The 72089-nt window shown below is 37.7% G+C and overlaps 3 protein-coding genes and 1 non-coding gene across 6 annotated transcripts; all 4 read left to right on the forward strand.

The window, feature by feature from the left end:
• Positions 1 to 14486: 14486 nt before the first annotated feature.
• LOC104213194 (uncharacterized) lies at positions 14487 to 21193 on the forward strand. 3 transcript variants are annotated; one of them, XM_009762640.2, is made up of 9 exons: positions 14487 to 14600; positions 15576 to 17184; positions 17387 to 17613; positions 17697 to 18029; positions 18756 to 19002; positions 19446 to 19574; positions 19645 to 19860; positions 20303 to 20426; positions 20696 to 21193. In XM_009762640.2, exons 2-9 carry the CDS (start codon positions 15637 to 15639, stop codon positions 20932 to 20934), a joined length of 3063 nt encoding a protein of 1020 aa, XP_009760942.1. In that variant the 5' UTR covers positions 14487 to 14600; positions 15576 to 15636; the 3' UTR covers positions 20935 to 21193. The 3 variants fall into 3 exon arrangements, with proteins under 3 accessions (XP_009760942.1, XP_009760941.1, XP_070030401.1); XM_009762639.2 differs by having other exon boundaries at positions 14491 to 14600; positions 15533 to 17184; XM_070174300.1 differs by having other exon boundaries at positions 14518 to 14600; positions 15614 to 17184.
• A 467-nt stretch (positions 21194 to 21660) lies between these two features.
• LOC138869799 (U1 spliceosomal RNA) lies at positions 21661 to 21821 on the forward strand. Its single transcript, XR_011400052.1, has one exon. It is a non-coding gene; the product is annotated as a U1 spliceosomal RNA (small nuclear RNA).
• A 14941-nt stretch (positions 21822 to 36762) lies between these two features.
• On the forward strand, positions 36763 to 37897 carry LOC104214528 (zinc finger protein ZAT11-like). The gene has a single exon (XM_009764216.2). It carries the CDS (start codon positions 36874 to 36876, stop codon positions 37378 to 37380), a length of 507 nt encoding a protein of 168 aa, XP_009762518.1. The 5' UTR covers positions 36763 to 36873; the 3' UTR covers positions 37381 to 37897.
• Positions 37898 to 40839: 2942 nt separating this feature from the next.
• On the forward strand, positions 40840 to 41628 carry LOC104214529 (uncharacterized). Its single transcript, XM_009764217.2, has one exon. The coding sequence runs from the start codon at positions 40840 to 40842 to the stop codon at positions 41626 to 41628; it is 789 nt and encodes a 262-aa protein (XP_009762519.2).
• Positions 41629 to 72089: the final 30461 nt, after the last annotated feature.

Below are 72089 nucleotides of genomic sequence, written 5' to 3' on the forward strand. Positions count from 1 at the left end.
ATCGGTCAACATGCAGGTTCCCAACAAATATATGTACAGAGCAAGTAGGATGCATCAGGATGGTCTTTTCATTTTAAGGTTGCTAGTCCTAGACGGACCCAACTCCTGTGTTGAGTCCCCTACGTCAAATGCAACGTGATGCAAATAAGCGTTCCTACTAGGGATCCGGCATGAAGTCATGTTATTCCATGTTCAAAACCTGGGTCAGTATTCTAGACTGTGTACCCGAGCGGACAACTCGAGTCGAGGAGGGGGCAACTTACCGGGAACCAAAAGGCCATCCGGCTTCGTAACTTGTCCGGCCTCTTTCTTATTTCAAGGTATGACACTAACAGAATAGGGAGTCTCAACCAGTAAGCACATCCCGGAGGTGAAGAGAGAAGGGTGTCGGCACAGTTTATATACAGTTCAGATAATATCAAAGCGGTAACATTTAGCACACTCAACAAAACATGTAAGAAAATTAGATATAATTAAATACAAAAATTTTCTAAGCTCGAATTCTGAACCCTGAACCAGAGATTCTGGGTTCGATCCCCAGCAGAGTCGCCAGAGCTGTCACACCTCCTTTTTCACTACCTACACCCCGCAAAAGGGCGTAAAGGAGTTTTTCCAATTAAAGGACAATCGGAACGGGATTTAATTATTAATTATTCAGAGTCGCCACTTGAGAGATTAATGGTGTCCCAAGTCACAGATTGAATCCCGAACCGAGGAAATTTATGACTCCGTTAACAGTCCGCGAACCAGAAATCCGAGTAAGGAATTCTATTAACCCGAGAGAAGGTGTTAGGCATTCCCGGGTTCCGTGGTTCTAGCACGGTCGCTTAACTGTTGTATTTGATTTTATCTGATTTTAATACATGCTAGATTATGTGCCTTTTATTAATTTTATACCGCTTTTATTATAGTTATTTTTAAGAATTGCGATGTCATGAAAACGCGTTTCGAACCACGTCGCAATCAATGCACCCGTAGTTATCAACACATTTCGACTTCGTCGAGATTTGGATTTGAGTCGCATCAATGCGCACCCAATATTTAAGAAGGTTATTTAATTAAATCGTGCCTAAAGATACTAACGTAGTGTTACTTTGGGGAAAAGCCATGAAGTTCGCTAAACGGACATCCCAAATTCTAATTATCTCGATAATTATTTACTAAGGGGCTCACATTTATTTATTTTTGTGCGGTGAGGCCCGTCTTAATTTGTGAACCTCTTTTCTATCGTTATTTATTTTATAAGAATTACGATGTCGCGAAAACGCGTTTCGAACCCCGTTGCAATCAATGCGCCCATGATTATCAACACATTTCGACTTCATCGAGATTTGTATTTGGGTCACATAAATGCACACCCGAAAATTTCTTATCCACCAGATTCTGTCACTTAATTCAACAAAGCATCCACCCTTCAATTTTCGTAATTGATCATCATATGTACACAACGAGTTAATTTATCAACAAGAAATAAAAACATTGATTTATCGTCATACATAGAAATGATAACGATTGCTCACCAACTTAGTTAACATGAAACTCCAATTGTTCATTTTTGTTGGTATTGAAAAAAAAAACTCCTCAAAAGTCTTAATCAAATGCAATTCGGATACACTTTTCCTTGTTTCTTCCAACAACCTTTTCCTCCTCCTCTTAATAGTTCCGTCACCCATTTCAACTGAACACACACATTCATCTGCCCTTTCCGCCATTTCATCAATCACACAGCGATTACCCACTTCAACGGTCTCAATGTTTTTAAACCAAAACAATTTGTAAAGCGAGTAGTAATACATAAATTCTCAGTTTCTAATTTTCAAACTAACTGAGCTTCCAAATAAAGATGAAGCTTATGAAACAAAAAGGCAAACAAACTGGGAGAAACGTTTCGTGGTTTTTCTGAAAATCTAACGATGCAGTGCTTTTAAACAAGGACAAATCAATATACCATACATATAGTAATCAAAACTCACATTTAATTCGGACGCAGTCATGATCTAGTGCAAACCAGATATAAAATAAAGATCTAAAGCTCAAGAGAAAGGGAAATGGACCTTTAAATAGATAACACTGACTGTTTCAAAATTCACGATGCATGGGTCGGAACCTTGACCGCAAACCTCAACTCGAACAATGACCTTAACGGAACCTCAAAACGATACCGAGAAACTCGGCACTCAAGCTCGGAGCTAACGTTCACTCTATTTTTGGACTGAAACTCGCTGCCTCCCTCCTGCTCTCGTTCTCTCCGTTTCTCGTTTCTGTATGTGTGTATGGTTATGTGCGTCGACGGGGGGAGGGGCTGCTATGGTCGTGGTTTCAGTTCGTTTTCCGGCGAGCTGAGGGAGGAGGGGTTCAAAGAAGAAGACATGAGAGGGGTTGCATGAAGAAGACGACGTTTGGGGGGTGGGGTCGTTCCTTGCGCAGCTTCGCTGCTTTCCCCCAGCTCCTTCTTCTTTTTTTTAGCTCCAATGGAGAAGATAAACTCGTGGGGAAGGGGAGGTCTGTTATTTCGTTCGACGACGAGCCATGGATGGCTGCTTCAAGCCAACGATGAACGAAAGGGTATGGTGTGGTTTTGCACTGCTACAGCACTGTAGAACGCTGGTTTTTACTGAGGAAGAAAGGCACCACAGTGGGGGGAGTCCGGGAAGACGACGATCAGGGGGGTGGTAGGGTGCGAAGAAGATGATCCGGGTGGGGTTGTTCTTTAGAGGTAAGGTCGTTTTTCGCGCAGCTTTGCTGCTTTCAGCTTCCTCCCCCTTCCGTTTTTCTTATTCTTTTCTTCTTTTTTTATAGTGTAAAGTTTAGGGTTTTTTGGGTAGGGTTTTTAGGTTAAGGGGTATGGGCCTAGAAATTATGGGCTTGACAATTGTGGGCTAGGTCCAAAATTAGGCCTAAAGATGGGTTGCTCGAGCCCCAACTCTATTCTTTTGCCGCGAATGAGATTAAAAATACGCGCCCATTTATTAGTTAGTCCTACTATTAAAATAGTTTATTAAACTAACTAACCATTAAAACAAATCTATTTTTTTGTATTTTCAAACATTATATTAAAAATAAGAAATACGATACTATTTTTATATTTTTCTTTTGGATTAAAAATGACTACAAATATTAATGAACTTATTATTATATTATTATATATTTTTTTGTTGTAATTTTGTTTTCTTGTACTAAAATAAAGTGAAAGAGTCAAAATTACTTAAAATATCTATATTATGCCTAAATTAAATATTTTATTCTAATATATGAAAGATCTTGGGGAGGGTCAAAAATCACAAGTCTACATTCACTAATAAACATTCTATTACAAACCAGACACTTTTTGGAAAGGAAAATAACATACTCGAAACTAAACCAAGTACGAACTCAATAACTACTGACATACTCTGATGCGAGATAAAGACAGACTCTAACAGACAACACACTCTAACAAAAAGAAAAATACAGACTCAAACTATGAATGTTTCAGAGTTTTTGAATTTTGGCGCTCGCGGGGCGTCGTTCGGCCTCGCCACGGGCTTTGGTGCAAGGCCCCTTTGCAGATCCTTCAAATCTTTCATGATGTGGTGGACATAAATCTTTATTGAAAAAAAAGGTTCCTTTTGCATTGTGCTCATCCTGCACATTTATTAAGGTGATTAAGCAAAAATAAAATTTATTCGACTCAACCAATTGGCTATTTTTTTTTTAATTTTTCACTGATTAAAAGAAAGATCCGGTTCCGAAAACGGCCTTTCAGCACTTCGGAAATGAAGATTTTAAGGCTGTGAGGGTCAACCGATCAAAACTCTAAATGATGATCAAAAGTGGCCGTTTATGCAAAGTCAGCCTTCCGGCGTCCCTTTCGGAACATTCGGCTATTCTTGCAAAAAATGGCATCACCCGACTTATTTATGTTGACAATTAAAAATGACATTTTTTTTGGCTATGTTTGCAAAAGGGGAGGTTGGACCCGATGAGGGTTGCCTACGTATCTCACATCCTGTGAGAATCAAACCGGTGTAGTTCGGGCAACGAAAATAAACTAATTCTGAAAACAAGACTTGTTTACTAAAAACACTTTTTTTTTCATTTTCTCAAAATTTTGGCAGAGTTTGCTATTTGGAAACTGTTTTTTTTTTTTAAAAAAAAAAGGTAATTATCTCTCTACACTGCTATTTTTTTTTCTTTTTTTTTCAATATTCCAGTATTTTCAGAAGCCGGTCAGCATGCAAGTCTGCAGCAAATAAATGCGTAAAACAAATAGGATGCAGCAGGATGGTCTTTTCATTTCAGGTTGTTTGTCCTAGACGGACCCAACCCCTGTGTTGAGTCTCCTAAGTCAAGTGCACATGATGCAAATAAGCGTTCTTACTAGGGATTCAGCATGAGGTTTTGTTATACTAGGTTTACCAGGGTGTTCGTTCTAGACCTGGCTTACCCGAGCGGACAACTCGAGCCGAGGATAAGAGCTGCGTACCGGTAACCAAAAGATCATCCGGTTTTGCAACTCCTCCGAATCCTCGTTCTATTTTGGGATATGACACTAACAGAAAGAAGTCACGACCAGCGTGCACTCCTCAAGAGAGAGAAGAGAGGGATTTTGTAGCAGTTTATATATACAGTCAGATAATATCAAAGCGGTAAAAAGCAACATTTTAGCACATTACGACAAAACATGAAATAAAATCAGATGATAAATAAAGCCAAATATAACAATTCATCTAAGCTCAAATTCTAAACTCTGAACCAGAGATTCTGGGTTCGCTCCCCAGCAGAGTCGCCAGAGCTGTCACACCTCCTTTTTCACCTACACCCCGGAAAAGAAAGGGATGTAAAGGGAGTTTTTCCAATTAAAGGACAATCGAAACGGGGTTTTATTTAAAGATTCAGAGTCGCCACTTGGGAGATTTGTGGTGTCCCAAGTCACCAGTTGAATCCCAAATCGAGGAAAAGAATGACTCTGTTTAACAGTCTGCGCACCAGAAATCCGGATAAGGAATTCTGTTAACCGGGGAGAAGGTGTTAGGCATTCCCGAGTTCCGTGGTTCTAGCACGGTCGCTCAACTGTCATATTCGGCTTATTTATCTTATTTTTAATACATGTTGAATCTATGTGCAAATTTTAACTGTGTACCGCTTTTATTATTATTATTTTTACCGAGAATTGCAACATCGTGAAAATACATCTCGAACCACGTTACATCAATGCACCCGTGGTTATTGACACATTTCAACTCTGTTGAAATTTGAATTTGGGTCATATAAATGTGCACCCGAGTTTAAGAAGATAACATTATTAAATACGCGCCTAAAGCGACTAGCGTATCATTATTTTGGGTAGGGCCGTGAAATTTTGCTAAACGGTCCATCCCGAAGTCTAAGTAATTTTACCAACACGTATAGAGGGCCCCACAGCTTGTGTATTTTTGTTTGTCGAGGCTCGTCTCATTCATTATTTTTTAAAAGGAATTTGCAACGTCGTGGAAATGCATCTTGAACCACGTCACAATCAATGTACCCGTGATTAGCGACACATTTCGACTTCGTTGAGATTTGGATTTGGGTCACATAAATGTGCACCCGATTTTAAGAGAGTAAATTATTTAAAGCGCGCCGGAAGTGATTTGCGCGTTGTTATCTTTTGGGGAAGGCCGTGAAATTGGCTAAACGGCCCGTCCCTAAGTCTAAGTATTTTAAAAAAAATATTTATTGAGGGCCCCGCAATTTTGTATTTTTTATTCGGCGAGACTCATCTCATTTTTTATTCAAGGATATCCTAAAGCGGCTATGATTTCCTATTTATTGGTATCTAAGAATAAAGAAAAATCCGAATCAATTAGCATTAATAGTTCGGGCTTCAAATTCAAATCCGGGTCCAAACAAAAAGGAAACACCTTCTAGTTTGAACCCGTTACCTAACTTAAGATCTGCCGCCTGTCATTGTAAATATTAACAAACTAGCTACCATTTCGATCTAGTTCAACTTTTGGTTTATTATATGAATTGGATTATTGGAGTTAATCTATGTGGAATACAAAGCCATTTTTTTCTTTTACGGTTTTGTTGAAAAATGCATCAATGCTTAAAACTGACATCAAGCTAACATTAATCGCTAACATTCGAGAACTAACATTAGTTACTAACATTATTTACATTGCTATTTAAAATGATGTTATTTACTCAAGTGAACTCGTGATTTCAGAATTAGACCTATTTAACCAACATGCTGATTTCCATAAACAATTGAACCTGTTTTGTGATATAAACTTTTTGAAACTGTTTTACGACTACTGAACAAAAGAACTAAATACAGTATATTTCATAACTAGTAATCACCAACTAAGATTAATTACAATTGATGTTCCATGTTTGTAGAAATAGATTCAATCAGTCCAGTTTATGCATTTCAAAATCATTCCAATACATACTATGAAATATCAAGTGAACTACTGCTTATACATCAAATTAAACACAAAGAAATAGTTATTTTCAGAAATTCATTCCAACAACTCTTTACTTCCCTTCCTTTAAATTTGAGAGCTGTAGAACATGTACCTGAATAATGAAAATACAAGAAGATGAAGGAGCAGTCAGCAACAGTAGTAACACAGCAAAATACAGCAGCAGAAAGCCCAACACAGTAGCTTCAACACCTCAATCCAGAAATCCCAGCAACACGGAGAAAACTAGTAAAAATGGAGAAGAAAAATAGTCCGAAAATCTCTCTTTGTTTTTTCTTTCTAGCTTTGAACTCTCTCTGGTGTTCTTCCGCTCTCAATATTTTAGAAAATTTGGTTCTATCTTTTTTACTCTCTCCAAAATGAATTCTGTCCATGTATATCCAGTATATCCAGTGTATCCAGAGGGTATATCGAATGTATACCGCTCTCTACGCCCCCTCTTGTTTTCTTCTCTCTATCTATTTTTTCCTCTTTTTTGAACCCCCTTCTTCTTAAATTTTCTCTTATATTTATAGCAAAATTTTCGAAATTTTCAGATTTTTTTTAATTAAAAGAAATCTCACTTATAAATTGATTTTATTTTTTTAGAAAAATAAATCCCACATTTATTTACTTTTATTTTTAAAATTCCAACTTTAATTACTTTTATCTTATTTATAATCCCACTTTTTATTTTTTTAAAAGAGAATCTCACTTTATTTAACTTTTCTTTAAAAAAACAAACCACTTTCTTTTTCTTTTTCTTTTAAAAATGCTACTTTCAATTACTTTAAATTTTTTAAATTTTCAGATACCTTTATATTTATTTTTTAATTCCAACCTTCTTTTACTTTTTAATTTTTTAAAATTTCCACAAAACTTTTTATTTTTTTTAATTTTCTACATTCTTTTACTTTTTTTTAAAAGAGAATTTCACCTATTTTTACTTTTATATTTTTTTTATTCAATACTTCCCTTTTTCTTATTTTTTAAATCATTCCCGAAATTATTTTATTTTATTTTTTAAAAAAAATAAATATTTTCGGATTTTTTATTATATAAAATTTTAAAAAATAAAAAAATATATTAATAGTGATAATTCACCTTTTTTTTGGTATTTTTATCCTATAATAAAAAGTGTAATAAAGCTAAAATAATAGTAGGTTAAAACCCCCTAAAATATTTACATAAAAAAAGTGATAAAAAATTAAATGTTGTCAAAAATTAGGTGTTCACAGCGATACCTGATCGTAGGTACTTTCTTAGAAATAATATCTCTTTAGGTGGACATCATTCCAATGTGAGGGTAGAACCTTGCCATCCATTGTCTCCAACTCGTATGCTCCTTTTCCCGCAATGTCACGAACTCTGTAGGGTCCTTCCCATGTTGGACTTAGCTTTCCTGAATTAGCAGCTTTTGTAAATTGGAACACCTTTTTAAGCACGAAGTCCCCAATTTTAAAGAATATGAGGCGTGCTTTCCTGTTATAATACCGTTCAATTACTTGCTTTTGTGCTGCCATCCTTATTAATGCAGCTTCTCTTCTTCCTTCGAGCAAATCAAGGTTCACCCGTATCTCTTCATCATTTGATTCCTCCGTTGCTTGAACGTACCGTGTGCTCGGTTCTCCTATTTCAACTGGAATTAAGGTCTCTGCACCATAAACCATTGAAAATGGTGTTTCTCCCGTGCTTGTTTTGTAGTTGTACGATAAGCCCATAATACTCCAGGTAATACCTCAGGCCAATTACCTTTTGAATCCTGTAACCTTTTCTTCAAGTTGTTAATAATGACCTTGTTTGTGGATTCCGCTTGTCCATTACCCAATGGATGGTATGGTATAGATGTTATCCTTTTAATTTGCCAACTTTGAAAAAATTCTGTGATTTGAGCTCCTATGAATTGCGAACCATTATCACACACGATTTCCTTTGGTATTCCAAAGCGACATATTATATTCCTCCAAATAAAGTTTTTAACTTCTTTCTCTCGTACCTGTTTAAATGCTCCTGCTTCTACCCATTTAGTGAAATAATCAGTAAGTACAAGTAGAAACTTCACCTGACCTTTTGCTTGTGGTAATGGACCTACGATATCCATTCCCCATTTCATGAAGAGCCACGGAGCTATGACAGGATGTAGTAGCTCAGCTGGTCTATGCATATTATTGCCGTATATTTGACATTTATCACACTTGGACACGAAACCGTTTGCTTCTTTTTCCATTTTAGGCCAATAATACCCTGCTCGAATCAGCGTTTTTACCAGCGACCTTCCTCCTGCGTGATTTCCACAATGTCCTTCATGTACTTCCCTTATTACATATTCTGTTTGGGAAGGTCCGAGACACCTTGCTAATGGTCCACCGAACATCTTTCGATAAAAATTTCCTTGATGTAAACAATAACGAGCAGTTTTTTTGCGAAGTGCATAAGCTTTTCTTTTGTCATCAGGCACGGTTTCGCGCTATAAAAAAGCAATAATTTCGTTTCTCCAATCCCATGTTAAATGATTAAAATTTACCTCGTTCTTATCATGTTCGAGAACGGAATGAAATAAATGTACGACTGAAGCATTTGCGTCGTTTGCTACGTTTGCTGCAGATGCGAGATTAGCTAAAGCATCTGCCTCCACATTCTCATCTCTTGGGATGTGCATTACCTTCCAAGTTTGGAATTGCTTTATTAGTTCCCGTACCTTTTCGAGATATTCTTGCATTCGTGTCTCCCTGGCTGTATAAGTCCCCAACTTGATCACGAGTTGAGAATCACTCTTGATTATAATCTGTGTTATGCCGAGTTCTCGTGCCAATTCTAGACCTGCAATTACAGCCTCATACTCTGCTTCATTGTTAGTTATAGAATGACATTTTATAGCCTATCTAATAGTCTCACCCGTAGATGGTATGAGAACTATCCCTAGGCCTGTTCCTTTTACATTAGACGAACCATCAGTGAATAAAATCCAAGTCCCCGGGTTTGCACCATTAAAAACTTGTAATTCTTTTTCTGCTTCTAAATGCATCCCCTGGCTAAAATCAGCTACGAAATCGGCTAATACTTGAGATTTTATAGCAGTCCTAGGTTGATAAATGATTTCGTATTCACTTAATTCTATAGACCATTTTGCTAACCTACCTGACAATTCATATTTATGCAAAATGTTTCGTAATGGAAAAGCAGTAACTACAACAATGGGATGACATTGAAAATAAGGTTTTAATTTTCTAGATGCCATGATCAAAGCTAATGCTAATTTTTCTAGTTGTAGATATCGTGTTTCAGCATCTAGTAAAGACTTGCTTACATAATAGATAGGAGATTGTTTACCTTGGTCCTCACGGACTAAGACAACACTTACCGCAACTTTTGACACGGCCAAATAGATGAGTAGCGGTAAGTGTTGTCTTAGTCCGTGAGGACCAAGGTAAACAATCTCCTATCTATTATGTAAGCAAGTCTTTACTAGATGCTGAAACACGATATCTACAACTAGAAAAATTAGCATTAGCTAACGGTAAGACAACACTTACCGCAACTTTTGACACGGCCAAATAGATGAGTAGCTTTTCTCCTTCCTTTGGTTTTGCCAATAGTGGTGGATTTGACAAATAAACTTTTAAATTTCTAAGGGCTTGTTGGCAATCTTCGTTCCATTCAAAATGATCTTACTTTTTGAGTGCGGAGAAAAATTTAAAACATTTTTCTGAAGATTTGGGAATAAATCTCCCCAAGGCTGCAATTCTTCCCGTTAGCCTTTGGACGTCTTTTTTACTCGTAAGGATATCATGGATCTCCTCTATTGCTTTGATCTGAGAAGGATTTACCTCAATACCACGGTTAGAAACGAGAAAACCCAAAAATTTGCCTGAGGCAACCCCAAATGCATATTTTTCTGGATTAAGTTTCATATTAAATTTTTGTAAAGTTTCAAATGTAACAAATAAATGAGAAATATGATCATGAGAATGCTAGGTTTTGACGAGCATATCGTCTATATATACCTCCATGGTTTTTCCTAAATGTTCTTGGAACATTTTGGTGACCAACCTTTGATAGGTTGCTCCAGCATTTTTGAGACCAAAGGGCATTACTTTATAACAGTAAGTCCCCCTGTCTGTGATGAAAGAAGTTTTTTCTTCATCATTGGGGTCCATTTTAATTTGGTTGTACCCCGAATATGCATCTAAAAAACTCAAAAGTTCATGTCCTGCAGTTGCATCAATTAACTGATCTATATGCGGTAAAGGGAAAGAATCTTTTGGGCAGGCTTTGTTAAGATCTGTATAATCCACGCAAACCCGCCACTTACCGTTTTTCTTAGGTACAACAACTATGTTTGCCAACCAATTAGGATACTTTACCTCGCGGATTGACCCAATTTTCAATAGCTTTTGGACCTCATCTTGAATCACCTGATTTTTGAAAGCTCCTTGCTTTCTTTTCTTTTGCTTTACTGGTGTGAATGATGGGTCTTCATTTAGTTTGTGAGTCATCACATCCGGTGGTAACCCTGTCATATCAGCATGGGACCAAGTAAAACAGTCCACGTTAGCTTTTAAAAATTCAATCAACATACCTCGCATGTCTAAGCTTAAATTGGCTCCAACATAAACCTTCCGTTCAGGCCATTGCTCAAATAATATCACAGCCTCGAGCTCTTCGATTGTTGTTTTTATATTTTCATTCTCTTCAGGTTCTTGAATTGTATCAGGTCTCGAGTCTAAATCTGTTTTTTCTTGTTCAGTTGAGGTTTGATCCTTGATACCTTCAACTGTTTCCTGTAATTGCTATTTTTCTTTATTTACGGTGCTCGTATCTGTTACATCGTTGATACTCCCGGCTGTCTGCTGATCCCCACGAATTTGGCAGATTCCCCACGGTGATGGGAATTTAATAAATTGATGTAGAGTTGATGGGACAACATCCATAACATGGATCCAAGGTCTCCCCATGATCATATTGTAAGCCATTTCCATATCTACTACCTGAAATTTAGTTTCTTTAACAACACCCGCAACAAAAGTTGTTATAATTACCTCTCCTTTTGTTACCACACTTGAATTGTCGAACCCGGACAATGTATGCGCCTTAGGTATCATTTTGTCTTCAGCTTGCATTTCACGTAATACCCTTAATAGTATAATATTTACGGAACTTCCTGGATCAATCAAAACTCGTTTTACATTAGTATCATGTACAAGTAAAGATATTACCAGTGCGTCGTTATGTGGGGTCATTACTCCTTCGGTATCTGCATCATCGAAAGAAATACTTTCATTTTCTAAAACCTGCCGTACCTGTTTCCCGTGTGTTATCTTTACTTTATAAACCTTGTTGGAAGTCGTATATGTTACACCGTGAATATCTTCTCCCCCACTTATAACATTCATGGATCTCTTGGGTGAAGGGTGCTTTGGTGGCTCTTGCCTATTTTTCATATAGGCTTGCTTACCTTTCTCACTAAATAACTCAGTGAGATACCCTTGTTTCAATAGATGATCCACTTCACTTTGTAAGAATCTACATTCTGAAGTTTTATGCCCGTGATCATTGTGGAATTCGCACCAATGGTCTGGATTGCGTCTATGTGGATTTGACCGCATCTCTTTTGGTCATCGTACCTTATCTCCCATGCTCCTCAAAACAGCTACGAGCTCGGAGGCAATGACATTAAAGTTATATCCACCGAACCTTGCCTTTAAACTTCTGTCATCATCTCGTGACTCTTGTCTGTTTCGGTCATTTCTAAACCTTGATGAAGAACCAGATTCCATGTTCCTCGATTTTTGATCATATCGTTGACTATCCTGCTTTGACAGTGAGTCTTTCCCTGCAGGTCCCATATATGGATCGTACCTGTTTTTACCTGATCTTTTTCCGGTTTCTGATCTCCTGGAATTGCTCCTTTCTTCATGATGAAACTGAGGTACGGTATCCTCCTCAATTCGCAACTTCGTACTATACCTGTTATAAACGTCATTCCACGTAGTTGCAGGGAACTCTCGAAGGCTTTCTTTAAGTTTTCTCGTGGCTTCTAAACTTTTGTCATTTAAGTTGCTTGCAAAAACTATTGCATCCCAGTTATCAGGTACACGAGGTAAAGTCATCCTCTCACGTTGCAATCTATCAACAAAATCTCTAAGCAACTCTGAGTCCCTCTATTTAATTTTGAAAATGTCTTCCATTCTTTTTTCAACCTTTTGAGCTCCCGAGTGTACTTTAATGAAAGAATCTGCAAGCTCAGCAAAAGAGTTTATAGAATTTTCAGGTAAAAGAGAATACCAGGTTAATGCACCCTTGGTGAGTGTTTCTCCAAATTTCTTGACCAACACTAATTCAATTTCTTGCTTGGTCAAGTCGTTGCCTTTTACACCTGTAGTAAATGCAGTTACGTGATCACGTGGGTCTGTTGTGCCATCATATTTCGAGATGTCAGGCATTTTGAACTTTTTAGAGATTGAAAGGGGGGCAACACTTGGTTTCCAAGGTTGTTGTGAGTATTTATCCACATCCACTCCTTTGATTACAAGGGGAACTCCAGGGATTTGCTCGATGCGCTCATTCTGTTCCTTAAGTTGTTTCTGCAAAGTTAGTACTAAATTTTGCAAATGAGAATTATTTGAATTACCTGGTTCTCCTTCCTGTGAATCACTGTAGGTTGCTCCATTACCCGAATTAATCAGCCCAGAACGGGGATTTTACAACGTGTTGTCATTTGGTGTTGACAGTGCAGCAGGTAATCGACGGATTAGAGCTTCTAAAGCTTTGTCAACCCGTGCGTCAATTATTTTCTGTAAAACCTCATCTCTTCCATCAACATGCTTAGATTGATCATTAAGAGTGCCCTCACGAGATCCACGTGGAGAACCTTGAGGGGAAAGATCATCACGTTGATCTCCATCCACTTGATGTGCTTGATTTTCATGAATGTTTTCGTTGTTGTTTGACATGATGATAACAACAGGTAGGATGTAACGTAAAAAGAATAGATTATCAGCTTCCCGGTAACGGAACCAATTTGTTTAACCAAAAATCTGAGTCTTTGGTCAAAGCTAGAAATAAAAAGAAATTCGGGTTACTGATAATCTGGAGACAAAAATAATAGAAGACTTCTGAGAATAATAAAGTAATAAGTAGTTTTGTATTTCAGTGTAATCTCAATAATATTTCATGTCCCCACAGATGTTGAGTCCTTCTCCTTTTATAGTTGATTCTAGGAGAAAGTGTAATGCCTTTGTCTTAATAAGACAATTATGAGCAATAAATGACATTAGAAGAAACGTTACACAATCATTTCTATTTAATTCAAATTCTCTAACGTATTTGATATTTAATGCTGTATTTAGACTCTTTTACGTCATCAGATTCGTATCTTCAACTTCTTCCGATCTTCGGTCTCTAAATGACTCGAATAGGTACGAGACTCGTGCCATTTTGAGTAAAGGTCCACACCTATGTTTCTTTTTTCTCCCCATATCTGTTGTCGCCCGTGCCTCTTGACTATTTATTGCGTTTTGACCTTTTGACCAGTCCACGTGTCATGACACGTCATCTTCAATATTCAGACTCATTTTTTTCCCAATACAATACTCACGGGCGAAGCCACCTTTTGCTGAGGGTGATCAATTGACCACGCTTCGTCAAAATATTATTAAAAATTATACTATGTATATAAGTAAAATATTATATTTTAGATATATATAATATATATTTAACCCCTTGGTCAAGATTTTTTTTATTTCTTTCAAGTGTTAACATACTTGGAGAATTTTATGGCGTCGCCCCTGGATAAACTTAATCAGAAGTATCTGTTCAAGTATTTGCATTAAACTCTTTATTCGAATAAGAAATTTTTTGGCATGAATTTAAATTAGTCACACCAAAACGGATTGTAACTCAAAGCAGACATTGTTTGAAAACCAAAAACAAATAAAAAAATAAAAAAAGAAGTAGAAAAAGTAAAGCTAAGTATTCCTAGTCCTACAGTGGCGGCAGTGGAAATGCATTTTTCAGCTTAACACGCGTTTATAGCAGCAGCCGCTTGAACGTTGAATCGTCCCTTTTCTCTTCAAAAAATCCATCATTCTCAGCTATTGCCTATTGGCCATGTCGCTCTAGGGCTTGCAACCCTAACCTTCTTCCTCTACTTCTCTCTCCTCGCAATTTTAGGTATCAGCTCACTCTTATCCCATTCAATTTTCACTATTACATACAGATCTGTTTTTTTTCTTTCTGTGTATAATATCCCGATGTATTTACAATTCCCCTTAGTTCAGTTCAGTATAAATTTGGTGTTCTATTTATAACACTGTGTTACACCGCCTATGTGAACTTGACACCTGATAGTTTAGCATTATTGCGTAGTTGATTCATTTATAATATGAGGTTTTAAATTTTGTATTAACGAAGCTGCTCGTCGAACATTTCTGCTTTTTTTTCCCCGGGACATATTTTGGTTCATTTAGGAGATAATAGGTTATAATTTTAGATTTAGCAGCTGTTTAAATTGTTGTTTCAGGGAAAATGAACTGATAAATATTTACCTCTTAAGAATTCGAACTCTGCTATAGACAAAAGGTTGGTAAAAAAGCGGCAAAGTGTAGAGAGGCGGGCCTATTATCCACTGAGTTTGAATCGTGCGCCATTGGTCCTCGGCAATTTCTCGATTATAAAAAAAAAAGAATCACCACTTAGGGCTTTGGTTTCTTCAATAAATACACTTCGGAGTCTATTCAAAGTTCTACTTATTGATTCTTAATGTTGATTGATTGAAAGTTCTATAATTGAAAATGTTGGTTGATGGCACTTTGTTTGCTGTTTGGCTCAGATTACTCATTCTAGTATTTTTTGATGGGTGGGCCCAATATCTACCGAGTTTGAACTGTATGCCACTAGTCCTGGGTGATTTCTCAGTTATTTAAAAAACAAAAACGATAAAATTTACCTTTTAGGGGGGTTTGGTTTCTTCCATAAATACACTGCACAGCTGATTTGACTATTGATTGATTGAAAGTTCTATAATCAAAAGATGTTGATTGACTTTTTTTTTGGCTGTTTGGCTCAAATTACTCATTCTAGTATTTTCTCTATTGTTCATCTAGGTTGTTATCGATGTATAATGATTGTTGTTAAGGTTTGAATTAGGTCGAGGAATTATTAAAACTTTCCAAGAGTTCATTTAGATTTCAGAACTTAAGTTGCAGTAATGGCGTGGTTTAGAGCTGGTTCTAGTGTGGCAAGGCTTGCCATTAGAAGGGCTCTGTCGCAGGGTGGTTCTTACGTCCCAAGAACTCGCGTTCTTCCATCACAAGGTCGGTGTTTTCACACCACAGTTGCCAGGCCGAAGGCACAAGCTGCTCCTGTCCCTAGACCAGTACCACTCTCTAAGTTGACTGACAGTTTCTTAGATGGAACGAGCAGCGTCTACCTTGAGGAGCTTCAGCGAGCCTGGGAGCAAGACCCAAATAGTGTTGACGAGTCATGGGATAACTTCTTTAGGAATTTTGTTGGACAAGCTGCCACGTCGCCTGGGATTTCAGGTCAGACGATCCAAGAGAGTATGCGTCTTCTGTTGCTCGTGAGAGCTTATCAGGTCAATGGCCACATGAAAGCTAAACTGGATCCATTAGGTTTGGAAGAGAGGGAAATTCCTGATGATTTGGATCCAGCATTATATGGGTTCACTGAAGCTGATCTTGATAGAGAATTCTTCCTTGGTGTTTGGAGGATGTCTGGATTCTTGTCTGAGAATCGTCCCGTGCAAACTTTGAGGGCAATATTAACACGGCTTGAGCAGGCTTATTGTGGAAGCATTGGTTACGAGTACATGCATATTTCTGATCGTGATAAATGTAATTGGTTGAGGGAACGGATTGAAACCCCAACATCTATGGAGTACAATCGTGAGCGGCGTGAAGTTATTCTTGACCGGCTGATGTGGAGTACACAGTTTGAGAACTTCTTGGCCACAAAGTGGATGGCAGCGAAGAGATTTGGGCTTGAAGGTTGTGAGACCTTGATTCCTGGCATGAAGGAGATGTTTGACAGGGCAGCAGATCTTGGAGTTGAGAGCATAGTTATTGGGATGCCACATAGAGGAAGATTAAATGTTTTAGGTAATGTTGTTCGAAAGCCACTAAAGCAGATTTTCAGTGAGTTTAGCGGCGGCACAAAACCTGGGGATGAAGCTGGTTATGTGGGAACTGGTGATGTTAAGTATCACCTGGGAACTTCTTATGATCGGCCTACTAGGGGTGGGAAGAGAATTCATCTATCTTTGGTTGCAAATCCAAGCCACTTGGAAGCTGTGGATCCGGTTGTTATTGGAAAAACTAGAGCAAAGCAATATTACAGTAATGACGTGGATAGAACAAAGAACATGGGTATTTTACTCCATGGTGATGGTAGTTTTGCAGGACAAGGTGTTGTCTATGAGACACTGCATCTGAGTGCTCTTCCAAATTACTCGACTGGTGGGACCATTCACATTGTGGTAAATAATCAAGTGGCGTTCACTACTGATCCAAGGGCTGGAAGATCATCTCAGTACTGTACTGACGTCGCAAAGGCTTTGAATGCTCCAATTTTCCATGTCAATGGTGATGATGTTGAGGCGGTTGCTCATGTGTGTGAACTTGCTGCAGAATGGCGCCAGAAATTCCACTCAGATGTTGTGGTTGATATTGTCTGTTATCGTCGTTTTGGACACAATGAAATTGATGAACCGTCCTTCACCCAGCCTAAGATGTATAAGGTTAGTTTCACTGAATTTTTTTGTGCTTTATACATAACTACTGTTGAATTTAGATTTGGGGCGCAATTCACTCTGTTTACCTTCCTACTGTGAATTGTGACCAACTATGAAAGAATCCATTTAGCTTCTGCTTGAAGCAATGGATCTTCTTATATTCTGTATGACAACACTGATATCTTTATCATTTTATGTCTTGCAATAGATCATCAGAAATCATCCTTCATCATTGGAGATCTATCAGAACAAACTCCTAAAATCCGGCCAGGTGACAAAAGATGATGTGGAAAAGATACATAACAAGATTAATAGAATCCTTAATGAAGAGTTCGTTGCTAGTAAAGATTATGTCCCTCAAAAAAGAGATTGGCTTTCTGCCTTTTGGGCTGGGTTTAAGTCTCCTTCACAGCTTTCACGTGTTCGAAACACTGGGTATGCTTTTAGTGGTCATTTAACTTCAAATGATTTATTTCTAAGCTTGAATCATGAGACTCAAAATATGTGCCATTCTGCAGTGTCAAACCCGAGATCTTGAAGAATGTTGGGAAAGCAATCACAACGCTGCCAGATGATTTTAAGCCTCACAGGGCAGTGAAAAGGATTTTTGATGATCGCCGAAAAATGATTGAGACAGGGGAGGGTGTTGACTGGGCAGTTGGAGAAGCACTTGCTTTTGCAACATTGCTTGTGGAAGGTAATCATGTTAGGTTGAGTGGTCAGGATGTTGAGAGAGGAACTTTCAGTCACAGACATTCTGTTCTTCATGATCAGGAGACAGGGGCACAGTACTGTCCTCTTGATCATGTTATGATGAACCAAAATGAAGAGATGTTCACCGTGAGCAACAGGTATGTTCTTATAACTGTTTTTTTTCCTAACCCAGTTTATGAGGTTGCATTCTTGAGGTATTTTATCTTTAGTATGCCAGTTTTCGCTGGATATTTTTTTTCTCTCTATTTGTTAGGATATTGAATTTCCATTTGATCTCTGCTGAATGATGCTAGTCGTCAGTGGGCAGATTCCCTCAGTCATGTAAATATACTTCTGACTGCGTATCAGAATATGCCTAACTTGATCCTCGATTTTGTCAGGGAAAGCTCTTCTGTCTAAGAACTAGATCAACTTACTGAAAAGTTCACATTTGATATCCAGCTCACTTTAGGAGCAAACATTTATGTGTGTGTGTGAGTGGGTGAAGCTTTCTTCTGCTGTAAAGTATGTCCTGTTTGTATGCATGTATGTTTCGTCCTGATCTAGTCATTCGTGTTTGTATTTCGTCCCTTCTCAAGTCTTGGTTTCTGTTATGAGAAGCTTTCTTCTGCTGTGAAGTATGCCTTGTTCCCTCTCTGAGGAACCAGGAAGTTGATACTCTGGGAGAATTATTATGTTTATGGAGTGGCAAGCTTTTGTTATTTTTTCATGAATATGATTAGTCCCAAACTTCCAGTCCATCTGTAGAGTAACTTGTGGTTGTGGATTATTTGTTTATCGAATGTGGTTATTTATCAACAGTATCTAATATACGATCCTTAAGATCAATATATAACTCTGTATTCACTCTTATTTCTATGCAGCTCCCTCTCTGAGTTTGGTGTTCTGGGATTTGAATTGGGTTATTCAATGGAAAACCCAAATTCATTGGTACTTTGGGAAGCTCAATTTGGTGATTTCGCCAATGGAGCTCAAGTAATATTTGACCAGTTTGTGAGCAGTGGAGAGGCGAAGTGGTTGCGCCAGTCTGGGTTGGTTGTGCTTCTGCCACATGGTTATGATGGCCAGGGCCCTGAGCATTCAAGTGGACGTTTGGAACGTTTCCTCCAGGTGCGTAGCTATTTTTCACACTAATAGAAGCTGCGTTTCTGATATTTAGGAAGTTTCTCTTTCCATTTTGGCTAAGGAGCATTTACCAATTCATGAAATATGAATATGATGTGACATGGTTGAAAGAAAAGAAAAGATACAAGAGGTTGGAACCATGTGATTCCATGCACAGGATTGTGCCTAGAAGTGTGCTAGGTTTATATAGAATATAAGGTCCAGCTTATGTACTACAGCGAAGTGAACGATTTGTTTGTAAAAGACTTATCTAATGGTGATGTTTTGGGTTCGTCTTTTATGTTTCTTCACTTTTTTCCCCAATAAATGGGTGATGATTATCACTAGATCTGGGAGGCATTATGAAAGTTGTGTTCCTTTGATTGCTTCAACAAAGTATGATTACCTTTGTTTTTTGGTCAACTTAATGAGATGATTTTCCATGGCAGATGAGTGATGACAACCCATTTGTTATCCCAGAGATGGAACCTACACTACGAAAGCAGATTCAGGAATGTAATTGGCAGGTGGTCAATGTAACAACTCCTGCAAATTATTTCCATGTTTTGCGGCGTCAAGTAAGTGCCACTCTTGAGCTCATTAAAGTTTTGTGCGCCTTTTGTTTTCTCATGTGTAGTTCCTCCTCAGATTCACAGAGATTTCCGGAAGCCTCTCATTGTGATGGCCCCAAAGAACTTGCTTCGTCACAAAGACTGCAAGTCAAATCTATCTGAGTTCGACGATGTTCAAGGCCACCCAGGTTTCGACAAACAAGGTACCAGGTTTAAGCGCCTGATAAAAGATCAGAATGACCACTCAGATCTTGAAGAGGGTATCAGACGGCTGGTCCTTTGCTCAGGAAAGGTGTGTAACATACTTCTTTCATTTGATCTGATTCCATTTTTATCTATTATGTTCTTCCTAAGTTTGTGCCATGCAATTTTAAACACATTACTGATGAAGGATTAGTTAAAAGCACCTTTTTCCTCTCTCACTATGCAGATATAAACATCTTTAGATGGCAAGTAAGCACATTAGGCCAACAAACACAATATATTCAAAAACATGATAAAAACCAAATAAGTGTCAATGTATCAAAGGTCGAATTCTGGTTATCCCTAGCGGAGTTGGCAAAGTTGTCGCACCCCTTTTTCATCCCCAACCCCGTTACAAAGGTTAAGTTAAAAGAGTTTTTCCAATTAAAGCGACGTTTTGAATGGGGATCATTTTATTTATTTTGGATTACACTGTTCTTTTCTCCCCACAAGTTTGTAGAGCTAAATTATTTTTTCATGCCTCTTCGCAGATCTATTATGAGCTTGATGAGGAAAGAAAGAAAGCCAATGGGAAAGATGTTGCTATCTGTCGGGTGGAACAGCTTTGTCCTTTCCCATATGACCTTATCCAGCGTGAATTGAAGCGATATCCAAGTATGGCCTCTGAAATATTTGGGCTACCTCTTGCTCATGAAATTAAATGAAAATCTATTTGTGTATGTTTATCCAGAAATTGCATTTTCATATCTTAGATGAAAGCACACAGCATGCCAAACCAGCATCCCTGAAAATGACTGCATGCATACCTCTGTGCCAGGATTTCCAATGGAGAAAGACAATGTCATTGGTCCTTCTGTTAGAGTTAGTAATGCATTGGCACTAAAATCTGGTGATAACTAATTCAAACTTTTTCATATTTTCAGATGCAGAGATAGTTTGGTGCCAAGAAGAGCCAATGAACATGGGTGCATTCCATTACATTGCACCACGCCTTTGTACTGCCATGAAATCACGAGGCAGAGGTAACATGGATGACATCAAGTATGTCGGTCGCGCTCCATCTGCTGCCACAGCCACTGGGTTCTACCAAGTTCATGTGAAGGAGCAGTCTGAGCTTGTGCAGAAAGCCTTGCAACGTGATCCGGTTAACTATCCGTTCTGAAACTGAAGCATTCACGTATCCATAGCACTAGCCTCCAAAAACTGATGCGACAGTAGAATGTTTACTTTTCTCTGTGCCTGTTATAGTACAGTGGGAGTTTCAGTTGTTTGGAAATAAGGCCGTTTTGTTTGTGCTCCTTTTAAAGTTGGTTAAACAATTTTACTAATGCTTTCAAATGTATACGTTTTCAGTTGATAACAATTTTGATCAGTAAGACAACTCGCTCACGGCTCTATCCTAGTTCTTTCTTCCCTTTGAAGGTTCTTGATCTCGTCTCCTTTTTCCCTTCAGACAAACGGCTCTGGTTTGTGTGTGCGTGTGTTTTTTTATTCGGCTCTCTTTGCAATATCCACTAAATAAAGAGAAAAAGCCAAAACTAAACAAAGTTGGTGGGTGGATCGAGGGGGTTGTACATAAGAATCATGTTTCATATGAAATGATTCGTATATTCACAGTATAAAGGGGTAAAAACCAAAAAGAAAAGAGATGGTGGTAGATAGATTTGGAAGGGGGGGGGGGTTCATAAGAATGTATCCCATATCCAATATCCAATAACAATAAAGGAACAAAAGAGGGTGGAACGCAAAAAGAAAAAGAATTGTGTTTAGCAGAGAAACATACCTTAAAAAGAAAATGTTTAGTGGCGAAAGGTTCCCACATCGGCTGAGACAGAAGAAAGCAAGGAGCTGGAGTACTATAAAGACATGAGAGGGAACAACATCAAACATACTTACCTGGACGGGGTCAATGGGCGATCAAGAAGGCCCATGGCCTAGGTTGGTGACCTTCATTGCACTTTGGAGGGGTGCCCACCTAAGGTCGGCCTAAGTGGCCGAGCCTACGTCATAATTTGTGACAGTGGGGGCCTGCGTTCGCGCGGCCCCTACCCAAATCTTAGTACTAAAGCTTTTGTTCTCTGGGCCTGAGAAGTTACTCTTGTATGGTCGGGCCAATAAAGTCTCCGCAAAATGGAGGAAGGATCTATTTACAGTCTGGGCCGACTTAATTTTGAACATTTCCTTATTAGTCCAGTATGAGTTAACAGGAATTCAAACCAATCAAATAACTTATGCAGAAAAAAGAAAATAATACAAATAATAAGCAAAATAATACCCACTCGGTTCGCTTCAATGAAGTTAAAAGTGGACATTGGTTATACTACGCTGCATTTATAGGAGATCTGTTTTCTCTATTCGTGACACATTCAGATACTTCATCGAGCATAAGCAAAACTCTTGAAATTATTATGATGTATAAACAACTTTTGATAATTAACTACTAAGTGATAGAGAAGAAACATGGCATCCCCTTCTTTGGATGGAGAGGTTGGCTTTATAGGGATTTCAAATTACAAGCCCAAATCTCTTCTCGCCTATTGTGCCCAAATGCCAAATAACGCTAGTGCTTCTCTTTTTGGCCAATGGTTAAACATGACAGTGTAAAAATTTCACGGTATCCTATTCGTCTCCCTCATTTAATATATACTTATTTTTAAATTTTTTTTTAATTTGTACGCACTTTTTAAACAATTTCAGTCTCCTTTCTCCCCGCCCTTCTCCAATACTCTACACCATTATAGAAAACCAGCTTTGCCATGAGAAACAAAGGCTTCTCCAATACTCGCACCATTATAGAAAAAATAAACAATGATGTCTCAGCACTTGTAAGGTCCAAAATTGGTGTTATTGACACCAAATTCAGCGTTCATTGTAATGTTGAATGAAGAGTTTTTTGCATTTTTAGACAACACTATCATTATGTACAATGAAGAGGAGAGTGATTGCAATTTGAAACAGAATAGAGAGTGCAACAAAAATTAAGAATTTCTTGTATGGAGTTGGCTGATTCTTCAGCTTGCTTTGCATGTCCGTTAATCTGAAGTTGATGTTCCCTCTTCTACTTCCATTTATATAAGTTGAAGTTTTTACAAATGAACTAAATAATTTCAGCATTTTCTGTTGAAGTTTTTGAAAAAGCTTATCCAGGACAAAAATTTCAGCATATTTAGTGCTGTAGTTTTTACAAATGACCTAAATAACTTCAGCATCACAACACTCAGCTACTAGAATGTTTAAGTTCAGCAAATAGAGAACAAAACTTCAGCACTAGTGGTCTACTTCAAGCTCGACTACTAGAATGCTGAAGTTTTGCGTGATTGCATTTGCTATTTTAGCCCCGTATGCTAAAGTACCGCGAAAAAGTGGGTACGCTTGCAATTTTTTTTGCAAAGCGGGTACAAATTAAAATGTGACCCAAAAAACGGATATAGATGCAAATTCCCCAAAGTGAACATTAATAGATGGGAGCATATGTTCAACTGAACCTAATATTTTGGTTACCGAGCGCGTTGCTAATATACTGCTTACGAGTTTTGCAGAATCCCTTAGCTTTTGGCTAAATTATTGTATTCTTGTTCAAAAATGCACTTAATATATGTAAATAAATAATTCAGTACACAATTAGTTGTCTTTTTAGAATTCAAAACACAAACTTAAAATTCTTACTCCTCCTTTATTAACTATTAAGTATAGACATATGTGAAAAGTCACCGAATGTCAAAAATATAAATTTTCGAACCCAAAATTTAAAAAGTCAATAAATTTAACGTTAAAAATCTTAAAAGTTAAATCGATTAAAATTAAGTCCCAGATTCATTTCTGACTAGGAATGATCTGTTGAGTTTTGGATTGTTGAGTTTTTGTTTAAGCTGAAATAGTCTTAAAATGAGAGTGAATGGGAAATGAGATTTGGATTTGGATTTGGATTCGGATTTGATCAAATGATCGATCGATTGGTTAATTATTTGGACCAAATTTATTTGTTAATAGTGAATATTCACGTGATATAATCCGTGTTTGTAACGGATGTTTTCCAATCCGTGTATTGTTTTGCACCAAGAAAGCAACAAGATGCCTAGTGCACCTCCCACCATGGCCAAGTGCTCCTCCCACCAAGCAAGTGTTCATTCCACCATGTAAGTGCTTCCTCCATGATATCCTAATGCTTGTTCCACCATGGAGGGGGCGGATTTCTCTCACATGACTGCTATAAATAGAGCAGAAGTTGTAGAGAAAGGAGAACACACCGGAAAAAAACACTCGAAACACTCAGTATACAATTGATATACACTCTGTATACACTGTGTATACACTGGAAAAACGAATTGCAATATGATATCCTCTTCAGTAAGAATTCAACATCGGCTATACATTGCATTCCTTCCTCTCGGAATTTTCATTCGACTTCTGAGTTCTCCTCCCTTGTTCTGCATTGTTTTAAAACTACAAACAAAGCAACTGTAAGTGTGATTTGCTGGCGAACTTTGCGTTCACTGAAATACTGGGGTTTGAAGTACTGCTACACCAGTGTGTAATTCGTTCTATCCTGGGAGGAAATAATCCATAACCTTGGGTACTAGGAGGGGATTAAATTCCTTAAGGAAACACTGTGAATTCAGTGTGCTCGAATTAATTTTTGTTTCAGTTATATCATTTATATTTACGTATGTTACTGCTGTAGGTAGCTGATAAAGAGGATAATATATATCTAAGAGTGGAAAAGTTAAAACTTGATCTTCCATCATTCCATATTTATACCAGATAAGAAGTACTATACAGGAAACAACAACAACATGATCTTGTTGGAATTTATTTATTTTATTTAATTTCCTGTTTTGTTTTTTAGTTTCTTGGAAAAAGTTTGAAATTATGATTTACTAAGTGGATTTAGTGAATGGTAATGTAGTGGCACAAGTAGTAAGGTTGAAGGCTTTAGCTGAGATGATGTAGCAACATAATGGATCAGTTGGTATTTTCTGATTTTGCTTAATTCATTAACTTCTCTGCCAATATTATAAAAAGTTTGAGTCTTGTTCAATTACATATTAGTTTTACAAAACTAAAGTATTGACTTCAATCAATTTCCTATACTAATTAATTTTTCTAACCAACCGCCCCAATGATCGAGCTAGAAAGTCCCACTTTCTTATAATCTTTACAATAAGAAGTACTATACAGGAAACAACAACAACATGATCTTGTTGGAATTTATTTATTTTAATTTCTGTATTTGTGTTACTTTTATTATTCTGGAAACTTAAAACCTTTGTGGTTTTGTGTACTCCCATTTGGAGAGTAAAGCCTTCATGACGTTTTGTTGGAGATTAAAATCTACGTGATTTTTCACTCCAGTTTTAAACGTTTATTAAACATTTGTCTGTGTCAGTTTTACAGTAAAAATGGCGAATGACGGAAATCAAGCTGTTCCGACGATGACTGCCAACACATCGACAAATCGAACTCCGGCGTTGGCACCGGCAGAGAAACCCGGAAAATTTTCCGGGATGGATTTCTAGCGCTGGCAGCAAAAGATGTTCTTCTACTTGACTACGTTATGTCTACATAAGTTCATCAAGGAAGATGTTCCTGATCTTCCAGATGAAACTCCAGAGAATGATAACTTTCTCGTGATTGAGGCGTGGAAGCATTCTGACTTCTTGTGCAGGAATTATATTCTTAGCGGACTGGAGGATAATCTGTATAATGTATACAGTGGCGTGGAGACGTCAAAAGAATTGTGGAATGCGCTTGAAAAGAAATACAAAACTGAAGATGCATGGATGAAGAAATTCGCCGCTGCAAAATTTTTGGACTACAAAATGGTAGATAGCAAGTCTGTTATTACCCAAGTCCAGGAGTTACAAGTGATTATTCATGATCTACTTGCTGAAGGTATATTTCAAATGAATGCAAAAGTTGAAAGTAAAATTTTTAGTAATTTTACTAACGGAATTTTAATTGAAGGTCTTGTCATCAATGAGACATTCCAAGTATCAGCAATAATTGAGAAGTTGCCTCCATTATGGAAGGACTTTAAAAATTATTTGAAACACAAACGAAAGGAGATGTCCCTTGAAGATCTCATTGTTCGATTGAGAATCGAAGAGGACAATAAAGCTGCTGAAAGGAGAGGCCGTGGAAATTCAACAATAATGGGAGCAAATATTGTTGAAGATAACAAAAAGAGAAAGAAGGCTTCTGGTCCGAAATACAACCCAAGCAAGAAGCGGTTCAGTGGAAACTGCTACAACTGTGGGAAAACCGGACACAAATCTACGGAGTGTCGTGCTCGGAAGAAAGACAAGCAAAGGGGTCAAGCAAACATGGTAGAAAAGCATGATGATGTTGATGACTTGTGCGCCATGCTTTCTGAATGCAACCTGGTAGGAAACCCAAAGGAGTGGTGGATTGATTCTGGAGCCACTCGCCATGTTTGTGCTGTGAGGGAAGCATTTTCTACATATGCTTCTGCTGGACCCGAAGAGACGCTCTCTATGGGAAATGCTGCTACAGCAAAAATTGAAGGATACGGTAAGATATTTCTCAAGATGACTTCTGGCAAGGTCATGACTTTGAACAACGTCCTTCATGTTCCCGAGATTAGGAAGAACTTAGTCTCTACTGGACTTCTTGTAAAGCACGGTTTCAAGTGCGTTTTTGTATCTGACAAGGTAGTGATTAGTAAGAATGAAATGTTTGTAGGAAAAGGTTACCTTACTGAGGGCCTTTTCAAGCTGAATGTAATAGTTGTTGAAACTAATAATAAAACTTCAGCTTCTTCTTACTTACTTGAGTCAAATGATTTATGGCATGTACGTTTGGGTCATGTCAATTATAAAACCTTGCGAAAAATGATTAACTTGGAAGTATTGCCTAAGTTTGAATGCGAAAAATCAAAATGTCAAATATGTGTGGAATCTAAGTATGTTAAACATCCTTATAAGTCGGTTGAAAGGAATTCAAATCCTTTAGACTTAATTCACACAGATATTTGTGACATGAAGTCAATACCATCTCGCGGTGGAAAGAAGTATTTCATAACTTTTATTGACGATAGTACTCGATATTGCTATGTTTACTTACTTAATAGTAAAGATGAAGCAATAGACGCATTCAAGCAATACAAAAATGAAGTTGAAACGCAACTTAACAAGAAAATCAAAATGATAAGAAGTGATAGGGGTGGTGAATATGAATCTCCTTTTGAACAAATATGTTTAGAATATGGAATTATTCATCAAACAACAGCCCCTTACACGCCCCAATCCAATGGGATTGCGGAAAGAAAGAATCGTTCATTAAAGGAGATGATGAACGCATTGTTGATAAGTTCTGGTTTGCCACAGAACTTGTGGGGGGAAGCTGTTCTTACGGCCAGCCGAATACTAAATTGAGTACCCCATAGCAAAACACAATTCATTCCATATGAAAAATGGAAAGGAAGGAAGCCCAACTTGAATTATTTTAAAGTGTGGGGGTGTTTGGAAAAAGTGCAAGTTCCTAAACCCAAAAGGGTAAAAATAGGACCGAAAACAGTTGATTGTGTTTTCATAGGATATGCGACTAATAGTAAAGCATATCGATTTCTGGTTCATAAATCAGAAAATCCCGACATTCATAATAATACGGTTATAGAATCAAATAATGCTGAGTTCTTTGAAAATATATATCCGTATAAAAAGGAATGCGAGTCGATTGGTGAAGGATCTAAACGACCCCGGGAAGAAACAAAAGAAAGTACATTTAATCAGGGGGATCCAAGACGTAGTAAACGTCAATGAACGTCTACTTTGTTTGGACCAGATTTTGTGACTTTCTTATTGAAAAATGAGCCTCGAACATTCAAAGAAGCTATGTCTTCTTCGGAATCATTGTTCTGGAAAGAGGCACTCAATAGTGAAATAGAATCCATATTGAACAACTATACATGCGAATTGGTTGATCTTCCTCCTGGAAATAAACCTTTGGGTTCTAAATGGATTTTTAAGAGAAAAATGAAAGATGATGGCACTATTGATAAATTTAAGGCAAGACTTGTTGTCAAAGGGTATAGACAACGAGAAGGTCTTGACTACTTTGATACATACTCCCCAGTTACAAGGATTACGTCCATACGGATGTTAGTAGCATTAGCTGCAGTGTATGGTCTTGAAATTCATCAAATGGATGTTAAAACGGCCTTCTTAAATGGAGAGTTGGAGGAAGAAATTTACATGGAACAACCTGAAGGGTTTGTGGTTCCAGGTAAAGAAAATAAGGTATGTAGACTTGTTAAGTCCCTTTACGGACTAAAACAAGCACCCAAACAATGGCATGCGAAATTTGACCAAACAATGTTGTCAAATGGTTTTAAGATAAATGAATGTGATAAATGTGTGTACATTAAAAATGTTCCAAATCACATAGTCATTGTTTGCCTATATGTGGATGATATGCTGATAATGAGTAATAACATTGCCAACATAAATGCTACTAAGCGTATGCTAACTAGCAAGTTTGATATGAAGGACTTGGGAATTGCGGATTTAATTCTGGGGATTAAGATCCAAAAGACTCCTCAAGGTCTGGCATTGTCACAATCTCATTATATTAAGACAGTACTTGAAAAATTCAAGCACTTGGGCTTTAAAGTTGCAAAGACTCCAATTGACGTAAATCTTGCACTAGCAAAGTATAAAGGCCAAAACATATCACAATTGGATTATGCTCGTGTGTTGGAATGCTTAATGTACATCATGAATTGTACACGACCAGATATAGCTTGTGCTATAAGTAAACTAAGTCGATACACGAGCAATCCAGGTCAATCTCATTGGATGACAATGAAACGAGTTTTGGGATACTTAGAACATACCCAAAACTTTGATTTGCACTGCAGTAAATATCCTGCGGTGATTGAAGGATATTATGATGCAAATTAGATCACCGGTTCAACTGATTCGAAGTCCACAAGTGGATATGTATTCACTATTGGTGGAGGAGCGGTATCTTGGAAGTCGTCCAAACAAACATGTATTGCCCGCTCTACAATGGAGGCTGAGTTCATAGCCTTAGATAAAGCCGGTGAAGAAGCTGAATGGCTCCGGAATTTCTTGGAAGATATTCCATTTTGGCCCAAACCGTTGGCACCAATATGCATACACTGTGATAGCCAAGCGGCAATTGGAAGGGCTGGGAGCGTTATGTATAACGGTAAATCTCGTCATATACGACGAAGACATAAAACCGTTAGGCAACTTCTCTCTAGAGGAATTATCACGATTGACTATGTAAAGTCAAGTGATAATGTGTCGGATCCACTTACAAAAGGCCTAACTAGAGAGGTAGTTGAGAAATCATCGAGGGAATGAGACTATGGCCGAGAACAAGTCATTGTGGCGGTAACTCTACCTAGAAGACTGGAGATCCCAAGATCTAGGTTCAAGGAGATCAAACAAAGTCATTAATGACGGTTCAACATTGTCAACAAATTTTTTTAGTCCATTCTCGTGATGAGACAATGTTCAGTACCAAGGATAAAACATTAAGGCTTTTTAATGATTTCTAAATTTGATACAGGGTATATCAAATAGTGTATCTACGGGATGACACGTTTAGGAATCACCTATGTAAGTGTGAAGTGTTAGCCGCTTCAAGGAGAATTTTGCAAGGCCAATTCTCTACGCACTTATGAAACCAGGCAGTGTTCATGGCTGAAACGAACACAACAATGAGAACCAAAGACGGTTAAGGGATTGATTGTGTGACTTATGGTTGTCTAGGTATACACTAAAGTTTGACGGTTCAAAGATATCAAATCTACCGATTGACCGAGTATATCCGACATAAGTTCACTGCGGAAAGTTTAAAGGGAACCTACTTATCCAGATACAATTAATTCTTGCTTGCAAATCACACAAGTTTTTCATGCATACTTCCGTGATATAACCATTCCCCATTCATGTGGGGGATTGTTGAGTTTTGGATTATTGAGTTTTTGTTTAAGATGAAATAGTCTTAAAATGAGAGTGAATGAGAAATGGGATTTGGATTTGGATTCGGATTTGATCAAATGATCGATCGATTGATTAATTATTTGGACCAAATTTATTTGTTAATAGTGAATATTAACGTGATATAATCCGTGTTTGTAACAGATGTTTTCCAATCCGTGTATTCTGTTGCACCAAGAAAGCAACAAAATGCGTAGTGCACCACCCATCATGGTCAAGTGCTCCTCCCACCAAGCAAGTGTTCATTCCACCATGTAAGTGCTTCCTCCATGATATCCTAATGCTTGTTCCACCATGGAGGGGGCAGATTTCTCTCACATGACTGCTATAAATAGAGCAGAAGTTGTAGAGAAAGGAGAACACACTGGAAAAAAACACTCGAAACACTCAGTATACAATTGATATACATTCTGTATATAATTGATATACACTCTGTATACACTCAAACTACACTCTGTATACACTGGAAAAACGAATTGCAATCTGATATCCTCTTCAGTAAGAATTCAACATCGGCTATACATTGCATTCCTTCCTCTCAGAATTTCCATTCGACTTCTGAGTTCTCCTCCCTTGTTCTGCATTGTTTTAAAACTACAAACAAAGCAACTGTAAGTGTGATTTGCTGGCGAACTTTGCGTTCGCTGAAATACTGGGGTTTGACGTACCGCTACACCAGTGTGTAATTCGTTCTATCCTGGGAGGAAATAATCCATAACCTTGGGTACTAGGAGGGGATTAAATTCCTTAAGGAAACACTGTGAATTCAGTGTGCTCGAATTAATTTTTGTTCCATTTATATCATTTATATTTATGTATGTTACTGCTGTAGGTAGCTGATAAAGAGGATAATATATATCTAAGAGTGGAAAAGTTAAAACTTGATCTTCCATCATTTCATATTTATACTAGATAAAAAGTACTATACAGGAAACAACAACAACATGATCTTGTTGGAATTTATTTATTTTATTTAATTTCCTGTTTTGTTTTTTAGTATCTTGGAAAAAGTTTGAAATTATGATTTACTAAGTGGATTTAGTGAATGGTAATGTAGTGGCACAAGTAGTAAGGTTGAAGGCTTTAGCTGAGACGATGTAGCAACATAATGGATCAGTTGGTATTTTCTGATTTTTCCTTAATTCATTAACTTCTCTGCCAATATTATAAAAAGTTTGAGTCTTGTTCAATTACATATTAGTTTTACAAAACTAAAGTATTGACTTCAATCAATTTCCTATACTAATTAATTTTTCTAACCAACCGCCCCAATGATCGAGCTAGAAAGTCCCACTTTCTTATAATCTTCACAATAAAGTCAATATTCATTAAAAGTCCTACTATTATTGTGAGAAATATTATATTCTGTAAAAAAAATAATACTGAAAAATGTTCAGCTTAAAGATAAGACGTTGTACTTTTCATACTTTAGTTTTTTTTGCCTCTTGGTACTCTTCAAAGGAAAAAAAGTACTGTAACAAACTAAAATGTTATCCATCCGTTTCTAAAAGATTGACACTATTTTCTTGTTAATTTGTTTTTAAAAAATTGACTTCTTTCAATATTTTTTTTAATAGTAAGCATTTATGGTCACACAAATGTTATAACAGTTTTACAACTATACAAATAATATGGCTTACTTAAGATCATATATATCAAATGTTTTTCTTTCTTTTACGGTTTGTGTCAAGTCAAATTAGAACAATCTTTTTTACCGAAGGAGTAGTATATATTTTCTTTAGATGAAACCAAAAAATTGTGTCCAGGTCATTATTACGAAGGAAGAGCTAAGTAGAGATCATTGTCAAGTTGCTTCTTGAAGATTCAAAACATAATAAATTTGAAAAATACAAGCGTATTAATATTTTGACTAAGTACTCTACTTGAGATCAACTCAATGTATCTTATCTAAGCTTTTAAAAACTAACAAAAATCTATGGCAATGACTTGTCATTTTGCTAAGGTTTGGTCTTGGCGTTATCAGTATTATTAGTCAAAACACCTACCTATTTTGATGAAAAGACGAACAAAGTTTGTCACTAAATTAAGCAAGTTGAAACAGTGTATACAGTCTGAAAAGGATTTTGGGAACGTAGACAATAATCCTACTAATAAGGTAAGGACAAAGCTGTTGTACACAACTGCACGGAATAAGATTGAATTAATTTTTGATATAGAATTTAGGATTATTTTGTTCCACATGTTGTTGGATTTTTGTTTTCGATATAATTAATATCAAGATTATTTAATACCAAAATTGTAATATTATTTCATATGAGATTCAACATGGATTTCTAATACCGGGATTAACAATCGTTGAATAAAAACACCTAAAACACCAAAAAAATCCTTAATTACATTTTTCTTTTTTCTTGTTTACTTTTAAAAATAAAGGTAATATTGTACGCAAAACTATATCCAACTTAAAATTAGATACATGTTTTTCGTGTTTCAGCAGCCTCGTAGGCCAACTGAAGACCGAATAAAGCAGTTCAAATCCGCTTGAAATCTATCCAAGACCTGCCCGACGACTACTTCCAATTCAAGTCGAGCTAATCGACTCCCAACCTAGCTAGATTTGGTGAAAGCAATCAAGCCAAAGTAATACTTATTCCTTCAACGATAAGAGCTGCAGATGAAATAGCAGTGCTATGCCGACATCTACTTAAAGAAGAATAGTATTAGAGTCAAGACCATATACAACTCACCATCATGTGGATACGACTTTGTCACAGTTATCTCAAGACTTCGATTATGTACCCTTATCCACACTTGTGTTATTCAAGGGCTTTGACAATTTATGAAAAGCTTTTTGGAGAAATATATTAAAGAAAATTTTTGTAGAAACAAAACAAGAATATAATTCGATAGTTGTATCTCTATTCAAGTTTTATGAGTGCTTTGTGAGTGTTCTCAAACAGTTTCTTTTTTGTTTGTGGAAAGTTTTACCAAAATAAATATTTCTGGAATATAAGGTGCATGTAATTAAGATTTTCGTGGAAGATTAGGATATTTGATGACAAATTGTAGAAGAATGTAGTCTATAATCTAGAAGGCTAATCAGGTAAAAATTTCTTCAAATAATACCTAAAATGGAAGACCACAAAATAAAAGCACAAAAATCTCGGAAATTATTGAGGGTAGCTACCACTTATGTCCCCCCCCCCCCCCCCCAAATCTCTATGCGCGCACACACATACTTTTAATTGATTTTTTTTTTGGTTTTCTACCGGTGTTAGGTATCTGGATAACGTTCATTAAATAGAAAAAAAAATATTTTCTATCAATTTTTTTTATTTCTAAGGCTCGAACCGAAATCTCTGTTAATGGTAAAGTGATATTATCCATCTCATCACAACCGTCGCCAATGCAAATTAAGGACCAAATATGTCAAAGTATATATAGTTGAATGTCAATATATAATTTCAATGATGTTAGGGTGGCGAGTTCTTGTCCTTATAAAAGGTCAAGACAATTACAAAAAGGACCCTTTTAATGGTTTTCTCTTCAGTCTAGTTTCTGTTAGACTAATTCATAAGTCAAGAGATAGGAAGAAGTTGGTACAGATAAAAAGTGTTCATATTAGTTGACCACTAGCCTTCCCGTAGTTGTTTAATTGGTATTTTCTTGTTAAACTTGATGTATTTTTTGTTTAATCATTCATATTCAAAACACACTTAGTCGACTAATTTGAATTCGTACCTTGTGTAGCTATTAAAGATACAAAACACACCCTACCAAAAGATTCTCTATGTGAGCACCCTGAAACATCTGATTAAGGATCAAGATATATATCTGAACTATATACCTAATAAAATTTCTAATGCACTTACAAATAAATTTATGCTCTACGTCAAATTATTGAGTTTAGTTGAACCTCATAATTTTAAAAATATAACGGGTTCAATACTAAATTTTTTTAGATTCACTACTAAAAAAAGGGTGGAAAACCGACTGCCAAAATCGACCGATGTTGGTCGGTAATTAGCAAAAATCGATCGAAAACCGGCCGATTCGTGGCGGTCGGTAATCGTATGGTCGGTAGAGCCAACCAACCGACTTTGGTCAGTGATTTCGGTCGGTCAACTAAATTGCAAAAAAGAAAAAATTGCTGAAAAAACCGATCGAAGTCAGCAATTTTAGCTATGTAATTAAAAAATGCACCATTCGAAAATTGAACTCAGGTCTTTACTGTGGCAAGATACTATTCTACCACTACACCATTGGTGCATTTTATTTTAAGACTGTCAATTATTTTATTTATACTCTTTAATTGCATTTTCGCGCGAAAGTAAGTGACCAATGTCGGCCGGTTTTATTAAAAAATAAAACTACCGACGAAATCGATCGGGTTTTTAAAATAACCGACAGAAATAACCAACCGATTTCGGTCGGTTTTTCGAATATTAATTTTAATTTTTTTTAAATAAAAAAACCGACCAAAGTTAGTCGGTCTCTTGAAAAATAAATTTTGTGGGATACAAAAAATTGTTTCCCACATTTTTGCGCCAAAAAAGACCGACCGAAGTTGGTTGGTTTCGTAAAAAAAATTGAAAAATAAAATATTTTGAAAAACCGATCAACTTCGGTCGGTGTTTCGACTGGTTTTTTGATTGACCAAAGTTGATCGGTCGACCGCGGTCGGTTTTGACCGAATTTCTAGTAGTGATTGAATCCATAAAGTCTAAATTCTGAATCCGTCGCTGCTGTCAGTACATATTACGCAAATAAACGTCACGTACAACTACAATTCAATTCTACTACAAAGAAATACTCCAGAGAAGTGTAAAGAAACCCACTAAGATATTTTTGTACTGTTGTCAACTGATGACTTTTAGAAAAAAATATCCAGTTGTACGAACAAGTACATATTGTTTTTACTTACGACCTTCTAGATTTAGACAAGTCCAAAGTTTCCCCTAAAGTACATGTCTGACCTACTCACATCTAAGGTTATCCGTTAGTAGTGTTGCAAGTTCTAGTAATTATATATATGAAATTTCCTCCCAAGTTTCGTAATATAGCACTGCATAAAATAGTTGAATGAATGGCTCAAGAGTATGAAAATATCATCAATAACGTCATATTATTGATTTAGTAAATTGGGTCAAACAAGTAGAATGTAATGTAGTGTGAACAATGAAGGCTAGCTGTAATTAATCTATGGTACACATGCGATGAATGTTGAACGCGATTAGCACACCAAGTTTAGTCAATTATTTAATTGATTAACTAGTTAATAATATGTTTAATTCCGTGTTCTCACATAAATTTCGATTCGATGCATCAAAATATCTGTTTAGCATTTTCATGGGATAATTCTCAATCCATGGTTATTTATGTTTGGTTAGAGGAATTAAAAAAGATAATGCATGATTATTAATGTTTGACGGCTATCTCAGAAAAAAAAAATAATTTCCGTATAACTAATACTTTGTTTCGTTAATTTTCGCATTAAGTTTTGTAAAACTCTATGTATTTTTTTTATGCGGGATAAAATGTATAATAGGAGATTTAAAGATAAAGATATACTCCAAATATATATAATCACTACATAATATTCTCCTTGTATTATTATTTCTTCCTTAATAATTTCTACATTATTGCTCACCATATGACAATAATCCTTTTATCATTATATTATCCACTACATTAACATTGTATTCCTTTGCTTAATTAGCATGTGAACAAAACTCCCCTTTCCGACCCCCCAACAGACGACTTAATGATAATAATACTTAGTTGCTGACTTTACATTTTAATTCTTTCAAAGTAAAGAAACCAAAATGGGAAGAACTAATAGAATTTCTAGAAAAATGAAGGTGCCACGAATTTACGTAAATATATATATCGTCATGTAACATGTTGGTTCGCTAGTCAACTCACGACTTTGTTTATGCAAATTGCTAGTACAAGTAGGAGCCTAGTACTATTATTATTATTATTATTATTATTGTTATTATTATTATTATTATTATTATTATTATTATTATTATTATTCTTCTTCTTTTGGCAAGGAGATTAGTAGTATTCGCTAAGCCACATTGTCACGCTTGCGTGATCCATGATGTCAACCCTAGGGGTGACAAACGGGTTGGTAAGGTCGGATGTGGATGGATCGAAAATGGATAATGCAAAAATGGATAAATATTCGACCTCACACATATTTAATACAGATAAAAAATGGGTTACCCGTCGAATAATATGGATATCCATATTATCCATGACTTCTTGAATATGATTAGTTTTGGGAGAATTCCTAATTTTTTTTTTTTGGTTTTCCACCCGGTGTCGAGTACCCGCATTGGAACCTGACTATATCCGGATTCGCGCCGCGTAGGGCCCCATTCGGGGGAAGCGCTCCCTACCAAGGATTTTTCTCTACCACACTTGAGGAACCTCCATTTTGAGTCTTTGCAAATGTAAAGTTAAACCCATTGGTTATCCATTTTTAAGTGCATAATATGGATCTTATCAATATTTGACCCATTTTTAAAAAGTTTATTATCCATAGTTGATAATACGGATCGATAACTATTTTTTAATCCATTTTGTCATCACTAATCTACCCCAACAAGACTAGGGGCAGAGCTAGGGGCAAAAGGGTTCATCTGAACCCTCTTCAATTCGTTCGAAAATTATATTATGTGTCTAAGGTTAAATCTTTTTTTGTCTATATAAGATGTTGAGATCTCCTTGGCTACTTCACATATTTACTTTTTAATTTCTTGAATTCCTTAGTAAAATTCTTAGCTCCGCCACTGAATAAGACCAGTAATTCAAGTTAGCAAAACTACTACATACTCCTTTTAGATTAAAAGCCCCACTGTCATTTCCTAAACAGATAAAGAAGTGTATATAACTTATCCCACAAGAAAGTACACGCCCGATCTCGTCATGACAAAAAAATTCAACTAATCCTAGTCAAACTAATCAAACTAAAAACCCTTATAAATATACAACCTAATTCCCCCCACAAAAACCTGAAATATATTTCATTCTTTCTTCTTCCTACCAAAGTTAACCAAAAACCCCTCGTCCACACCCAATATTCAACCAAAAACAACCATAAAAGAAACAAAAGTACCTACCATTTCTCAAACATTTGCATGAAAATGGTGGTTCTACCCATAAAGAGAGAAAGAGAAGGTGATCTTGATACCATTACAACCATGGCTAATTATTTGATGCTACTCTCACGCCAAGCAAATCATTTTGAGACGATGAACAACTCTCCTAATCGAGTTTTCGAGTGTAAAACTTGCAATAGACAATTTTCTTCATTTCAAGCTCTTGGAGGTCATAGGGCAAGTCATAAGAAGCCAAGATTAATGGGAGAATTGAATTTTCATCAGTTATCAACTTCTCCTCCTAAACCAAAAGCACATGAGTGTTCAATTTGTGGGCTTGAGTTCCCTATAGGCCAAGCTTTAGGTGGGCATATGAGAAGGCATAGGGCTATATTGAATGAGAATAATATTCAAGTTCCTCATCATGTTGTAAAGAAATCAAATAGTCAGAGAGTTTTATGTTTGGATTTGAACTTGACTCCTTTGGAGAATGATTTAGAGTTCAAGTTGGGGAAGTCATCTCCTGTAGTTGATTGCTTCTTGTGATTATAATCACTAGTCTAGAGTTCATGTTATATACGAAGGGGAGCCTCGGAGCAAGGGTAAAGTTGTCTCAATATGACCTATATGGAACGGGTTCGAGCTATGGAAGCAGCTTGCATTAGGTTAGGCCGTCTACATCACACCTCTTATAGGGTGCGACCCTTCCTCGGGCCTTGCTTGAACACGGGATGCCTTGTTCACCGGGCTGCCTTTTTTATTTTATTTTATGTTGTATACACTGTCAGTGTAGCATAAACTCTAAATCATATGTAAACAATTACATGCTAGGTTTTTAGTTTTCTTTCTTTTTTCTTGTTATTGGATCTTGCTCTAGATAAGAATTTATTTATTCATTTATACGAGGGATTTAGGAGTCTCTAATCTTGTGGATTTCGTTTTATAGATGGATTATTTAAGATTGTAAAAAGGTTAACTGTATGTGATTATTCATACATAAGCCTGGATGTAATATATATACTATGATTTATATAGAGTTATATATACTTGATTATTGTGTTTACACTATGCGTTTGGTATTATCTGTTAGTTGTTGAAAATTTCATACTATCTATTTTTTTCCAGAAATATTGACTATTACATTTGCTTTACTTCAGATCACACGTGAACATTAAAACAAGTATATGGTCATGTTATTCACAGCACTCTTACGATGGTTTTGCATCTTTGACCCGTGATTGATGCTTAATGCTTGGCTGCGTAAATTTTCTTTTCTTTTGACAGTCTTACAAGAGCAAGAAGATTATATACACTTCACATTCATATGAGGAGGGGTGGGAATAGGGATGATAAAAAATGAAGTTCGGGCCTAAACCAACCCCAAAAACTATTGAAGATTTTCCGAGATCAATATATAAAAAGACACATAGACGTCCACATCCCATCACTCAACACAGGATAATAGAAATCGTCCCCAACCCCTCAAGAGAAATTAAAGCAATTTTGAGATTAATTTCATAAAGGGTGTAGCCATATGTATACTATTCAAGCTATGTATATCGTGTAATAAAACTAACAAAACAAATAAGGGAAGAGACGTATCTGAGGCTGCTTACATTGATTAAGTAGGAAAAAAGATAATATATAACACAATCGATCGAGTTAATTGGTGAGATATATATCCTCCATTTCAACCGAATCGTTACAACTTATGTTGCTTGGGCTTTTTAAAATGTTATCTCATTCGTTTCGAATCCTAAAAAATGCATTTTTGGAGACTCCGATTCGGCAATAATTTTAAAAAATCCGAACAATATATTTAGGTCAGAACTTAGATGGGGTGGAGCCACATCTACTAATCTGATGGTTTGGAATTGGAGAAAGGATGAAAATGATTGACAAGGTCAAGGAAGAAGCTGGTCGTACTAAAAATTAAACTAATCCCCAGTGAACCGAGTTATATGGAATATCTATCAGTAAATAGTGATAGTTTAGTATTTGTAATTTTAGATTGCACCATTGTAGAATAAGTCATAATTAAGTGCCAGACCTATAGCCACTTGCCAGTTGGTTCAATAGTATAGTGAAATACAAGGGAGAAATTCAAAACTAGCCAGATTTACAAGGGATCATTCAAAAATAGCTACCGTTTCAAAAGTAATCGAAATTTAGCCACTTTTCATGTAAAGATAAATTTGAACGAAAATACTGTTCAAATTCCGGAAAAGTATTCCAGTATAATATACTGGAGTTCTAGTATAATATACCGGTCCAGCATAATACAATACTGAAACTTTCCGCGTGTTGGTGTTCCAGCATAATATACTGGAAGTTCATACACAGGTGCACCGATCTCCAGTATATTATGTTGAAACTTTCCGTATTGCAGTAAAATAGTGGCTATTTTTCAATGACTTTGCAAAAATACCGGCTATTTTTGAATGACTAGTCTGAAAACTGGCTAGCCCGTGCTATTTTTACGAAATACAAGGTACCAATCTTATCAATGACACTTTTCTCTTTTACCCTCTTCTCTTTCAACATGTTTGCCCAAATAACCTTCAAAATCTGTTCATTTGAAGAGTATTTTTTTTTTGGAAGTGGTTTTGCAAAAGTTACTTTAGAGTTAGTATGCTAGGCGTCTTGATACTATTTATTTGTCTAGTACGTCTAGTACATATCTATTTATAAGTGAATCCAGAATCTAGAGTTTGTACATTTAGAACAGTATAATTTTATTATATGTACACCTTTTAAATTTATATATTTACATAGTACAAATCAGATTAATTAATTCAATTGAACCTGCATATTCCACCTTACATCTGTATCTCGTCTCCCCTAGTATATAATCACAAAAAACAATCAACTACAGAACCGTTTTCTTCAACTTGAACTCTAAATCAATCGGGGTGTCAAGTTCAAATCCAAACATAAAACTCTTGGACTCTTTGATTTATTTACAACATGAACTTGAATATTTTCATTTAACATAGCTCTATGCCTTCTCATATGCCCACCTAAAGCTTGACCTATAGGAAACTCAAGTCCACATATTGAACACTCATGTGTTTTTGGTTTAGGAGGAGAAGTTGGCAACTGATTAAAGTTCAATTCTCCCATTAATCTTGTCTTTTTATGACTTGCTCTATGACCTCCAAGAGCTTGAAACGAAGAAAATTGTCTATTACAAGTTTTGCACTCGAAAACTCGACTGGGAGAATTGTTGATCGTCTCAAAATTGTGATTTTCTTGGCGAGAAAGAAGCATTAAGTAATTAGCCATGGTTGTTGTTGGACTATCTGCATATTTGGCTTCAGGCCCAAAGCTGAAAGAATAATACTGATAGGCCCAAATGTCTATTTATGTATATAACTTTGTTTTAGTTAGCTCAGTTAGCTCTTTCTTATTTTTGACTTGTTGGACTGAATTTGTAATGGACCCAATCCGGGTTTATGTATAAAGAAATGGGCCCAACTCAATGAAGGGAACCGACATATTTTTCATTTTACATCTTCTGTTAATCAAAGTTCTCTTTCAGAAGAACTTTCTCGAACCCTGGCTTCCATTGATGGAAACCTTCGTTTCCTCTGATTTTGCTAGTTAACATGGTATCAGAGCAGGGATTTTGCTAGCTCTCGTTCTCCTGCATCGTCCGGTGTTACCTTTGTTCGATTTCGTGGTGTTTTTTTGCTTTCGTCAAAGATCTGCGTCTTCAGCGATTTGAGAAAATTTCAAGGTGTTTCAGTGTGGATTTTATCTTTTCTATCAACAAAGTCTTTTGATTTGAAGATTCTATGGCATTTTTCTCGTATTTTCAAACTCGATCGAAGAACCTAGGGTTTCTCTGTCAGACATTGGGTTTATGCTGTTAAAGGCCTTTGCTTCTTCAGGTCGCGAAGAAGTCTGGTATTTTCATTCCTCAGTTGTTTGATTTCTTCATTGTGTGAAAAGTATTGAGTTGCTTTCTTCTGAACATTTGGTAATTGATATTACCTGGTTGATATGGGTAGTCTCGATCCTCCTGTGAACTCTTCATCTTCTTCATTTTTTTACACACCTGAACCGTCTTCCCCGTTATTCCTTCTCCCTTCTGATGTACCTGGGGTTTCTCTTGTTGCGATATCGTTCTCGGTGAATGGATTTGGAAGTTGGAAGCGTAGTATGATTGTTTCGTTATCTGCTAGAAATAAAATTGGTTTTATTGACGGGACCTGTGTTAGGCCTCCTGAAAATTTCCCTCAGTTTAGGCAATGGGACCGCTGCAATAATATGGTCATATCATGGCTGACCAACTCACTTTCACCAGACATAGCTGAGAGTGTACATTACTCAGATACTGCTGAGAGCATATGGAAACAACTTAATAATAGATATGGGACAGTAAATGAAACTAAGGTGTTTGAATTAAAAAGAAATCTAGCATCCACATATCAGGGATCTTTTGATATTCCTTCTTATTTCAATAAACTTAAGAAAATATGGGATGAATTGGAGGTTATGCGTAGTAGTCATGCAAACTCTTGTAAATGTGCTGCTAAAGAGGGTTTACAAAAGGAAAGAGAAGAGGACAAAGTACATCAGTTCCTCATGGGATTAAACGAGGTTTATGTGGGTGTTAGAAGCAATCTATTGATGATGCATCCTTTACCTTCTCTTGATTCTTTCTATATCATTCTTCTACAAGATGAAAAACAAAGACAAATTACTACAAATCCTCAGTCTCATTCAGAATCTGCCTCTTTCAATGCTAGTTCCAACAATATCAAATTTACTCAACCACAGCCACAATAAAAACAGTACAGTCAAAGGGTATTTTTTGATCAATCTAAGTCTGGTCTCTTCTGTAAGTATTGTAAGAAGACATGGCACCTGATTGACAAATGTTACAAACTTAATGGATTTCCTCAAAATTTTAAGTTCACCAAAGGCAGAAAACTAGCTGCAAACATGGTAGATTCTGAACTTGCTACTCCACAAAATGTTTCTGCCAATTCTGTTTCAACTTCTACTCAGAATAAGGCAGAACAAGGATCTGTGGTACATGGATTGACTCAGTAGCAGTATGCTCAATTGATATCCTTGCTTCAATGGACTCACATTTCTGATTTTGGACCTTCTCTCAACACTTTAAGTTCTGCCAATTTTGCTGATACTTTACTGCCTAAGACTGTTGTATATAGTTTTAATTCTACTTTGCTGAGTAAATCAGATTCCTTAACTTGGATAGTAGATTCAGGTGCATCTGATCATATGACTTCCAATAAAGAATATCTCATTAATATCACACCCTTATCCATTCCTTTTCTTGTTTCTCTTCCAAATGGATATAAAGTTAAGGTTACATGTACATGATCTTTTGTCTTAACTAAGTCCATTATTCTTCACAATGTCCTTTATCCACTTTCTTTTAAACATAATCTCATTTTTGTACACAAAATTACTGAACAATTTGATTGCATAGTTCAGTTTACCAGAATCTCATGTGTTATACATGGCCATTCTCTGAAGATGCCCCTGGATCATGGTAAGCTGGACAATGGCTTATACAAGTTTGTTTGAGAATAATCATCATCTCAGATTCAGCCAACTCTGACAAATGTTTCAAATATCAATAACCTTTCATCTTTGTGTAACTCTAGTTCTTTCTCTTCTTCTGATGTACATAAAGATTCTGCCATATGTAATAAAGCTGTTTTGAATAAAATGGATATTGTCTGTTATAATAGACTTGCTCATGTTCCTTTTATTAGAATGAAGAGTATATATGAAATTTCTTCTAATTAGTATTTTCCTTGTACAATTTGTCCATTGGCTAGGCAAACCAGATTACCATTCCCAGAAAATTCCATTAAAACTTCCAAACCTTTTTAACTCATTCATGTTGATACTTGGGGACCTTATAATACCCCTACCTATTCTGGTTTCAAGTATTTCCTCACCATTGTTGATGATTTTTCTAGAAGCACTTGGACTCATATAATGGAATCCAAGAGTAATGCATTCTCTTTGCTTAAAGCATTTATTGCCATGGTAAAGACTCAGTTTCATACTACAATACAAAACATTAGATCTGATAATGCATTAGAGCTAGGCTCTAGTCTTGCTGACATTTATTTCTTCTCTAAACATGGCATTATTCATCAGACTAGTTGTCCCCACACTCCTCAACAAAATGGTGTGGTGGAAAGAAAACATAAGACTTTACTTGAAACATCTAGAGCTTTACTCTTTCAGTCTAAAGTTCCTATAAGATTTTGGGGGGACTGCCTATTAACAACCACTTATATCATCAATAGATTTCCTTCCAGATTACTCAACAACAAATCTCCTTATGAATTATTGTACGGTAAAGTGCCTAGTTATTCCCATCTTAGAACTTTTGGGTGTCTTTGATATGCCACTGTTCCCATTCTCCAAAGAGACAAATTAAAACCTAGAGCATTTCCCTGTATGTTCCTTGGTTATCCCTTTGCTAAAAAGGGATACAAATTGTATAATTTGCACACTAAACAATGTTTCTTCTCTAGAGATGTGATGTTTCATGAACTTCATTTTCCTTTCTCACCTGATTTTTCTCTTCTTGTTTCTCCTGAATGTCTTTTACCAAATACACCACAATCTTCTTCTCTTGATCCTAACATTGATCTTCCTGAAGCTGCTGATGTTTTGTCACACCCAGAACTTGTTGCTGATGTTCTTTCACAAGTACAATCTCCTGTTCCAAGTCCCACTCACCCTGTTCATCCTTCTACTTCCTCCTTACATGATTCTGTACCTGAAGTGCCAACCTCTCCTATTTCCTTTAACCCTGACATTATTCCTACTACTATACCTGCTCCTTCTCCTGATTCATCTTCCTCTTCACTACCTTTAAGAAAATCTAGTAGAGTTCACTCTCATCCATCCAATTTAAAGGATTATGTTTACACCCTTCTATCATCTCTTTCTTGTTCTGTTACTCAGCATAAAGAATTTGAACCATATACATATTCCCGGCTGCTCCCATACCAGCTTGGCAAGATGCCATGAGAAAAGAATTTGAATCTTTAGAACAAAATCATACTTGGGACATTGTTGATCTCCAAAATGGTAAGAAACCTATTGGGTGCAAATGGGTCTATAAAATTAAATACAATACTGATGGTAGTGTCAAAGATAAAAAGCTAGGCTTGTCATTAGAGGGGACACCCAAGTTGAGGGGGTGGATGTCAATGGAACTTTTTCTCCCGTAGTGAAAATGTCCATTGTGAAATGTCTTATTGCTGCTGTTGTTAAGAAAAAGTGGTCTCTATTTCAACTTGATGTTAATAATGTATTCCTTCATGGTGATTTAGATGAAGAGGTCTACATGAAACTGCCTTTGGGTCTTTTTGTTTCCCTTTCCTACTCTTCTGTTTCTGCTCTATTGGTTTGTAGACTTAGGAAATCCCTTTATGGCCTAAGACAAGCTTCACGACAATGGTAAGCTAAACTATCTCATGCCTTGTGTTCTAGAGGTTATCATTCTTCCCCCAATGACTACTCTTTATTTATAAAAGGGTCTCCTGGTCATCTAGTTATCTTGGCAGTATATGTTGAATAATAGTCATAGGTGATGATTAGAAGATCAGATTATACCAAACTCAGGATTAATAGTATAATACAAACATGATCAAGTATCATAGAGAACATTAGTATTGATTCATTGAAAGAATTTTTGGACAATGAATTCAAGATTAAAGATTTGGGGTCATTGCATTACTTTTTGGGTATTGAAGTTAACTATCTGCCTAGGGGTGTTCTTCTCAATCAGAAGAAATTTGTAACTGATTTGCTTCATGAGTTTATCTGTTCTGATGTAAGTTCTGTGGTGAGTCCTTTGGAGTTAAATAATAAATTGCATGCTGATGTTGGTGATATTCTTCCTACACCAGAAAAATACAGAAGTCTTGTTGGTAAACTATTGTTTCTTACTCACACAAGATCAGATATCTCTTTTGGAGTTCAACACCTTAGTCAATTTTTAAAGTCCCCCAGATTTCCTCATATGTGTGTTGCTCTTCACTTGCTTAGATATCTCAAGGGTACTGATGATCTTGGGATCTTTTACTCTGATTCTGCTGATATGTTTGTCCATGCTTATTCAGACAGTGATTGGGCTGCCTGCCCAGAGACACAAATTTATTATATTTTCCTTGGTGATAGTCTTATTGGTTGGAAGTCTAAGAAGAAACCAGTGGTTTCTTTGTCTTCAGTCGAAGCTGAATATCGTGCTGTAAACAAAGTTGTGACTGAACTAATCTGGCTATCCAGATTATTAACTGACATCTATGTTCCTATTTATTCTCCTATTTCTGTATTTTGTGACATCTTGGCAGCCATTCATATTGCTAAAAATCTTGTCTTTCACGAGTGTACTAAGCACATCGAGGTGGATTGTCATTTAATTCGGACCAAGCTGCTTGAGGGATTTATTCAACTTCACCATGTTCCAACTGCTCAACAACTTGCTGATGTGCTTACAAAGCCTCTTCCTGGTGCTCTCCATCATTCATTCCGGGACAAGTTGAAGGTGCTATCCCCCTTCAACTTGAAGGGGGGTGTTGGACTATCTGCATATTTGGCTTCAGGCCCAAAGCTGAAAGAATAATACTGATAGGCCCAAATGGCCCAAATGTGTATTTATGTATATAACTTTGTTTTAGTTAGCTCAGTTAGATCTTTCTTATTTTTGACTTGTTGGACTGAATTTGTAATGGACCCAATCCGGGTTTATGTATAAAGCAATGGGCCCAACTCAATGAAGAGAACCGACATATTTTTCATTTTACATCTTCTGTTAATCAAAGTTCTCTTTCAGAAGAACTTTCTCGAACCCTGGCTTCCATTGATGGAAACCTTCGTTTCCTCTGATTTTGCTAGTTAACAGTTGTTATGCTATCAAACTCTCTTTCTCTTTCTCTCTTTTTTGATAAAACCACCATGTTTGCATGCAAATATTTGAGAAAATGATAAGTTTTGTAGGGTTTTAATTCTTCTTGAATTTGTTGGTGGAAAAGGGGAGTTGGTTTAACTAGTTTTGGTTGGAAAAGAAAGAATTTAATTGAGGAACTCATGCCCATGGGGGATTGATAAGGGTTATTAGTTGGTGGTTTGACTATGCGCTTAGCTAACCTAATTTTGTCGTGACCAAATAACACATTTCTTGTGGGAAAGATGAGTGGTGTCTTTTGACTAATTGGAGTTGTGAATTTGGTGAGCCATCTTGGAGTAGGCAAGCATGACGGCATGGCTTTGCAAATACTACTCTCCTATCGATAATATTATTGTTGTTGACTTGCTGCTATTACTAGTACCCCTATTACTAGTACCACTACAACTACCCCCCCCCTTTTATTTACCCATGTGAACCTAATGCATACTAATCTTTTTGTTTGTTTTAAGGCTTGCACATGATTCATAAATAAAATAGTTGCATATGTATACTATATAGTATACCTATTACCATATAATATATTATTAAGGAACATGATAGAGATAGTTGTCTCCATCTTTATCTAGGGTTTTAGGTTCGAGTTTTGAGAATGCATTTTTTTCTACTAGAATATGTTTTAGTACTAGCTTTAGTTAGTCCTCCTAGTACGAATCTGAACTAGTCAAGCAAGTTGATTGCTATCCATAAAAAATAAAGTGACAGCCAAATTGAACTTCGAAAATACTATGTCCATAATAAAGTGACAACCATTTTTTATTTTTTTATATTCTTATTTTGTCAGTTCAGGGCTCAAAGCTCAGGGTTTTTCCAGAAAAGGTGGTGAGTTTTGACTGGCCAAGTCGCCATTAATATTTGAGTAAATTCTTGATACCTTCAAAGCTTCTAGAAGGTTCTTTAATTTGATCGTTACTTTCCACCAGGGCTTCTTTGATTGAAAAAATAATTATATATAACTCGGTAAGTCTTATCAATTGTTATTGAATCATTTGTTAGGGTCAAAAGGACAATCTGTCATTTATTTATGTGTATGCTACAGTTATTTATTGTTGCTCACAGATTTCGTCTGCCCTAATGTTGTATAACTGAGGTTAAGGAGAAAATACTATGTCCATAATTAATTATATACCCTAATGTTAAATGTAATTACACCCGCAATCACAAACTTTTTATATTAGTGCATATATAGAACTTATACTCTATAGAAAAAAAAGGATAATACATAATTATCACCTTGTGATTGTTCCATTTTATGAGATGCATCTGTTGCGGAAGCCAAATGTATATAGTGTGAATAAGTCACAACTACTATACCAAAAATTATGACAGCCACCAAATAATAAATAAGACAATAAAACAACAATAAAGGGAACACCAGAATTTACGAGGTTCGACTAATTTTGCCTACTCCTCGGACACAACCAATATTTTATTTCACTCCAAAAATACAAGTGAAATAATACTAAAGAGAGAAGATACAAATGCCTTAAACAGATGAGAAGGCAAATGAGAGGTGTGTTTAAATCCTAAACATTAAGCCTTCTTTTATAGGGGGAAAATCCCCCCAACTTTTGTTTACCCACCGATGTGGGAATCTGAAATTTTGACATTTCAACAAATCTCCACCTTGGCAAAAATTCCACGTCTTCAATTTTCTCTCTATAACAAATTTTGGTTGTGTCTTCATCTTCAATCTTCAGTGTTCAACAATGTTGATCAAATCCAAACAATGTTGAAACTTGACCGCAGTCACCACCTTTGTCAGCATATCAGCAGGATTCTCTGTAGTATGAATTTTCTTCACCGTGACTCCACCTTCTTCTATGATTTCTCGTACAAAATGATACCGAACATCAATGTGCTTCGTCCTTGCATGATAAACTTGGTTCTTCGCTAATTGAATAGCACTTTGACTATCACAAAAAATTGTGATACCTTTTTGTTCAACACCAAGCTCCTTTAGCAATCCTTGAAGCCAAATTGCCTCTTTCACAGCATCTGTAATAGCCATGTACTCTGCCTCTGTTGTAGACAAAGCAACTGTTGACTGCAAAGTAGACTTCCAACTAACTGGTGCCTTTGCAAAAGTAAACACATAACCAGTAGTTGATCTTCGTTTGTCCATATCACCCGCAAAATCTGAGTCACAATATCCAACTACAGACTGATTGTCTTCCTGCTCAAAAACTAACCCGACATCTACAGTATTATGAATATACCGTATAATCCACTTCACAGCTTGCCAATGCTCCTTCCCTGGATTGTGCATATATCTGCTAATAACTCCAACAGCTTATGAAATGTCAGGCCTTGTGCAAACCATTGCATACATCAAGCTACCAACAGCATTTGCGTATGGTACCTTTGACATATACTCTCGTTCAGCTTCATCCATTGGCGACATAGTAGTACTTAGCTTAAAATGGGGAGCAAGTGGAGTACTAACTGGCTTAGTCTTGTCATCTATGCCAAAACGTTGTAGTACTCTCTTCAAATATTCTTTCTGAGATAAACAGAGTTTCTTTGAACGTCTATCTCTAATTATCTCCATGCCAAGAATTTTCTTTGCCTCACCCAGATCCTTCATCTCGAACTCCTTCTTCAGTTGAATCTTCAACTTATCAATTTCTTCCGAATTCTTGGAAGCTATCAACATATCATCAACATATAGGAGAAGATATACAAAGGAACCATCTTTAAGCTTGTGCAAATACACACAATGATCGTATTTGCTTCTCTTGTACCCTTGCCGCAACATAAACTCGTCAAATCGCTTGTACCATTGTCTAGAAGATTGTTTCAATCCGTACAACGATTTTTCAAGTTTGCACACCATATTTTCTTTTCCAGCAACTTTGAATCCTTCTGGCTGAGTCATGTAGATTTCCTCCTCCAAGTTTCCATGTAAAAACGCAGTTTTTACATCCATCTGAACTAGTTCCAAATCCAATTGTGCTACCAAAGCCAACATAATTCTAATGGAGGAATGTTTTACAACTGGAGAAAACACTTCATTGTAATCAATTCCCTCCTTTTGAGCATATCCTTTGGCCACCAATCTTGCTTTGTAGCGAACATTTACTTGGTTAGGAAATCCTTCTTTCTTTGCAAATACCCATTTGCACCCAATTGCTTTCTTTCCCTTCGGGAGATTGGCCAATCTCCATGTATGATTCTGATGAAGGGACTGTATTTCATCATTCATGGCAATCCTCCACTTATCTTCTTCTGAACTTTGGACAGCGTCTTTATAAGTGGTAGGAACATCATCAGCTACAATTGAGGTTGCACAAGCAACCGTCTCTATGAGACGAACAGGTTTCGTTATTGTTCTTTTTGGCCTACTGGTTGCTATTGATTCAAGTTGTTGTTGAGGTTCCTGAGTTGGAATCTCCTCTACTGGCTCACCTTCCAGAGGGTAATCTTCATTTGTTTCCTCCTCTGCTTCTTGTGTAGGAAAAATAAATTTTCCCTCAAACTCCACCTGCTTAGAAGCACCTTTATTTTGTTTGGTGTCTTCTGTTACCTTATTTACCATAGCAGATTCATCAAAGGTAACATCTCTGCTGAATATTACTTTCTTTGTCATAGGACACCATAAGCGATATCCTTTGACTCCAGAAGTAATTCCCATAAAAATAGCCTTCTTTGCCCTTGGATCCAATTTTGACTCCGTCACATGATAATATGCAGTTGAGCCAAACACGTGCAAAGAGTTATAATCTACAACAGGTTTTCCATACCATTTTTCAAATGGTGTCTTGCCATCAATAGCAGCAGATGGTAGACGATTAATGAGGTGACATGCATATGTAATTGCCTCAGCCCAAAATTCTTTGCCCAAGCCAGCATTGGACAACATACACCGTACCTTCTCCAGCAAGGTCCGGTTCATACGTTCTGCCACTCCATTTTGTTGTGGTGTATGTCTAACAGTGAAGTGTCGGACGATGCCATCATTTTCACAGACCTTATTGAAATGATCATTTTTGTATTCACCTCCATTATCTGTGCGAATACATTTGATCCTCTTGCCTGTTTGATTCTCCACCATCGTCTTCCATTTGAGAAAAATTTCCAACACTTCATCTTTGCTATTCATTGTATACACCCATACTCTTCGGGAAAAATCATCAACAAAGGTTACAAAATAGTGCTTCCCACCCAATGAAGGTGTTTTGGAAGGACCCCAAACATCAGAGTGTACATAATCCAAAATGCCTTTAGTATTATGGATCGCTGTACCAAATTTAACCCTTGTCTGTTTCCCTTTAACACAATGCTCACAAAACTCCAAGTTGCAAGCCTTTACTCCTTTTAACAATCCTTGATCTGATAGAGTTTTCAAGGATTTTCCTCCAGCATGTCCCAAGCGCATGTGCCATAGCTTGGTTGCTTCTGCCTCTTTGTCGTCACTGGATGTCACTGTCGCTGTCCCAATAACTGTACTGCCACGATAGCGGTACATATTATTATTCTTCCGATTAGCCTTCATTACCACTAGTGCACCGGAGCATACTCTCATCACTCCATTTTCTGCAATGATTTTGAACCCTTTTGATTCCAGGGCTCCCACAGAGATGAGATTCTTCTTCAAATCCGGTACATATCGAACATCTGTTAATGTTCTGATCATTCCATCATGGTTCCTTAATCGTATTGAACCAATGCCATATGAGGTAAGAGGGCTGTTATCCGCTGTGTGGATGACTCCATATTCTCCTTCTTGAAATTCCACAAACCAGTCCCTGTTGGGACACATATGATGGCTACAAGCCGAGTCCATCAACCATATGTCTGATGATGTTGATGACTCTGTTGTAACTAATGAGAAGTCTGAATCATCACAATCAGCTACATTTGAATCCATAATGGCCTTTCCATTATTATATTTGGCCTTATTCTTCAACTTCGGACAGTCTTTCTTCCAGTGCCCTTTTTCTCGACAAAAGGCACATTCATCTTTGCTGGGTCTGGATCTTGACTTGGATCTTCCCTTCTTTGTCCTCGTTTGATTTTGAGGACGACCCCTCACAAATAGTGCTTCTCCTTCTCCGCCCTTCTGTTTTTCTCGCTTTCTTTGTTCATAGCTGTACAAAGCCGAACAAACTTCTCTGAGAGAAACTTCGTCATTTCCATGGAGTAGAGTAGTTTCAAGGTGCTCGTACTCATCAGGAAGTGACGCCAACAACATCAAGGCCAAGTCACCATCATCATAAGTTGTATCCATATTTTGCAAATCTGTGACCAACTTATTGAAACTGGTGATATGTTCATTCATCGTGGTACCAGGAACATAGGTGAAGTGAAACAGTCTCTTCTTCATGTACAATTTATTTTGACTGTTTTTCTTCAAAAATTTATCCTCCAGTGCTTTCCATAATTTACTTGCAGAAGTTTCCTTTGTGTATGGATATTTCTGCTCTCTAGCAAGGTAGGATCGAATGGTACCGCAAGCAACACGGTTGATAATTCTCCAATCTTCTTCTCCAATAACATCTGGTTTCTTTTCTTCAATGGCCAGATCTAGCCCTTGTTGAAAAAGGACATCTAGAACCTCGCCTTGCCACATCCCAAAATGTCCGGACCCGTCAAAAATTTCTACCGCAAATTTCGCATTTGACACAATTCTTGTCATAAGCGAAGATGCCAATGATGACGTATTGTTGACACTTGATGTAGATTCTTCTTGTTTATTGTCTCCCATATTTGACACAAATATTATTTAATAGCTGACGACACAAATCAAGATTATTTCCTTTCTGATGTAGAAGATCAGACTAAGCTGCAACTACAGAGCATACTCAGACAGAACCTTGACTCAGTTACCAAGATAAATCTTTTCTGATGTGGAAGATCAGACTATGCTGCAACCACAGAGCATACTTAGACAGTACCTTGGCTCTGATACCAATTGTTGCGGAAGCCAAATGTATATAGTGTGAATAAGTCACAACTACTATACCAAAAATTATGACAGCCACCAAATAATAAATAAGACAATAAAACAACAATAAAGGGAACACCAGAATTTACGAGGTTCGGCTAATTTTGCCTACTCCTCGGACACAACCAATATTTTATTTCACTCCAAAAATACAAGTGAAATAATACTAAAGAGAGAAGATACAAATGCCTTAAACAGATGAGAAGGCAAATGAGAGGTGTGTTTAAATCCTAAACATTAAGCCTTCTTTTATAGGGGGAAAATCCCCCCAACTATTGCTAACCCACCGATGTGGGAATCTGAAATTTTGACATTTCAACAGCATCCTTATATTTTATGGGGGGTTCTATGACCCTCTTGTTTGTTAAAAGTATAATAAATGCCACATTTTAAAGAGAACCAGTTTTTGTATGGTGTTTGATACACACATTATTTTTTTCCTTTATTTTCTTTTCACATTTCCCCCCCTTCTTCATCATCATTTTATTTCTCTATTTTCCCATTCTTCGTCATTTTCTTTCTCCCCCTGGACTTCAATGTTTTCTTGATTTTTAGTTGCAAAATTAGTTCTTGATTTTCAAAGATTTATTCATTTTATTAAAGTTCAAAGCTTTTTAAAGAGTGATAGTAATAGTTGACTGGTGGAGTTGAAAGCAGGAATAAGGTGGCCGCCAAATTTTCTGGCGAGATGAAAAAAGTGGCCTACGAATTTTAATAAAGTTATTTATTTTTTCGTGAAGTGATTACAGTGTTTCTATCGAGAACCTTATATCTGAAATGAAGATTTTCCTAAAATAGCTAGCAAAGAATGTGTCTGAAATTTTTTCTCAATGTAAGCTTCTTTGGGGAATATAATTTATCTATCTAGCTGCGCATATTTTCTATTTCTCTTTATGTATTTGTCATTTTCTTTTACTAATTCATCAAGATACACTTGAAGATGCTTTCAACTTGACTAATTAAAAGGCAATGCTTTTTAATTATGCTCGAAGATGGAATCACCAGTTTTTCTGGCAAAAAATAGTGCAAGGAAGAAGAAAAACGTAAAAAATGAAGAAGAAAAGAAAAAAAGAAAGAGAAAAAGAAAGAATAAGAAGAAGAAAAAAAAAGCAAATGAAATAAGAAATACAAATAGTAATAGATTTTAATAAAAAAATATTTTAAACATAAGTGTTTAATATTTTTTTGCTTCTCACTCACCTTCAGGAGAGTGTATTCATTCTCTAGGTCATATGCTCTGTAAAAGTGGTATTCATTACACTTCTAATAAACATAAGCGGTCATAGGACTCCCACAAAGTATAAGAGTACATGCGGTAAAGTGAAATAATTACATACACCAATAGGATGAATCAAATGAGTTCTGCATCATGAACTTTGTACTGCGCACATTACTTAGATGGGTTCTAGAAAGGCATATAGGAAGGAATGGAGAAATTCGGAATGAAGAAATCGAATATGAAAGAAAAGACAAAGAAATGAGAGAATATCAGATTCTATTTCTTTGGATCTGAGCTGAATCTTGTCTATTTCAACCCCCCTAGATTCGGATTCTACTTTTGAGCCTTTCAACAGTTAACCAATTAAACCTTTCGAATATGTATTACGTATTCAAATTCAGTGGGTAATTATATATTATCCCTAAAAAATGTATGAGTTAAAAATGTTAGATAAATGTGCCAAAGCGATGACATCCCACTTGGAGTTCAAATTGTTTATGGTATTCGAATTATAATCTCATGTTAGGTTGAGATATGATAGTAATATTATATTTTACAGTAACTGCACGTTTCCCCATCTACAAAATAATAGTACAAAATATCAAATTAAATAGAGAATTAAACAATATGAACACATATTACATACACTACTAAAAATTCGCTTAAAACCATCCGGAAAAATTGACTGATTTTGGTTAGTAATGGGCAATAAGCGTCCAAAATACGACCATTTATGCGTGGTCGGTAATTAAATGATCGGTACAGCATACCGACCAAAGTCGGTCGAAAATGACCGACCAACTTTGTTTGGTAAAGAAAAATAAATTAATCAAATATAATTTTAATTACCGACCAACGTTGGTCGGTATAAGAATTTTTATTTTATTTAAAATAATTAAAATTTAAGTATACCGACCAAAGTTGGTCGGTAATCTTGATTTTCTGGAGAATTTCAGCTAAATTACTGACCGATATTGGTCGGTATTGTTGAGTTTCAGGTATTTGCTGTGTGTTAACCGACCAACATTGGTCGGTATTTATCAATTTTTTTTATCTTTACCGACCGAAGTCGGGGTTTTCTAGGCATATATTTGTTAGAAAATGCTTGTTTAGTAGCTACACCACATGCCAAATAGAAATACATATTCAACATATACCAATAACCCCCAATTCACCATAAATCCAACCACTCATGCACCCTATTCAACCATATCCAACCAACATCCCAATTCAAACCAATCAAACCTTTAAAACAAGTTAAAAAATATTCATTCGAATTCAAAACAAGTTCAATTAATCTAGTTCAAAGTATATCAAATTACTCTTCAAGGGGTATTTCCTATTGCATCACCAATACCTGAGAACTTTCATCTCGAAGACGGTAAGAACGGTCTTGTGGAGGGCTGGAAGAACGGTCTTGTGGAGGGCCGGAAGAACGGTCTTGTAGAGGGCCGGAAGAACGATCACTTGAAGGACGGGAGGAACGGTCACATAGAGTTCGGGCCTCTGGCGATGACTCACGAGACTGGGGCAATGGAAAAGCTTCAATAGAAAGGAGAGTTCTGATTTGAGCTTGCAAACCAAGAAATTGTGCATCTCTAAGCTTTTCTCTTTCCTTGGCTGTCACGATTCGGATTTTTCACCGTCGCGATCGTGATGGTGCCTACTCTTGAAAGCTAGGCAAGCTGACAGATACAATTTTACCACATTAATTATTAACTAGAACATAAATAAATAATAGCTAAAGCTAAACAGAGATAAAGTGCAGAAGTGTTATAACAGTTCAACAACTTTAATACATGGCTACTCCAATGATCTGGTGTCACAATCCACGAACGTCTAAGAAATTCTACAAATATTGATTTAAAAGAAATATATCTGTTCTCCAAATAGAAAGAGACAGGAAATCCAAAATGTGGAAGAGGGGGACTCCAGGGTCTGCGGACGCCAGCAGATCTACCTTGGGTTTCCCGTGGACTGAAGGCAGCAACCCAAACTCTACTCACGAGGTTCGGCACCGAAATCTGCACAGAAAGTGCAGAGTGCAGTATCAGTACAACTGACCTCATGTACTAGTAAGTGTCGAGCCTAACCTCGGCGAAGTAGTGACGAGGCTAGGACACGACAACAATATAAACTTGTGCAGTTAAATCATATACGAGAAAAAATAATAACAGAAATTTAACAGATAAAGACGGGAACGGAAAACATGTTGCGGGGAATAACAGATTCTGACAGTAATTCAATGAAGAAGCAAAGTAAACACCATATTTGAACCAACAGAAATAATGATATAATAACACGTGCACGGCATCAACCTTCGTGCTTTTATTCTCATCCTTACCATAAGAAAAGACAGAAACGGCATGGCATCACCCTTCGTGCATTAACTCTCATAATCATGGTACAACATCACCCTTTGTGCGTTAACTCTCAAAATCATGGCACGACATCACCCTTCGTGCATTAACACTCACATAATATGGCACAACATCACCCTTCGTGCATTAACACTCACTCACAATATCGTGCACGGTATTACCCTTCGTACTTTACACTTTTCCTCACCCAAACAGTAAAAACAATAACAGCCCGGCAAGGGAATCAACAATAACAAATCTCATTTCAACAGTTAACTTCACAAAATAAGTCTCAACTTGAGTCAATACTCGACAATGATCCAATACCAAGAAAATATCATAAGACTTGTTCAACATGGAGAATTATCAATTTAAGCATGAACAGTACGTAATAAGAGACACAACGATCATAGTATAAGACTCACTTGCATGCTCAACATCAACATATAGATACTCGTCACTATACCTATACGTCGTACTCAATACTAACACGTAGCAAATAGGACAACAACACCTATTCCTTCAAGCTAAGGTTAGACCAAATAGGATCCAATCCGCTTGTATCTAATCATAATTAACTTAATAATATCAATAAATGCTAAGAACTCAATTCCAATGCTTAATTATAGATTTCCCAACATTTTTCCCAAATAGTCAAAAACTGACCCCGGGTCCGCTTGGTCAAAACTCGAAGTTCGGACCAAAACCCGATTACCCATTCACCCACGAGCCCAAATATGCAATTGGTTTTGAAATCCGACCTCAATTTGAGGTCTAAATCCCCAAATTTCGAAATTCCTAAATTCTACCCAAAAATACCAAATTTCCCATGAAAACCCCTAGATTTTGTGATGAAATCTTGTAAAAAGATGAAATAGATTGAAGGAATTGAGTTAAGAATCATTTACCTATAATTTAGGGAAGAACTTGCTCTAGGAAAATCGCCTCTTGGATTTTAGGTTTTGAAAATTTGAAGAATGAATGAAAAATCCCATCCAAAACCCTTTTACTCAATTGCAGATGTCACGTTTGCGACCAGAGCTTCGCAAATGCGAAGCTCGCAATTGAGAAAGGGATATCGCAATTGTGAAGCCTTCACAATTCCTGTTTCCTAGACAAATGCGATGAAAGTGTCGCATTTGCGATCACAGACCTCGCAATTGCGAACAAATGTTCGCATTTGCGATCCTTTACCTTCCCAGACTCCCTTCGCATTTGTTCGTATTTGCGAACTATGCTGGCCTAGACTTTTGATCACATTTACGATGAAAGGCTCAGAAATGCGGACCCTGCAGGGCTCGCAATTGCGATGCATGATCTCGCAATTACGAGATCAGAGGCCTGCAACAGCTGAAGCAAATCATCAATATTTTCCTAAGTCCAAAACACTCTGTGGCCTATCCAAAACTCACCCGAGCCCTTGGGGCTCCAAACCAAACATTCATACAAGTTTAAAAATATCATACGGACTTGCTCGTGCGATCAAATCGCCAAAATAACATCTTAAACAACAAATTTAACACAAAAATCATGAAAGCTTTAAGAATATTGAAATTTTTATTTTCTCAACCAACGACCCGAATTACGTCAAATCAGTCCTGTTTTTGACCAAATTCCACAGACACGACTTAAATACTATAGCAAACATGTACCGGGCTCCGAAACTAAAATACAGTCCCGATACCAACGAGATCACACACTATTCCATTTCTAAAAATTCTAATATTTTCTAGCAAACAATTTTCTTCAAAAATTTATTTCTCGGGCTAAGGACCTTGGAATTCGATTCAAGGCATACGCCCAAGTCCCATATTTTACTACGGACTGTACGATACCTTCCAATCACGGGTTGGGTCCGTTTACTCAAAATATTGACCGAAGTCAACTTTAATCAATTTTAAAGGCAAAACACACTATTTTTCTCAAATTTTCATATAAGGCTTTTTGGAAGCTCGCCCGGACTATGCAAGCAAATCGCGGAGAATGAAAATGAGGGTTTTAAGGCCTCAGAACACGAAATCGGATTCTAAAACGAAAGATGAACCTTTAGATCATCACATTATCCACCACTAAAACAACTGTTCGTCCTCGAACAGATATAGAAAAGTACCTGAGTCGATGAAAAGATGGGGATATCGGCTCCTCATCGGACTTGGACCCCCAGGTAGCTACCTCAACAGGCTGACCTCTCCATTGCACACGAATCGAAGGGTAACTCTTCGTTCTCAACTGACAAACCTACTGGTCTAGAATAGCCACTGGCTCCTCCAGATCGACACAAACTGCATCCCATGGGCTGAAAGATCGCCAAATTATCCAAAGGTGTCATCGTTCGGAGGCACCATTTTCATATCCCGAGAACACCATGTCATGGCCTAAGGATCCCTTTTATTTCTGCGTATCATTATTCAAAGGCATCATGGCTCGAAGGCACCATCCTCATAGCCCGAGAGCATTATTTCATGGCCTGTGAATCCTTTATTGCACGCTTCATGGCCCAGGACATCATGGTCTAAGGACGTCATCCTAACCGTCCAAAGACAACCTTCATGGTCCGATGAGAATTTGCATCATGTTTAAATTTATGCGCGATACACGCTTGTATTGTTTCTTATTGCAGGTACACCAGCGAGCAACGACCATCTCGGCAGGAGCGATCTCACTCCAGTTCCCGCAGCCATATCAAACCTAGACATTCCCACAAACCTGCCACGCACCCAATATTACGTCCGTTCTCGAAAAGTCTCCATCGGCATACTCCGTCGACGGATCCTAAACTACATATGGCCCGATTCCTGTAAAACCAGGGATATGTAGGTAGCTCAGAAGCCAGGGTGTGGCCTAACTTCTTAGAACAGCTTCGCTCAGTCAAATTGGCCATCATATCTTTACCCGACAACTCTTTCATCCTTCCCGGATAAAGAGGGGCAGTTGTTGATACCCAATTTTTCCCTATATATTTTCTAATATTCAAAATACTTTTAAAATAGCATATGTATGCGTATATAAGTATGTCCAAATGTTTTAGTATTTTTTCCTTAATTTTAAAGGCTTTTAAACCAATTTATTCCCCTATTTTTATCCAATAATAATTTCCAAAATTATCATTTTTGGTGACTCATTTATGGATTCTCATATTTATGCTAAAATATAGCTAATATAATTTTTGCATACTTACAAATTTATTTAGTATTTTTAAAGCTAAATTGCATATAATTGCAATATTAGTCTCTTTTAAGATTTAATTGTGTTTATATTTATAAAATTAAGTCCAGTATTTTTAAATTGATAATTATATGTTGCAGATCATTTTAGGGCTTTTAATTTGTTTTCAGAATTTAATTTGCTATTTTTTATAAAATAAAATAGGGAAAATGACTATTTAAAATCTAGCCAGATTTCATTTCAATTGTAGCCAAATTCTACCCCAATTTAAACCCAATTACCCCGACCCAATTCCTACTCATACCCGACCCCCAACCCAATTAAACTGACCCATACCCGAATCCCCACCTAACCCTTTAAATCTCAGCCGTTGATCATTTAGATCAACGGCCACTGGCTGCACTTACCTTAATTAATCCCAAACGACCCCCAAAACCCTATCATTTGATACAATCCGCCACCTTTGAACTCCCCTTCTCTCTCAAACCTCTATGAAGCTCTCATGAACCCTAGCCGCCGCCCTCTCACCCCACCTTGATATCTACCTAATCCATGGCCCTCTGTGGTCATTTGAGACCTGTACCAGCCTTCCATGGCTCCTATGTGTTTGTTCTTATGGATTCAAGGCCAGACCTTGAAGGAGTCCTTCCAGTTCATGGCCCTTCTCCGGTCATCCTTGACCTTTCTCCGGCCAGCCATGGCCGTTCGAGTCAGATCCTTGACTCTCCTAGTTAGATCGGTAACTTTCGAAGCCTTTCTCACCTTTTTCTGGGTCTTCTGAAACCCTAACCTCTAAGACCTTTCGATTTCTTTTAGATCTACTTTAGATCTGTGCTTGCTTTGAACTTTTAAGCATTTTCTCGAAGTTTCTTTAACTTTGCTTTCAAAACGACTCTTTATCTTTTCCGATTAAGGTTTTTTGTAAAGTTATTTTAAAATCTCTTCTCTGATTTTTTAACATGTTTGTGATGTTCGCATGTTTAAAACTTTAATTTCTTTGGGCTTCAGTCATGTTCTGAAACTGTTTGTTAGATGTGTGCTTGTTTGTTTAAATTCTTGCTTGACTTGTCTGTTACCATCTTTTGAACTCGTTTGTTATTGAAAACCTATGTCTTTGGGTTTGAAACTGTTCGTTTGAGTACCTGACTCGATTTGAAGTTCCTTGTTTCAGAACCTCTTTTCTTTATGTGATTCCTCTTATTTTGGGTTTTTATTATCTTTACAACTTGATTATGCTTGAAACTTTAATTTTTCAAGGGGTTTTCCTCACCTGCTGCTGTGAAACTTTACATGTTCTGATACTCTTTTTTCTTCCCTATTGATTCAATGTGACTTGACTTACTTGGCTACTATGCTTCGAATGTCTGTTTTACTACTGAACCTTATGCCTATTTCTGTATGTTGTTTCTTTTGCAATGGGTTTGGCCTTACATGTCTGATGTTTGTTCACTTTATTTATATGCTGAGGTTCCTTCTTTGATTGACCTTCAATCTTGTGACTGAGTTCAAAACCTTTCTTTTATGAACTCTAATTTCACTCGCCTATTAAAATTAATTTATGCTTTTCCTTATTCTGCCTTACTGAATCCCTTTTCCAAAATAAGTATAGTTCTGTACTTAGACTTGATTACTTACTCCATGGTTTTACTACTCCTTTTATGGTAATAATCAGTCTGCTTACAAATTGATTTTCTGTCCTTATTTTTGAGTCTGTCACTGCCCGTTAAGCAGTGATTCCTTAATTAAAGGGAATCACTTGTGTAATTGATTCTGACTTGTGATTGTTTCCATGTTTGTATCTTATTACTTCTCCTTCACCCGTTTTCAAAAGCTATAAATACCATGCACTTTTTCTTTTTTCAGACACACGAACTATTTGAGCTCAGAACACACACTCCACTCAAAAACTCTTTCTCCTTACTCTGTTACTACTTGTATTGGTGCATTGTCTAGCCGGCTGAAAGCCAAGGCTAGGCTGTGGGAAATTTGATTACTTTCGTTCTGCATTTGCTTCTTTACTAGTATGTTCTAATTAATCTTCAGCATCAATAACAACATGTTTCTTTATTATATCTTGCACTCTTACATGTTTCCTGCTTGTATTTAATCAAAGTTCCACTATTAAGCATGCTGTAATTTGTCCCTTTCCCCTTCTGAATTAATGTTATCCTTATGTATGAATTCTGTCAGTCACTTATTATGACTTATGAATCCCAAACCCCCATATCCCCTATGTGTTTGTATTCTTTGGTTGGTTTGAGGGCATGTCAGCATGAGACATTGTTGTGCATGACCCAAACCTGACCCTCCCTGGGGTCATATTCTTCATATCCCCTCTATGTGTTGTATTCTCTGGCTGGTTTATGGGCATGCCAACATCACTCTTTGCTGTGCATGTCCAGATTTGGCCCCTCCTAGGGTCATATACCACCTGCAATGTACTCCCAAACCCCTGCCCCTTTGTGCAAATTGCTGATGTTATAAAATTTTAGCTTTACTACTACTGTTTTTCAAACTACTACCTTTGTCCTTTTACTATTCTCAATATAGTTTTTAAACAACTCTCTGCTCCTGCACTTCCACAATACTCTTAGACTTAGGTTCTGCCCCTCTTGTGTGAGCCTTGCCTTGGGACCCATAAGCTCCCTCTGAACTTGGACACATAAGGGCTGACCCTTCCACACAACACTCATTACTATCTGGTTAAGCAAACTTGGGTGTAAGCACTGCCCGGGATTCCCTTGAGACCCTTAGGGAACTCTGACACACCCAGGCCTGAGAAAGGCTTTGAAACAAATGACATTTGAGGTGGTTTATTCTATAACTCAGAGAGGAAGTCAGAATCAGGCTTCCTCTGGTTGTAATTTTTTTTCTTTTATACTTTTCTGATGTAATTCATTATTCATTTTGTAATAAACATTGGGGTATGGCTAGTGAAAAGGGATGGGTAATTATGTATCTTTAGCTGTTAGAGGGGTAGAAAACCTGCCTATAGGACTTGTTTTAAATTATGCATGTTCAACTCAGCATTTAGATATCATGCCCATAAGATCTGTATTCAATAAAATTCTGCATGTCCTACATCTAGAAAATATGCTTATAGGATTTAAATTCTGTATACTTAACTCTACATTTAGAGAACCTGCTTATAGGACTCGTCTTAAATTCTGCATCACCACACTTAGACACCATGTTCTTAGGATCTAACTATTTATAATCTGGCTTCATGTCCGATAATTTAAAATCAGTAACTTTATAGAAATCATGCCTATAGGAATTGCGAGTAAATTTTGCCTGCTTCATTACACATTCAATTAGATATCATGTCTATAGGAATTAACTCATCGATAATAGATACCATGCCCATAGGATCGAAAATCAGTCTAGTCTAAAATCAATTCAATTCATACGGTTCTTAACTAGTTTTAAACAACTCTCTCTCTTCTTATTAATACGGTTTAGAAAGCATGTCTATAGGATCTCAAATCATTTGTTTTAAAATTGTTACTATTTTGCCACCTTCTAAATCAGCGATAAATATCATGTTTATAGTATCTCACCCAAACACTTAGGCAAGCCTTTGGTGATAACAACAATAAAATTGAGTATGCCTTTGTTAATTAGTAATCACTACAACCAGCAGGCAAGCCTGATTCAGACTTCTTATCTGAGTTATGTATTAAGCTGGTTTGCTTCAATAATTAAACTTCACTCGCCTTTAGTATTTTAAATTCAGACCCTAAATGTATGCTTAAGTCATGCTAATTGATGTGTTTTTGCTTGAGGAGGTATACATGAGCCCTTTACTTGTTTACATGCTTCCCATAATGCGCAGTATTATGTGTTTTGTATGTCGCCTTAGCTTTTTCACCTTTTGAAACCAGAAAGACAGCCTAATATCCATTCCCTTTAGGAATAGTAGTCCTAAGTTCCTCTGGGATTGATAGGAATGAGACGGGTAATAGCATGCAATAGAGGTCGAGACCAATTCGCACTTTAATACCTTAACAGGGTGGGAATGGTAGATATGGATATGATGACCGGTGCACTAATACCTCGTGTATCCCCTCTTCTGAGGAGTGTCATACCGGGTATCGCAATGACGTGATCCATATTACAAATAAACCTAGGACCCCCTTTGCCTCTTATATATTTTCAAGTATTTGTAGAAACTGTAACTCTTTCTTTTTTCAAAAATTCGCCTTCTAATTGTTTTCAAACTCTTATGTGTTTAAATCTCCTACTATTTGAGCCTATACCTGTTTGTTTGCTAAATTGCATAAATTCACAAAACTGTCTGGCCGGGAACCACACTAGTGAATCCTGAGGGGTGCCTAACACCTTCCCCTTAGGATAATTTCAAGCCCTTACCCAATCTCTGGTTATCAAACGAACTAAGGAGTGAACCCTTGTAGGCGTCCTAATATACCTTAAATCATTAGGTGGCGACTCTTCAAATGCAAACCCAGTTCCCAAAAGGAACAAGTTGTCCTATACCCCAAATGTCATAAATCCGATCTCCATATACTTAAGGGGGAAAATGGGGCACGACAGCATGACGACTCTGCTGGGGATTATTTAGGCTTTTACCTTTTCAGACTGTTATTGTGAATTTATACTCTCCCTTATGTGCAACTACTTGTTTAAATTCCTTTAAGCGTTTAATTTCTTTTCAAAAGCAAAACTGACTTATCTTCTTCATTTGTTTCCTTTATTGTTGCTTTAAATTATGAAACTGTTGTATTTATCGCTTTCTTAACGTGCAAATACGTGCCAACATGCTTTTAATTATTGCATAATCATGCTCAACATCATACTCCACTCGTTCCAAACAAATACCATAGCAACTCTTATAATGAGTGGTTGCGCTCTTCCTATATTATTACCCCTAAATCCGGAAAAGCATATTTGCGGTAAAACTAGTTGATCAGCGGTGTAGTCGACAGTTCCGTGCCTTTCCCCCTTGAGTTGTCCGCTCAAGGGTATCGGTGTAGAACCCCATAGAAACCTTACTCTGTTCAAACTATGCATGCATCATGGTCAAACCTAGCCGGGTCAGTTATGTTGTCCGCATAATGATCCTTTAAGATAGCCTTGTCCAAAGTCCACTGGGTTTCTCTGAACCCAAACGGACATCACCACGTTCTGTGCAATTATTTGGAGAACTAAATACTTCATGCTAATTGTTGGTATTAAATAGTCAAGTCTGTTGGGGGTACGGGCCTAACCCTATTTGTCTTGCAGAAATATAAGGCACGAAGTCCCTAAATTCGGCATGGTCACCAATATCCACCCAAGACTACTAAGCTGGTGGAAAGATCTTCACTCTAGTGATCAAACCCTCGTCAGAAAGTATCTGGGAAACCTACCGTCCCTCCTGGAGATCCAACCTAACAACAAAATCGTAGAAGTTGCTACTTTGTTCTGGGATTGTGAGAGAGCTATGTTCCGCTTTGGGGACATTGAAATGACACCCTTGCTAGAGGAGATAGGAGGATTGGTCGGTATAGTGTGGGAAACTTCGGGATTGTTAATGCCTGAGAACCGAAAGGGCAGGGGCTTCCTCAAAATGATGGGTCTGAAGAAGAATCCAAAACTGACATGCTTGAAGGAATCCTACATCCCTTTTGACTATTTGTACGAAAGGTATGGTCACAGCAAATCCTACCGTACCTACCCTGGTGAGTTTGCCATTACGTCCTTAGGGCACATTCATTGAAGGGTCTTCATCTTCATGTTTTATTTCCTGGGACTGATCGTGTTTCCAATGAAGAAGCAAGAATCCATACCAGACTAGCCATGGTAACTAAGACCTTAACGGAAGGAATTGGTGGGCAACCATTCAGAATTGTGCCCATGATAATTGCGGATATGTACTGAGCCTTAGAGAAGTGTCAATAAGGAGTAAAACACTTCGAAAGTTGCAATTTACTACTTCAACTCTGGCTCATGGAACACCTCCAAAAGGGCGAATACCGACAAGAGATTCTATGAAGGGACTGGGATGATCACATCGCTTTTCATCATCCAAAGCGAATGAATTACATCCCTAATATGTTTGCCCAGCCAGAGGATGCTGGAGAATGGGTCGAGCCTTTTGAAAATCTGACTGAAGACCAAATTCAATGGATGTTCGAGTGGTTCCGACCGAGGAGTTCATCGCCCGATCCAGAGATGAACTTTTCCTGGTATTGATTGGTCTGAGAGGAATATACCCTTACGTCCCTCTCCGAGTTATGAGGCAAGCTTGTAGGAAGTAGGTTGTACCTAGGGTCGACAAGATGAGCCATTTCCGGGCTGACTTCCATTATGATGATAGTCCTTACAAGTGCCAAGCTCAGCATATGTGGCACTGCAAGATTGTGATGGGGAGAGACACCATCGAGCTAGACAGGTACCATGCTGGTTGTACTCCCTACTATTCAGGCTGGTTGGAGGATAATCATGAAGGTCTGGGCTAGCTTGGGTTTGTTCAAGGTCATCGAATCATAGATGAAAAGGCCGAGGCACAGGTCAAATACAACCAGTTGCGCAAAAGGGTTCCATGAATGCGAGAGTGAACACCGTGAGATACAAGAGGACAACCAGAAGCTGATTGAGGAATGGAAGGACATGGATGTCAGTGCCAACAAGCGACTAGGATATTTGGAGCGGCGCATAGTAGAGCTGGAAAGGAAATTTCTCAAAAGAATCGAAGATTGTTAAAAGGCTGAGGGAAATGAAGGCGGACATCTAGCCAGGGTTTACCTATTACTGGAACTTCGCGAGTTGGGGAAGCTGTTCGACGGAGCCAAATATGTCGAATCTAGGGGAGGTCATTCAGGGATCAAGTAGATAGGAGTTTATTTTTTCCGCTTTATAAATTGTAATAAGGCCACTGACCATTAGTGACTTTTATTTCCTGTTTGTTTAGTGTCGATTTGGGATTCGTCTTATTTTCTATCAATAAAATGAGGTATTTAGCATTCTAAGTTCTCCAAATCAATTTGTCGCTAGGCCTACCTCGGGCACAAAGAGGTTCCCAAATTAGGACACGCTTTACATTCCCGCACTATGTGTTTAAATACTGCATCACTTTTTTATGATCCTCACTAACTTGGTTACCTTTTTGTTTTATTATTACCCTCCCCAAAGGTTAGTTCGTGCACTCTGGCAACATCATCCTATTCCACGAGATCCAGGGACCCTCCACCCACTCCTCCTCTTAGTCCTGTCAAAAACAAGAACAAAGGAAAGATGGAAGATTTGAACAACGTCAGAAAGGAGAATTCAACTGAATGGGTAGAGGTCATTAATGGTCATGGTACTCAGGTTCCTAAAGAAAATGCATCCCAACTTGAACAAAAACTGCTGAAATTCCAAAAAGAGCTTGACCAGGTTCGGAATCTAGCAAATCTGTCATTTTTCCTCACCACTCCCAATATCAATTTCCCAAATGCTCAGAACCCTACACCTCCATAGAATATCCCAAAGCAACAGAACCATCCCCCTCCTCACCATCACTGCAACACCTGCCATCTCCTAAACAATGCTTCACTACTCATCCTAGAACCCTAAAACTCCGCAAATGACCACTTCCACACCCACCATAACACCTTATCTATATGGAGACCGTGCCACAATCCACCCAACCCATCTCAAGCACACCCGAGTTTGATGATAAGGACTTGCTCATCAGGAACCTGGCTAAAGAACTTAAGAAATTGACTAGCCGGATTCAAGGCAAGGGAATTAAGGGGCTGAACTATGAAGATCTTTACATACAACCCGATGTCGAACTGCCCGAGGGGTACAAACCTCCAAAGTTCGAAATGTTTGATGGTACAGGGGATCCAAGAGTCCATTTAAGAACGTACTGTGATAAGATGGTTGGAGTAGGGAAAGTCGAGAGAATCCGCATGAAGTTGTTCATGAAGAGTCTGAAAGGAGATGTGTTGTCCTGGTACATCAGCCAAGATCCAAAGAAATGGTTAAGCTGGGTAAGCATGGCGTTCGATTTTATGGACAAGTTCAGGTTTAACATAGAAAATGTGTCGGATGTGTTCTATATTCAGAATCTAAAGAAGAAGCCTACAGAAACATTTCGCAAGTATGTTAGTCGCTGGAGGTCTGAAGATGCTAAGGTCAGACCTACCTTAGAGGAGGAACAGATGAACAAATTCTTTGTCCGGGCTCAGGACCCACAGTATTATGAATGACTAATGATCGAGAGCCACAAATTTTCTGACATTATCAAGCTGGGTGAAAAGATTGAAGAGGGCATCAAAAGTGGTATGGTTACAAACTTCGGGGCCTTGCAAGCTACAAATAAGGCCTTGCAGTCCAGTGGTATGTCTAAGAAAAGGGACGTGGGGGCCGTAATAGTTGCACAGAGAACCAAATCTTCCATCAAATACCAAACTTACCCGACACCTCCACTTACATATCAGCCAACTCTGAACTACCAAGCACCCTCACCCTCATACCAAGCTCTACCATCAACTTATCAATCACCTCCACCTCCCACATATCAGCCTACTTCGCCCAAATATTCCCAACCCGCACATGTCTACCAAACCTACAATGCTCAACCATCCTACTATCAATCACCTCCTGTATGCCAAAACTTCCCTAGACCTCGACTAAATTTCGATCGCAGACCTCCAAAACAATATACAACCATTGTTGAACCTATTGACCAATTGTACGAGAGACTCAAAGCTGCTGGTTATGTCACCCCTGTTCTTACTGCAACTCCTAAGAACCCTTCTCAGTGGGTTAACCCAAACAAATCATGTGCATACCACTCCGGCATGCAGGGACACACTATCGATGAATGTCGTTCTTTGAAAGACAAGATCCAGTCTCTGATCGATAATAAGATTATTGTGGAAAAAGAACCTGCTCCAAATATCTGCAACAACCCTCTTCCAGACCATAAGGGTGGTGGCATTCACATGATTGAAATAGAGGATGATTGGGATCCCGAGGGATAAATCGGGTTGATCACAGAAGGTGATGACCCAAAGAAGCCAATAGTTACCCTTAATCCAATCGTAGTCCAAATTCAGCCATCTGGGGACGCTGAGGTAAATATGTTTGTGCCACTTGAGTTTGAAACAACGTCATCTGCAAAGACACCAACACCGATTGAGGTTGAATCGTGTCTCCGACAAATGCGCCCGCACCATTTGAGGTTGCAGTTTTACCACCTAAGGCACATACTCCGTTCGGAGTAAGGATAGCCACACCAATCCCAGTGGCAATATCGACCATGACACCATTCCATATAATGGCTGTACCCTGGAACTATACAGCCGAGGCAAGGAGGAAAGGAAAGGTCAGGTTTGAAGAGACTATTGCAGCACAGGGTATGACAAGAACTGGTAGAGTCTATACCCCTGAACATCTAGCTGAGTCAAGCAAGCAGGACTCCAATCGGCCACCCATCATTGAGATAGGTCCAGACAATTTTTGGAGAAAGATACATGCCAAGGAATAATCGGTCATCGACCAGTTGAACAAAACACCGACACAAATCTCCATTCTTGCTTTGTTACAAAACTCCGAGGCGTACAAGAACACTCTATTGAAGGTACTAATGAAGCATATGTACCAAGCAACATCACTGGCGGAGAAATGGCTAACATGGTAGGACAGGTGTTGGAGAGCCATAAGATCACTTTTCATAAGGATGAGCTGCCACCTGAGGGGCTGGGGCACAACAAAGCACTGCATATCACCGTGCAATGCGAGGACTATTTTATCACTAGAATCCTGATCGATGGAGGTTCCAGCCTCAATATCTGCCTGGTAACACTCAAGAAGTTGGGTAAGGGATTGCACGAGATAAAGGACGGATCCATCAACGTGAAAGCCTTCGACGGTTCCCAAAGGTCCACCATTAGGGAGATTAGTCTATGCTTGCAAATGGGGCCAACTTGGTTTGATGCTGATTTCCAAGTGATAGATGTGCCAATATCCTACAATCTGCTGTTGGGACGGCCATGGATTCACGCTGCTGGGGTCGTAGCATTAACACTGCATCAGGCCGTAAAGTTCGAATGGAATCACCAAGAAGTGATCATTCACAGCGATGGTAGCAACCCTATATACAGTCGCCAAACCATTCCGGCAATTGAAGGGAAAAGGAAGCTAGGTGGAGAGACTTACCATCACATTGAACGGGTAAATATTGTTGACAAAGACAAATAGTGGGATAACAAGATCGAGAGTATACTGAATTAGAGTGGGTACGAACCTGACAAGGGACTCGGAAAGAACCTCCAAGGAATCGCTAAGCCCATAAAGCTCAAGAAACACAGCACTACTTTCGGTCTAGGATATGAGTACACCTGGGAAGAACTCAACAACTGGTCGCCACCATGGCGCAGTCCTTACTATCCACTGGAGCAGCCAATACCACATCTGGAGCAGACCTTCTAACCAGCAGATATTATTTATGGGTCAGACGAAGAAGAAACACTGGCATCGATGAAGAACTTGTTCCTAGAAGACAATTACATGGACTGTTGTGTTGTTCTCGAGGAGGAGGGGGGAGGAAGGCCCTTCCATACAGGCTGTAAGCAGAGAGGAAAGACTCAATAACTGGACTATCCGGACAACCAGAGCTCGACGAGCCTCAGGGTAGCAAGGCTAAACCAAGAATCATAGACTGTTTTTATTTACGAATGATTTTTCTTGTCGTATTTTTCAATTCCCGCAATAAGATCTCCAATGTTCCAAACGATTACGCAATTTATCAAATCATTTTGACTTTTATTATGAATAAACACTCATTATTATTTTTCTCTCATTACTTTACTTATACAACATTACTATTACTTGTCTTGATGAACCAATGATTGTGACATGCAATGAGACAACGCAACAAACGGACATTAATTCAGATGAAGATGACATACCAGATGAGATTGTTAAAAGAAGTTGAGAATTTTGAGAATAGACCTAAATCGAACCTGGACGAGACCGAGATTATTAACCTGGGAGATGCAGAAAACGTCAAAGGAATACGAATCGACGTTCACTTATCGCTGTCAGAAAAGAAGGAATACACAGAATTTTTAAGGGAATATGAGGACATATTCGCCTGGTCATATGAGGATATATTCGCCTGGTCATATGAGGACATGACTGACCTGAGTACATCTATCGTGTCTCATAAACTGCCAATCGACCCAACATGTTCGCTGGTAAAGCAAAAGCTCAGAAAGTTCAAGCCTGATATGAGTCTGAAAATCAAGGAGGAAGTCACTAAGCAGGTCAAAGCTAAGGTTCTCAGGGTAGTAGAATACCCAACATGGTTAGCCAACATTGTGCAAGTTCCAAAGAAGGATGGGAAGGTCAGAGTCTGTGTTGACTATCAGGATCTCAACCGGGCCAGTTCGAAAGACGACTTCCCTTTGCCAAATATACACATCCTAAATGACAATTACGCCAAACATGGATTATAGTCGTTCGTTGATTGCTTTTCTGGTTATTATCAGATCTGGATGGGTGAAGAAGATGCTAAAAAAACGGCTTTCATTACGCCGTGGGGAATGCACTATTACAAAATGAAGTAGTTCGGCCTGAAGAATGTTGGGGCCACCTACATGAGGGCCATGACTACCATTTTCAATGATATGATACACAAGGAGATATAGGTGTACGTAGATGATGTTATCATCAAGTCTAAGAAGGCCACTGATCACATGGAAGATTTGAGGAAGTTCTTCAATAGACTGCGAAGGTACAACCTGAAACTGAATCCCGCGAAGTGCGTATTTGGGGTTCCTACTGGAAAATTGCTTGGGTTTATTGTGAGTCACCGAGGAATAGAACTGGATCCATCAAAAGTCAAAAGCTATTCAAGAATTTCCACCGCCAAAGAACAAGAAGGACGTGATGAGTTTCTTGGGGAGACTTAACTACATCAGCCGGTTCATAGCACAGTCTACAGTTATCTGTGAGCCCATCTTTAAGATATTGAAGAAGGACGCCGCTACCAAATGGACTGATGACTGCCAAAAGGCCTTCGACAAAATCAAGGAATAACTGTCAACACCACTAGTCTTGGTCCCGCCTGAGCCAGGTATACCTTTATTACTCTACCTTGCAGTATTGGATGGAGCTTTCGGTTGCGTTTTGGGGTAGCATTGTGAAACGAAGAGGAATGAGCAGGCCATTTATTTACTCAGTAAGAAGTTCACCCCGTACGAGACTCGGTATTCTCTATTAGAGCGCACCTGTTGTGCTTTGACTTGGGTGGCCCAGAAGCTGAGGCATTACTTATGTGCCTACACTACATATCTCATATCAAGGATGGATCCTTTTAAGTACATCTTCCAGAAGCCCATGCCCACTGGCAAGCCAGCCATGTGGCAAATCCTATTGAGTGAATTTAACATCATCTATGTGACTCAGAAAACGATCAAGGGTCAGGCACTAGGAGATCACCGGTCAGCATTATTCGACGTCTGTCGAGCTCTAGTTCCCCTGCACCAACAATATGGCTGAATATGAAGCTTTCATCTTAAGGCTCAAAATGGCCATTGACATGAACATTCAAGAGTTGCTAGTGATTGAAGACTAAGACCTACTCATACATCAGGTCCGAGAAGAATGGGCAACCAAGAACTCCAAGATACTCCCGTATCTGCATCATGTATAGGAATTGAGAAAGTGGTTCACAAAGATGGAATTTCAACATGTTCCTAGAGTCCAGAATGAGTTCGCCGATGCGTTGGCTACTCTGTCATCTATGATACAACATCTAGACAAGAATTTTATTGATCCCATTTCAGTATAGATCCACGATCATCTAGCGTATTGTGCCTATGTTGAAGAAGAAGTAGATGGAAAGCCTTGGTTTCATGATATCAAGGAATATTTGCCAAAAAGCGAGTACCTAGAACTTGCAAACCCTACTCAGAAACACACACTTCGGAGGTTGTCCAACAATTTCTTTCACAACGGAGGAATCCTGTATAGGAGGACTCCTGATTTGGGACTACTAAGGTGTATCGACGCGAAGGAAGCATCCAGACTACTAGAGGAGATTCATGCTGGGACCTGCGGTCCTCATATGAACAGTTTTGTCTTAGCAAAAAAGATACTTCAAGCTGGTTACTTTTGGATGACTATGGAAATGGACTGCATCCAGTATGTCCGGAAATACCACCGCTGTCAGATACATACAAACATGATAAAGGTGCCTCCAAATGAGCTTAATGCAACAAGCTTGTCGTGGTCGTTCGCCGCCTGGGGAATGGATGTTATTGGACCAATCGAGCCTGTCGCTTCCAACGGACACAAGTTTATCTTAGTAGCAATCGACTATTTCACCAAATGGGTCGAAACATCATCTTATAGAGCAGTAACTAAGAAAGTTGTGGCAGACTTTGTCCGCGACCACATTGTTTGTCGATTCGGGATTCCGGATTCAATCATTACTGATAATGGCTCCAACCTCAATAGTGACTTGATGAAAGCTATGTGTGAGACCTTCAAGATCAAACACAAGAATTCCACAGCCTACAAGCCTCAAATGAACGGAGCTGTAGAAGCCGCCAACAAGAATATCAAGAAGATATTGAGGAAAATGATAGA

The sequence above is a fragment of the Nicotiana sylvestris genome, chromosome 5, assembly GCF_000393655.2.
Source record: "Nicotiana sylvestris chromosome 5, ASM39365v2, whole genome shotgun sequence".
Lineage (NCBI taxonomy): Eukaryota > Viridiplantae > Streptophyta > Magnoliopsida > Solanales > Solanaceae > Nicotiana > Nicotiana sylvestris.

What these genes read in the sequence shown, in the direction of transcription:
- LOC104213194 (XM_009762640.2), top strand. Translation starts at nt 15,637, where the DNA reads ATGGCGTGGTTTAGAGCTGGTTCTAGTGTGGCAAGGCTTGCCATTAGA. An exon ending in GTTTGGAACGTTTCCTCCAG is followed by an intron (nt 19,003 to 19,445) that starts GTGCGTAGCTAT and finishes TTTCCATGGCAG; the next exon opens with ATGAGTGATGACAACCCATT. An exon ending in TGGTCCTTTGCTCAGGAAAG is followed by an intron (nt 19,861 to 20,302) that starts GTGTGTAACATA and finishes GCCTCTTCGCAG; the next exon opens with ATCTATTATGAGCTTGATGA.
- LOC104214528 (XM_009764216.2), top strand. Translation starts at nt 36,874, where the DNA reads ATGAAAATGGTGGTTCTACCCATAAAGAGAGAAAGAGAAGGTGATCTT.
- LOC104214529 (XM_009764217.2), top strand. Translation starts at nt 40,840, where the DNA reads ATGGGTAGTCTCGATCCTCCTGTGAACTCTTCATCTTCTTCATTTTTT.